General features: G+C 45.3%; 1 protein-coding gene, 2 long non-coding RNA genes and 1 pseudogene across 3 annotated transcripts; 2 read left to right on the top strand and 2 right to left on the bottom strand.

Annotated features, from left to right (window-relative positions):
* Positions 1 to 18850: 18850 nt before the first annotated feature.
* On the bottom strand, positions 18851 to 19513 carry LOC120684990. The gene is made up of 2 exons (XM_039966842.1): positions 19295 to 19513; positions 18851 to 19225 (listed from the first exon to the last, which is right to left on the bottom strand). Exons 1-2 carry the CDS (start codon positions 19511 to 19513, stop codon positions 18851 to 18853), a joined length of 594 nt encoding a protein of 197 aa, XP_039822776.1.
* A 7394-nt stretch (positions 19514 to 26907) lies between these two features.
* LOC120686829 lies at positions 26908 to 27583 on the top strand. Its single transcript, XR_005680397.1, has 2 exons — positions 26908 to 26955; positions 27337 to 27583. It is a non-coding gene; the product is annotated as an uncharacterized LOC120686829 (long non-coding RNA).
* A 2363-nt stretch (positions 27584 to 29946) lies between these two features.
* LOC120684686 lies at positions 29947 to 30782 on the top strand. The gene is made up of 2 exons (XR_005679407.1): positions 29947 to 30263; positions 30419 to 30782. It is a non-coding gene; the product is annotated as an uncharacterized LOC120684686 (long non-coding RNA).
* An 11182-nt stretch (positions 30783 to 41964) lies between these two features.
* LOC120686940 lies at positions 41965 to 43048 on the bottom strand (annotated as a pseudogene).
* Between the last annotated feature and the right edge of the window lie 29041 nt (positions 43049 to 72089).

Genomic DNA, 72089 nt, shown 5'->3' on the forward strand with positions numbered 1-72089 from the left:
GCGACGCCCAAAGGGCTGCGGCGGAGCGGAAGGCCCAGGAGGTCGAGGTGCAGGCTGCCGAGCTGCAGCAGAAGGAGGCCGAGCTCCAAAGCAAGGAGGCCGAGCTCCAACGCGAGAAGGCGACCATCGCCATGCTCTCCGCGACCCTCGGAGAGAGGGATGCAGCCCTCGCTATGCAGGAGGCGGCCGGACGGAGCGTGGAGGCTGCCCTCAAGGAGAAGGAGGACTCCTTGTCCACACTACAGGAGCAGGCGAACGCCGCGCTGGCTCGGCTGGAGGAGGCACAAGGAGACATCAAAGGTGAGTATATGAGATTGTTGCTTAGGTTGATTCTCGATTTGCCTGAGACTTATCTTTATTCCCCTGTTCAGAGCTGAGGAAGGCGGTGGCGGACGAGACCACGGTGAAAGAAGCTGACCACACCACGCTTACGGTGGCACAAACTGAGCACGCAGAGCTGGAGCAGGCCGCCGTAGCCGTGTGCCAGGAGTTCGAGGGGAAGGGGGCTTTATTTGGTAGCTCAGTGTGATCGCTAGGTGGTCGGGTGGCCGAGCACATCAAAAGCACCTTCCGCCTCGGCGTTCAACAGGCCCTCGCCGTGGCCTCGACGCACTACGATATGGACCTCGAGAGGGTGTCGCCGGGGTACGTCGTTGCGTCCGGCATCGGTGCGGACGCCGCGTCGGCTGCCATGGATGAGGCCGACGCCGCCGTCGAGGAGTTCGCCGCCGTCTTGGCCAGGAAGCTCGAAGATGACATCCCCCCATAGCCGAATTCGACGCCGTTGAAGATCCGCAGGGGCGGGAAGGCAACCTGTAGGAGGTCTGGGCCTCGATGCCCATGTAAATAAGTTAGTATTTTATCGTAGCTATTTCTGAGCGAGAAAACTAGTTATTGTATATCGACAGTGTGGCCGATCGAGGCATAGTGCGTTCGAGCCCTTGTTTTTTCTACTTTACTTCCGTGTTCTCGTATGCGTCTTAGATAAGTTTTGGCGAGGAAGTTTGCGTTCACAAACGGCTTAGGAGTAGGGAGGTGAGTGGGGATGCCGTATCCCGGAGGCGTAGGCGGTCCCACGGCTCGGCCGATCCCGTTTCGTAGTCGTTTATGCCTCGCGTCTACCTTTCTAAGTATACGAGAAACTTGGATACAGAAATTTTTTGAAAAAAAATATTGGCATTTTTGGGGACGTTCAGGGGTTCCCCCCATAGTAGCCCCCGAGGGAGGCTTGGTTTTGCCGAGGGTAAAGCCGAGCGTACCTCAGTGTTCGTGCGCGTCAGAGCCCCCGAGGGTTCGGAAGGTTCCCAAAGATAAATAAGTAAAGCATACTCTTTATTACTTTGGGAAATTTTAAATGCGAGTACATGCGATGTACAAATAGCTTGGAATTCTAAGAATAGAAGCGACGTAGCTGCTGAATATTCCAAGCGTTGGTGAAGACTTCGCCATTTTCATTAGCTGGCTCGGGGTGTAGCCCCCGAGGGTGCACGCGACGGAGAGGGAGACCTGTACGAAGTCTTGGGCCATGGAGCTCATGTAATCGGATTAGTAATTTACCTTAAACATATTTCTGTGCGAGAAAACATATTAATATAAATTGACGGTGTGGTCGCTCGGGACCTTGTGCGTTCGTGCGCACCATTTTTGTTACTAAGTTTTCGTGTTCTCGTATGCGACTCAGATAAACTTCCACAAGGAATTTCGCATTCATAAGCGACTTAGGCATAGGGTGGTGAGTGGGGCTGCCGTATCTTGGAGGTGTAGGCGGTCTCGCGGCTCGACCGGCCCCGTACCGTAGTGGCTTACACCTTGCATCCATTTTTCTAAGAATACGAGAATCTTAGATACGAAATTTTTTCGAAAAACGGTGGCGATTTCGGGGATGTTCGGGGGTTCCCCCTGTAATAGCCCCCGAGGGAGGCTGGGCTTTGCCAAGGGTAAAGCCAATCCTACCTCAGTGTTTGTGCGCACCCGAGCCCCCCAGGGTTCGGATGATTCCCAAACAATAAATAAGTAAAGCGTACTCCTTTATTATTTTGTGGAATACGAAGTACGAGTACAAACTATGTACAATGAGCTTGGAATTTTAAGGATAGAAGCTACGTAGCTACTGAATATCCCAAGCATCAGTTCTAGGTGTGGTTCATCGGAGTGGCTTCTCTGGGCGCAGCGAGACTCGCCGGTGGATCAACTGGTGAGCTCGTCGGTGGGTTTGCCGTGTCATTTTCCACGTCGTTCGCCGCGTCGTTCACTGCATCGTCGCCTTGTCCCGCCAGCCCGACCATGGAGAACTCCCGGGCGAGGTCGTAGTCCTCCTCGCTGGAGTCGTTGGAGCAGGTGAAGCAGTAGTCCGCTGCAGCTTGAAACGACAGGAGTGCTTTGCGATCGCGGATCCCGGAGAAGTCCGTGGTGATGCATTCGCGCACGAAGACGTACCCCTCATCCGCGGAGTCAGGGTACGAGCCGTCAGGTGGCGGCGCGACGAGGTCGCAGATCGAGATGAGACAATGACCCAGCAGATCCTCGTGCGCACTCACATTGGTGCTGACGGGTGAAGCGTGGGTCGCAGTGGGGGTGTTCGTCCCGAAGGGAAGGGGCGGCGGCTCAGCCGCGCCCTCCTTGAGCGGCACCATTGCTACAGTCGAGGATGGTGAAGTGGTGACGTTCTCCGCCACGGCGCTTGGCTGCAACACGCCAGCCTCGTCCCGCGTGGGGGAGCTGAGGCGAGCCGCTCTGCGCCGCTCCATGCACGCTCGCCGTGTGCGCCGGCCGGAGCGCCTCCTGCGCCGGGGCGGTGGTGTCCATGAGTCGGTGTTGGCTTCGAGCGGGAGGAGCTCCGTGTCGTGGCCGTCGCCGGTAGCCACGAAGTCGAGACTCCCAAACCGAAGCACCATGCCCGTCGGGTGTGGGCGTGGCCAGTCTGCCATCCAAGAAACAAGAGGGAACAAAGACAAAAGTCACGGAGCGCGATCCCCTACCTGGCGCACCAACTGTTGGTGTCCTGACCCGGGGGCCTGGCACTAACTAGTAAAGATGCTGTGTGTCCCAATTCTGGATAGTTGATGCAAGAGGTAACACAAGAACGCACGGGTTTATCCTGGTTCCGGTCGTGGGGCCGTACGTCCAGCAAGAATGTGCGAGTGCACTATACTATCTTGCACCGGGGGTGCCTATAGTAGGGGATACAAGCGAGGCGAGAGAGGGAGGGAAGCTCCCAGGTCCCTGCTAGAGGAGGTGATTGAGGCAAGTGCCAATATCGGGGCTCAAGAGAGCGGGTGTGTGTTCTGCGAGTTGCGTGTGTGTGAATGATGAGATCATGGAGAAGATGGCGCCCGCCTCCCCCTTTTATAGACACGAGGGGCGGAGTACATGTACGGGGAGATCTAAAGTCGTCGTCTTCTCCCCGAATCGGGGGTGCATAGTGGGTGACTACTGTAGAAAGTACACTGTGGGGCACTGAAGAGCATGGCGCCGGGCATGGCGGTTGTCCTGGGAGTCGTCCTTGGTCTTGCGGAGATCACGCCGGCGTCCTGGCAGCTCCAGCAGGCGGTATGGTGGTTCCTGTAGAGGGTACCATCCCCTGCGCTTGACGTGGTGGCGTTCTGAGGGTCCTATAGGTGGGGGTCTCTATCTAGTCAAGGCTTGGGCCGCGTCTGAGGGTCGTACCCATGCCATTCGAGGGGCCTGCAGTAGAGGAGGTACACGGAGTAGGCTGCACAGTGGAAGGGGCAGCGCTGCGCACATCTCGCACAGTGCGCCACTAGTTCCCACAGTGTCGCTACAGCGCCGGGGATGGTGGAGCAGTGACCGGAGTTGGGGACGGGACTCCGGGCGCTGTTGCTGTACGGAGTGGCGGCCTGACGCCGTCTGACTCCGGTGCTGCAGCGGAGTTGTTGGCATTTAATGCCTATGTACGGCGGACGGGTAAGCGAATGGGCCGTTTGTGCTTTCCGTCAAGGGGTGGCCTCGAGCGAGACGGAGTTGATCCGCTTTTCCGAGGGTAGGCACGTTGCCCACGAGCGAGGCGGAGTTGGCGTGCTTCCCCGAGGGTAGGTTCGCTACCCTCGAGCGAAGCAGAAGTGCGGGGAGCTGTCGAGGGCCTCGGCAGGGAGACCTCGAGCGAGGCGGATATTGCTGCGCGGGTTCGACGGGGGTGCGAATGAGCTGCACTGTAGAGCCAGGCCGTGGGCCGAGGGTGAAGTGGGCCTCTATGAGTCCTTTCGTTTCCTTTGGATCCGAAGGAGACCGCAGGCCTTCGTGGGCCCGTTTGCCTAACATGTGTTTTGCGTTTTAAGGGCGATTGGGTCCCCTGATTAGGGTGCCCCTAATTAAGGTACCCGACACTAATGAAACCAACTATTATAGCATGTAGCCTTTTCTATTTAAAAGTAATTAGTTTTGGATATATATTATTGGTCAAAGATGAAATATTTGACTTTGATTAAGTCCAAAAGTTGTCATATTTTGAGACGGAAGTAGTAGATAAAATGATTTTGAAAATTGTAGAAAAGGTTTTAGTTTAGATCAAATTTGAATATATTTTGAATTTGAGTAAATTTGACGTTGGATACGTCTAAGATTTGTTCTCTTTCATATATTGTTGTATATTCTTTTCTTTTTTCTTTTCCCTTGTTTTTCTCTTCTTCTTTTTTTCCTTTTCTTTTCAATATCAAATTCAATTTTATTTTTAATTTCATTTTTTCTATTTGTATTTTTATTTCTCGTTTCTATTATTTTCTTGACATTTTCATCCTCTTTCCATTAATACTAATTTTTCTTATCTTTCTTTGCATTTCGACATGTTCATCATGGTTACATATTTTATTTGCTTGTTAAAGTAACTTGTTGGCCGTGTGGACATGTTTGCTCTTCATCTTGCTGCTAATTCTACTGCAGATGTTTGCTCTTCATCTTTCTACTAATTTTACTGCATTTCCTGCACCAGGAAGGTGGCCACGTAAACCCGAATTCATTGACTATCGGATCGGCCGATTCGACGACTAGGAATAGATGGGGATGTAAATTTTGCAAAAGAATCCCTCAAATTTTGGTGAAATCAACTCATAATCCATGAATAGAAATTTTGCAAAAGAGCCCCCAGACTTTGTGAATGTCAATATTACCAAAACACCACCTTAATTTTAAAGAACTCCATGCACTCTATAGCTGACAATTTTATAAAAAACATCCTAAACTTTGGCAAAACCAATATGCACTCCACGTACATCAAATTCACAGAAAACCTCCCAAACTTTTGCAAAACCAACCTCCTTAATGTGTATCGATGACAGGTTGAACCGTCTCGCACATTTACACACTGCATATACCACATCTTTGACACCTATGATGACTGTCACATACAAATTTTCTCGCTAAAGACGCATGGACGATCCATAGATATATTTCAACAGTTTAACTACCCAATCAAATTTGACCGAGCCTGCAACAAAACTTTACAAGAACGGATATATACGTTCGTGATGGGCCTCTCGAGGGCGCCAATGGCGCAACATTTTCTAGTATAGAAGTATTTGTACATGATTATTTGTGATTTAATATATTAAATTATTCTCCTACAAGAATATTCTTCATATATACATGTTTGCTCTTTTATGTAGACTAATTTATTCGTGATGTTAGATTATTTGTGCTTTATATATTAAATTGTTCTTCTACAAGAATAGTCTTTTGTTATGTGTAAGTATTTTTTTATTCGCCATGCAGAACAATTTTGTTCACGTATGGAGCTATTTTATTTAGTTTGTAGATAAATTTGTTCGTGATGTTAAATTATTTATTCACTTTGTAGAATAAATTGTTCACCTGTAAAATAATTTGTTCCCATTGCGGATGTGTTTGTTCTCCTAATAAAACAATTTGTTTGAATGTGAAGGCATCTTATTTTTTACACCATTATAATTATTAAACCGGTCATCCAAATAATTTTTAGGTTACACCATTATCTTTCTTATCACAAGATCTTCAAAATAAGACCACACTTGCTTATGTTTGCATGATATATTTTAATACTAACTAATTAGTTTCAAATCCCGGAAACAAATATGATTATTTTTATGAATATGAAAAAATAAACACAACGAATAAATCACGAACAAATGGTTATGAATATGGAAAAAGTAAACATAACAAATAAAAAATAATGCACAGCGAATAAAATATTAAACATTGCGAACATTTGTTTTTTCATAATAAATATAAAAAATGAATATTAGGAATAAAATAGTCAATATTGTGAACAGTTTAGTCTACAAAGCGAACAAATAATTTGGCATTGCGAAAAAATAATGGTCCGTAGATGAATAATTGTACATGAAGAACAAATGCATCTACGTCACAAAAGATATTCTTATGACCATGTATACATGTGCTAAGCATGTTGGTATATAAAAAATAAATTAAAAAAGAACCCTATACGACATTTCCACACCTTGCATAAATTCTATAACATAGTTAACAAGTTAGTTAAAAATGTTAAAATTAAGGAAAAGAGAAAAACAAGTTAGTATTACTGACGATGGAAGAGGAAAGAAAGAAAAATAAAAAAGACCCACCGTGAGCTGCTTCTGTCAGGTTTGAAGAAGAGCATGAGGCATCATGCTGTGCATCTGCTTTTGTTGTTGGGCTGGCGGACCTGCAGTAGTTAGTTGGAGTACGCGCAACACCTCGTGGGCTAATAACATCAGTTCGTCTGTGGACTGAAATTAGTCCCGCCGGCCTGCTAGTAGGCCGAAAAGCGATGGATTGATCATTTGTAACATATGCAACCTATAGTCTCCATGCAGCGCACGCTTCAGGTGACGTATCTATATTTTGTCGCCTTAGTGACATCTAACCACCCCTGAAAATAGTTAAATAGGTGACGAGGGGAATGCAAGGGCCACAAGTAGACTATCTGAATTGAGCTTACATCTAGTTAATATTTGAAATCATGGGCATTATTGCGCAATTGAATTGTACTGCCGGTGATGATGATACTCATATGTGTTCAAGTGCAACTCCATGTGTGCCTTTTTTAAAAAATAAGTCCATGTGTATGTTCTGAAATACCTGAACATACCCTTGATTCATTCCCCTAATGAAGGCGCAACTTGAGATAGGGTATTTTTATTAATAAAATCCATAATACACCATCGAGTTAGAAATATTAGGAGTACTTCTGAATTTTTAATTTACCAACTTCATTCGTAAAACTTTATTGTATGATACAGCAATAAATATGCCGCTCCTTGTGTGGAAGATGACCTTGGTCCGCATGTCAGCGAGACATCTCAACGAACAGGGCAGAATATATAAGGGCTAATACCCTAATATACAAATTTATTTTAATATAATGTCCATGAAGAAGAAACTGGAGAAGACAGATCCACCGTCCAAGGCGCCATCGTTTTATTTGGACCGTGGGTCTAGCTTTCGGTACATAGCATGAGTACCGGACAACCAACAACGCTCGTGTATTTTCGTTTTCTTTTGACTCGAAAATGAATTGTTGTAGCAGCAAAATTTTAAAAACTTGCCGGGCGCACATGTCAAGCGCCTTTAGGATGGCCTGATGGCTTTGTTTAACTTGCATATGTTTGAAATGCTGGGTGCGCATGCCGCGCACCGTGCCACCAGCACACGAGCTACGGTCCTCGTGCTCTGAGTGTGCCTTCATGGGGCACGTCTGCCACTCGCTCGGCCGCCCATTTCAGCTCGGCGGTGCCTCTCTGGATCTCCACGGCGGGACTAAAGCTAAACTAGAGTGGAACAAACAAACCAACAGGAAATGGTCTCGCATGTGAGAATTTCACTGGGCTTTCGGGTGCTTCGTCGGTGTTTGAGTTAGTGCATCACTTGGGCCCAGTTCTGCTTTTTTCGACCTCCACAATTGAAATGATTTTTGATAGAAGAACTAGAGATAGAAGAATTGTGTGTTTCAGAAATAAAGCATACCTGAGTTTTAGTAGATAGCAGTAGTCGGGAGAGGTGCACCACGGTGGAACTGCGGAGGCTCCCGCCCACTCCTCTGCAGTTCCAGGCCAGGTGCGTCATGGCGCTGGGGGCGCCCTGTCGGCCGGCGCCTGAGCCTGAGTAGAAGGGCGTCGTAGATGCTAAGGAAGAACGCCGACAGCAGGAAGGCGACCTTGATCATCATGATCGCCGAGATCCTAAAGAGGAAAGCCAGCCACCTCCAATATGGTTTAGTATGTGTGTATGGTGATCTGCATCACCGCCAGTCTAGTGTAATACGGAATCGTGTCCTGAACTTTGTTAATCTTAATGGTAGCCTTCCTATGTTATGTATGGGTGACTTTAATGACATTATGATTGCTTCTGAGAAGCTAGGTCCTAATGTTGCTGATGTTGCTCGCATCTCTGAGTTCTGTGGTTTCATTAAGCAATGTGGGTTCTCTGATCTAGGATATAGTGGTCCGGCGTATACTTGGACTAACAAGCGGTTTTCTTCTGTCCCTACGTATGAAAGGCTAGATCACTGTTTAGGCAATGTAGAGTGGTGTTTGGCGTACCCCAACACAACCATCTATCACCTTCCCATGATGTACAATGACCATGCTCCTATCCTTGCTATTCTAAACTCTCAGCGACTGTGTATTAGTAAGCCCTTTAGATTCGAAAATTGGTGGATTATGGACAAGGAATATCATCACATCGCAAAGACTAGTTGAAATAGATCTTCTAACCGTGTGTTCTCGTAGAAAATTAGATCTCAAGAAATGGAGGAAGACGAAACCCAAAAATAGTGATCTTTTAGCCCAGATTGAAAACCAAATATTAGACCAGCAAAACCTCCACCCATCCCAACAAGATCACACGCCCCAGGAACAGCTCCACCAACAGCACCAGGACCTCATAGCCAAAGAGGAACAATACCACAATCAAAGAGCCAAAAAGAATTGGGCTAGGCGAGGGGACAGAAATACAGACTTCTTCTACATGGCTATTGTCAAAAGAAATAGAAAAAACAGGATTACTTATGTCACTAAACCCGATGGTTCTCAAGCCACCACTGCCCAGCAACTAGCAGACACTTTAGTTCAATACTTCACCGACATTTTCACCACCCAACACCTTTCCCCTCCCCACAATAACCCCACCCGAGCCCAACCCCACACCCAACCCGATCCTTTACCAACTCCTAGATCTTCCCAGCCTACTGACCATATTCAAGAAGAACAGCAAACTGCCTTAAGGGAGGATACTTTAAGGTACACGTACTATACCCCTGATCTGCAGGAAATCCATAGCATTATCAACGAAATGAGAAGCAATGCCGCCCCAGGACCAGATGGTCTCAATGCTGCCTTCTACAAATCATCATGGCCGTGGATTAAAGAAGATGTTTTCAAGGTAATCAAATAATTTTATTCCAATGCTGCCTTACCTTCAGATATAAATAAAACCTTTATTACTCTTATACCAAAAATCAGCCAGCCTACTACCCCTAAACATTTCAGAGCTATAAGCCTCTGCAACATTATTTACAAAATTATCACTAAATCCCTGGCCAACCGCCTCAAACACCATCTCCCTGGCTACATAAATCAAGCCCAATCAGCTTTTGTTGCTCACAGGCATATTTCTTCCAATGTTATCATCACTCAAGAGATTCTCCACTCCTTCAATCTTAAGAGCTAAAAAAACCAGCTTTCATTCTAAAAATAGATCTTGCTAAAGCTTTTGATAGATTAGAATGGTGCTTTATTACTGACGCTCTTTGCAGGCTAGGGCTGAATGAGAATTTCATTAGGCTCATTTACACTTGCATCTCCTCCCCTGAGTTTGCTGTGCTTGTTAATGATGAACCCTCTCAGCTTTTCTCTTCTCAAAGAGGTCTAAGACAGGGCTGCCCTCTCTCTCCCTACCTCTTTGTGATTGCTATAAATGAGTTATCAATCAGGTTGCAGGAGAATCTACAAAGCAATAATCTTACAGGGGTTTCTCTAGGTACAAGTTGCCCAGCGATACACTCACTCCTCTTTGCAGATGATCTGATTTTATGCGGTAAGACATCCATACAAGAAGCACAACAGATGAAATTCATACTCTACGACTTCTGCAACCAGTCAGGTCAAACACCTAACCTTTAAAAGTCTTCCATTTATTTCAGCAAGAATGTGCCTCATAACATTAGAAGCAACATAAAGGCCATATTCCCTGTCCAAGACCTCCAGCCCAACACTTTACACCTATGGCACCCTATGATTTTCAGTCACAAGGACAAAAACAGAGCTTACAATTTCATTTACAGTATGTTTTTTGCCAAATTTGGAACTCTCAAAGCTAACAAGTTAAACCATGCAGGCAGGCTTCAGTACATCAAATCAGTGCTTTCTTCTATTCCTATTTACTATATGTCAACTGTTCTTTTCTCTAACACTTTCATAGAAAAAATTAACACCATCATCAAGAGATTTTGGTGGGCAGGAGTCCAGGAGGACCATGATACCAGTCCTATTGCCTACCGCTCATGGGAAGACATTTGTAAACCCAAAGAAGAGGGTGGGCTGGGTATAAGAGACTTGAAAATGGTTAATAAAAGCCTTATTATTCAATCTACTTGGAATGTTGCAACTCGAAAAAATTCTTTTCTTTCTACTGTTCTAAAAGCCAAATACCACCCTCACTCCTCCTTTTGGACAGCCCCTAACAATGCAACCAAATCCATCTATTGGTCTTCTGTTTTGCAGGAAAGACATCACCTCAGATCAAATGCCACATATCAGATACATGCAGGTAACACATCCATATGGTCACAACCCTAGGCTCCAATTTGGGAGAACATTCATGACCATCTCTTGCTGCCGGTGGTCAACTCCCCTCTTCCTTAAAAGGTTGCAGATCTCTGGATTCAGGGAACCCACACATGGAACCAGGACCTGCTGTCTACCACATTCACCCCACATGCGGTTCAGACCATCCAATCCTTTCAGGTAGTCAACTCAAATCAGCAGGATATCCTTAGATGGACACCTTCAACAAATGGGCTCTGCACCACCAAGGCGATCTACAACACCATAGCAGCACAGGGCAGTCATAGCCTACCTACCCAAAGGTCCAGAAGCATATCTCAAAATGCAAATCTCATACTACAGAAGGTTTGGAAAAGCAAGGTAATCCCACCTCTTCTAAAAACTTTTGCTTGGAGATTAATTAGGAGGGCCCTGGCAACTGGGGAGCGAGCAGGTCGACACTCAACTCATATAGATAGGCATTGTTCTTACTGTGGTCAGATTGAAAACGATGTCCACTTATTTTTCAAATGTGACCTTCCCTCCCAAGTTTGGGTGGCTTTTACTCCTCCTCTTCCTACTCACTCTATTTCTGATCAGGAGGATGGAGTTCAAACAGCTTTACCCCTTCTAATCACTCCAACTCCCTCGGATGACACCTTGTGCAAAACTTTATTTACTCTTTGGTATTTAGGGAAAGCTCGTAACGATAACCGCTTCCAGAGGAAAACATGGACCTCATTTCAGGTACGCAAGGCGGTGCAGGCCCACATGTATAATTATGCACAAGCACTCCAAGAGGATGACCAGCAAGATACAACTCAGATGGTGCCAGGCCAAATGGCTTCCATGGGGACATTGAACAACCCAATTGTGCACCCTCCTCCAACTCTGAACTAGGTTCAACCCACCACACAAGTGGCGAACAGGTATCTTGTCGAACTCCCTTCTACGCTGCGCGGCTTCAGATGCTATTCAGATGCATTAATCTCTCTGGACCGACAGGGTGTGGGAACAAGACAGGCAGGAATAGGCATATTCATTGTCAACACAGATTTGTCTCCTCCTCTTAGCCTTTTCATTAAGGCAACAATGCAGGAAGCTTCATCGGTTCTACAGGCGGAAGCAGCAGGCCTAGCTTTGGCTGCCTCGGTCATCAGCATGATGCACATAAGCGATGCCCATCTTCTTGTTGACAACCAATTACTTGTCAATTACATCAATGGGTCTGATCACTCTAATCCCCCGGATTGGAAGATTAAGCCATTTACTCAAGTGGTGACCAATCTTCTGGCTGGTACATCCACAACAATCCACAAGATTAGAAGAGAATACAATCAGATGGCCGATTTGCTAGCTAGGCAAAGTGTTTCTGCTTTACAGGCAAATCAATTAGACTTCTCAGGATCATGTGTGAATCCTAGCCATGCTCATGGGTGCCCGTTTCTGGGTGCACTCCAATTTGTAACCATTAATGATGTAATGGTTATAACAGCTTCATGCTGCTAACTTATGAATGAAGTGTTTGTTGTAAAAAAAAAAGACCTCCACTCGATCTCTGGAAATGACGGCCATGCATTCAGTTACCCCCTCTGACAAGTAACTAATCCCTGCGTGCTTTATTAACATCCTGTAAGAATTCTGTACAAATCATGCAAACAATTAAGTGCGTGCATCCAGAGTCAGGACGTGCTCAGTGTACCTTTGGTTACTGACAAAGAATGGAATTTCAGTCATGTTTATCAAATGGTTTCAGCTTCTTTTACCAGTGCCATCGACCATCGTGGTTCTGATCAGAAGTTCAGAACCTTCAGAGAAGTCAAACAAAACTGCACGCATGTTCAGATGAGCTTAATTCCTTGTGCACAAGTGCACGAACGCGTTCACGAGTAGACCTGCATTATATTGATCTTGAAGCTCCAGGGTATCGCGAATAAAGGAATCAGTGCTTGTAGCGTAAGAGGTGAATGGGTGAATTATGTAAACTTAAAATCTTAACATATAGCTTCAACTGAATTGCATAAAACATAAACTGAAACATGCTATCTAGATATGCAACTATAATTCATATATTATCCAACCCAATCGAAAAGAGTCTTGTAACCTATAGCCAATCCTAACTTGGAGCTAATCTAGCGAAGTAAAAGAACACAAATTGCAAGTATTAATGTGGAAATGTAAAGAAGTGGGTTAGGTAAATGCAAACTCGGTACGTTGATTTTTTTTTCCTGTGGTATCAGTGGGCTAAAACCACCCATAATCCATAATGGAGCTTCACCAAGGTACTGCTTTACAGGCTTGACCTCTACGCCATGTCATTTGAACTCATTATATAGTCCAAGCTAATACTCCTATAACTAAATACAAGTAGAGTCCTACTCAAATACACTAATGCGACCTATTTAGATTATAGTATTCTAATTTTAATCTAGGTCAAGAGCTTGGTCTCACCACTAAGCACTACGGGACACAGGGAGTCACACGGCAAAGGCCGGTTTGCACACGGCAAAAGCCCCACGGCAACCAAGCATCGGCAAAGTGCCTCTTTGTTGTGTGTCAGAACAACACTCGGCAAACATTTTTCAAGAAAAATAAAAAAAAACATTGCCGCCGGCCGCCATCACCACCACCACGCCGCCGGCCGCAGTCACCACCACCACACCACCGGCTAGGAGAGGAGGGGAGGGGCCGCCGCCCGAGGCGCAGGGGCCGCCGACTGTGGTCACGCCGCCGGGGCCGCTGGCCGCCGCGGAAGGCCGCGCCGCCGACGCCCGAGGCTGCGACGTCGCCGTTGCCCGAGGCCACCCACACGCGCGCATTTCGGGGGCGCCGGCCACCACTACAGGGCGGTCCGTCACCGGCCGGGGCCGAGACGCCGCCCTGCGCCCCAGTCGCCGCCTTCCCGCCGGCTAGCCGCTCTCGACGCCGCCCGCCGCCGCTTGACTGCGCCACCGCCCTGAAGAGAGAGGAGGAGAGAGGCGCGGGAGAGAGAGGGAAGAAGAAGGCGCCTGGTGGGGATGGATCCGTGGGAAGGAGTTCAGCCAATAGAAATGCTTTGTTTCAAAGACCTGTATTGCTGAGTGGTGGGTTGTATTTTTTGATGGCCTTATACTGTATTTTTGGATAGATAAATGAGCTCAAATAAAAAAGTGCTCAACTAGAAAGTTTTAGATCTCAATGAGCTCTACAACTTTGGTATAGAACTTAATTACATCCGAGACCATTTGAAGTTTTTAAAATTTTCAAATTTGAAATCAGATTGCTTATAATGTACTTTTCAAGTATTAAACAATCTCAAATTAAAAAGTTTTCAACTACAAAAATTTATATTTTGTTGAGTTGTACAACTTTGTTATATAACTTATTTACATCCGAGGTCATTTGAATATTTTGAAATTTATAATTTCAAATTAGATAACTTATAATAATATTTTAAAATATTAAACAATCCCAAATACAAAAATTGACAACTACAAAGTTTTAGATTTCATTGAGATGCATGACTTTGGTATAAACTTTTTTTGCATATGCGATCATATAAAAAAGTTTGTATTCAAAAAATACATTCACTAACTCTCTCATATACAATCACACATATACATCTTGTGAGATGTTTCAATTTTGTGAACATCATCATGATAAAGTGTGCAAAATCTTCTCAACTTTTTATCACAGCATCCAGTGTGATATCATCACATAAGGACAAATCTCTTGATTTTCAGACTTCATTTATTTTTTTAGAATTTTTAAATAATTCGGACACACGTTCGTGAGATGTTTCATTGACTTTGTTGTGTGCTTGTTTTTGGCACACGGCAAACTATTGACTTTGCCGTGTGCCAAAAAAAGGGCACACGGCAAAGCATGGATTTGCCGTGTGCAAAAAAAACACACGGCAAAATATAAATTTGCCGTGTGTTTTTTTAAAGCCGGGTGTTTTTGTCGTGGCACACGGCAAAATGACTCTTTGCCGTGTGCCCGATAGAAATCACATGGCAAACAATGAAACACACGGCAAACATCAAGTTTCCGGTAGTGAAGGCTCACGCCCAGTAGATGAAGACCTTGCCACAAAGGTAATACATACCACCTCTTCCACCGGTCACCTTGTACTACTACTAAAAATAATTTGTAGGGACGTCCTAATTTTTTACCGGGGCGGGTCAAAACTCAAAAAGTTAACCTGCTCCTACAAAAAGAGCCGGTTGCTGTAGATAGACCCACTCCTAAAAAAAACATTTTCAGGAACGGTTGATACCATCACCCGTCTCTGAAATGGCCATTAGTACCGGCGGGTCAACCGCTCATCTGCCCCCTGAAAATGTACTCGTTTCATAGTAAATGTCGCCAAATTCACACCGATCAGCAGTTGTTGCAGCAAATATTTAATTTTAACTGAAATGTTGCACGAAACATCCATTTGTGTTGCGGTGGGTTTTATCGTCTTCTGAAACATCGAGCACTTTGTTGCACGCAACACGTAACATATGTTCAGGCGGTAATTAATTTTCTAAGCTAAAAATGTTCAACCGTACGTCTGGGCTCTAGCAGCTCCAGCACTGTGTGGTGTGAAAATCAGGAAACAAGGTGGAGAGCACGGTGGGCGGGGCGAGAACTGCCCCTGCCCGGACGGCGATCTCCTCGGCAAGCTCCTTGTACTCCACCACCTCGGTCGCCGCGATGAGCAGCTCGGTCTTCCCGTCCGGCGCTAGCCCGTAGAACACCGCCACGTCCGGAGAAAGCGGGAAGGACTCCGGCACCGCCTGCTCCATCGCCACCGGCGACTCCTCCCTCCTCAGCAACGCCGCCGTCAGCTTCTGGAACATCTCCGCCCGCGGCCACGGCACCGGCACGACACGCTCCTTCCCGGGCTGCGACAGGAACAGCCTGTGGTGCGGGCTGCAGTTACTCTTGCTAATGGGGCGGGGCTTGAAGGGTTTTTTGAGTGGATTTTAATACGGGTACTATTAGATATTAGATAGTTGGAAATGGATTGGGGTGAGTTGGGTTGATGACACAGACGGATTAAGACGGGTTGCTTGGGGCGCTATAGTAGTAGATCGGCGTGTAAGTCGCATATCATCTACCGTCGTGACTTCGGGTTGGGACGGGTTAGAGCATTGGACCGATGGGTGGGTCGGGACGGGTGGTAGTTAGGGCTCTTAAAATATGGTAGGGGCGGATTTAGGGAGGATTCAACCCCATTAGCAGGCATAGCCGCAGTCGTAGAGGAGAGCCTGGTGCTGCTGCTGTTGGCTGCTGCAGGCCGCAGCACCCCTCGCGTGGGGTCGGTGTCTCCGGTCCTACCGACGGCGCCCGGATGTGCACCGTGAGCTCGTCGTCGCACTACTGAAAACGGGAGGCTTCTGACGGTTTTTTTGGCTCATCAGGAACCCAACGTGCAGGCGCCCAAAAATTCCCCACCCAAGTGCTGGCCCGATAGGAACCCACGGGAAAAAGTCTACTTAACCCCTTGAAGTATCAACATGTGTTTAACCTACACCACCAACTATAAAACCGGCTAATGAACACATTAAACTTTACAAAACCAGGCAGAGAACCCCCTCGGGCGGTTTGAGAGGCTGGTTTTGCCTACGTGGACAGACAGCATGGCAAGCTTCTGATGTGGAGGGATGGATTGACTGGGTTGACGGTGGGACCCACCTGTCAGGCTCCCTCCCCCACATAACAGCCGACGCCTCCTCTATTTCTCTCCCTCTCCGATTTTGCTCACCCTCTCCGTTCGTTCTCGTCCCCGGCAGCGGAGTTCCCAAATAGCTAGGGTTCTGGCAGGTTCTCGCCACCCCTCTTTCCCCGCGTTTTGTTGCCGTCTCCGGCTTGTCGGATGTCGCAGGCAAGCTCTCAGTCGGATGATGAGCGGTGGCATCTTGCAGTGACCGGCTTCTGCAAGGTGATGAGCGGTGGCAGCTTGCAGTGACCGGCTTCCGCATGGTGATCCAGGTGCGTGATGGCTGGTTGTCTTTGTATTTCTTGGCCACGATGGCATGTTCGATTGAGAGGAAATGTGGGCGGGGGGAGGGGTTTCTGGGGTTTGTCGCGACCGGATTTCTTGCCTTGATTGCATTGGGATGTCTGTTTTAGTAGCAGTAGAGGTTAGTTTAGGTTCAATTGATGGTGAAATTGTGACCCTTTTGGACGCGATTCAATGATTAATGGTGGATGGAGGTAGGGCTAGGTTTTGTTGCAGTCTGTTGGTAAAGCCAGTGATTTTAGTTGGGTTGTAATGCAGTGTTGTGTTTTTCGTGATCAGGATGGATGACCTGGACAAGATTGCTATAAGATTTCATTACAGTGGTTCATTTGAAACTGCAAATGGTCAATCGGTGTATGTGGGTGGAGATATTGCAGAGTCCTGGATTGACGTGGACAAGGTGTCTTATTATGAGATCAAGGGTCATTTAGCTGATCATTTCAAAACTGACAGTATTCTGTGGCTTTATTGGTTGAAGCCAGGGAAGAATATAGGGGATGGACTAGTCATGTTGACAGATGATGCTTCCTGTCAGTTTATGCTTGATGAGCACAGAGATGGTCTATTGGTAGACATGTATGCAGAGGAGGTGGGTATGCAGATGACTGCTGATGACGAAGACATCTGGGCCCGAGATGATGAGGCAGATGATGGTCACATACAAGTGGATGAAGCATTTGCAGAAAAAACACCTGTGATATCTCCAACTTCGAAGTTGCAATCCAAGGATTATGCATCGTTTTGTGCATTCTATAGGAGCCCTGCCAAGCTGTCACAGGAGTATATGTACAATGATGGGGAAGATGTTGTGGTAACAAAAAATGATGTTGAAGATGATTACAAGGGATTAGGTGTTGATGGAAATGTGTTAGCTGACAGTGATGGCTCTGGTGCAGACAGTGCTGATGATTCATTAGACAGTGATTATGTGCAAGCCTCAGATGTTGATAGCTCTGCAGAGGAAGAAGCTGCAGAAATGAGAAAGTTTGCATCTGAAATCAAGAGAAAAAACAAAGCAAAGAAGCTGGGTGTTCATGGTAGTCAAATAAGACTTGAGGATATAGTTGCAGAGGTGCCTGACTTGGAAGAACCTGGTAGTCCATATCAGGACTCAAGTGATGATTATTCATATGATGAGACCAGTGATGGTGAGAGTGTAAGGTGGAAGAGCATGGAAAACAGGTATGACAGCAAGGCTCCAATTCCAGTGTTTGATCTTGGAATGGCATTCAGATCAAGCAGGCACTTCAAAAAAGCATTAGTAAAGTATGTTTTGATGCATGCAAGAAGGGATTCATGCCTGGGTGTAGGAAAGTGGTAGGCTTAGATGGGTGCTAGCTCAAAGGGTCCCATAATGGCAATCTATTTTGTGCAATAGGAAGGGATGCTAATAATCAGATGTACCCTGTTGCATGGGCTGCTGTTCCAATAGAATGTTATGATACTTGGTACTGGTTCCTTGGTCTCCTTTAGAAAGATCTTAACATCAACAATGGTGGGGATGATTGGGTCATCATATCTGATCAGCAGAAGGGGCTGCTCAAGGCTGTTGCTGAGTTGATGCCCAATGCTGAGCATCTGCTATTTGGAGACAACTACTGATCATTTGCTGGATGTAAGGCTTCAGCCTGTTAGTATTTTGTAGGGCATACAAACTGCCACAAATTCCAGTGTAGTTGCGCTTACAAACTGAGTACCTTTTGTGTAAGATACAAACTGTGTGTTAGATGGATGCGCACTCTGTGTAAGGTTCCATGCTGGAGGGAAATGGATGGGACTAGTTAATGTCTGTGTCCTCAATTATTTACTGCTCAATTATGCAACTATTTGCCATGTATAACTGGTCATCAAACCACATTAACATCATGTTCCATACCATAACCATCACGTTCATGTTACAAACCACATCACCCACATGTGCCAAACCTGACCACCAAAATAACAGGGACATGGCCATGTTCCCAACCATGACATCTAGCATACCAGGACCACTTCCTAACCACTTGCATCCAGGCCATACATACAAAATAACAGGACCACTTCCTAACCAGGGGACAGTCATACTTACAAAAGAAACTTAGCCTACCCTAAATCTTCTAACTTGGCTTCATGACTTGTTGCCATTGCACAGAATGACCACCATGGTCAGAAGCAGGAACATACAAAGCACAGCCAGCATGTCAATGCACTTGTTCTTGTTCTTCAGCCGTGCTTCCAGTAAAGCCACAACTTGTTCCTTGGCCTGCACCTCCTGCTGCTTGGCATTCAGCTCCATGACCATGTCCTCAACCTCCTTCTTCTTCACCTCAACCTCCATCTCCTTTGCCTCCAACACCATGTCCTTGGCGTCCAGCTCCCCATCCTTCTTCCTTAGCTCCCTCTTCAGCTCCCAGACAGCATCTCTCAGGTCCCTGAGCAGCTCCTTGAACCATTCAGAGCATTCCTCATCGGCCCAAACAAAGAAGCTGTAGTCAACTCCGGTCTGCAGTTTCATCATTGCAGATCAAAACAGGCAACGAATCAAATGAGGGAGATTTGATAGATTGCTTACCCTAGACTTCTTGCACCTGTAGTACCTACGCCCTAGCTGGGCATTGCTCCACGAAATCCATCTGCAGGCCTTGCCATTGCACCTGCATAGCACGGCGGGCTCGTACGCGAGAGGGCCAACGTGGTACGGCACCGGCGAACCCTGCCCTTCGTACCCGCCGCTAACGCCTTCGCCACAGCCTTGGCTGCTCGATCCCGACTGAGAGCTTGCCTGCGACATCCGACAAGCCGGAGACGGCAACAAAACGCGGGGAAAGAGGGGTGGCGAGAACCTGCCAGAACCCTAGCTATTTGGGAACTCCGCTGCCGGGGACGAGAACGAACGGAGAGGGCGAGCAAAATCGGAGAGGGAGAGAAACAGAGGAGGCTTCGGCTGTTATGTGGGGGAGGGAGCCTGACAGGTGGGTCCCACCGTCAACCTAGTCAATCCATCCCTCCACATCAGAAGCTTGCCACGCTGTCTGTCCACGTAGGCAAAACCAGCCTCCCAAACCGCCCGAGGGGGTTCCCTGCCTGGTTTTGTAAAGTTTAATGTGTTCATTAGCCGGTTTTGTAGTTGATGGTGTAGGTTAGACACATGTTGATACTTCAGGGGGTTAAGTAGACTTTTTCCGAACCCACGAATCACTCCAGAAAACCTATCTCCTCTCCCCTCACCCCCTCATTCCATAGCCCCGCTCGGCCGCCGCCGCCGCCGCTGCCACTGCCGCCGCCGCCACTGCCTACTCTTCGCGACTCTCCCCATTGCAGCGGATCCTGCGCAAGCAAGAGCGGTCCCTTCTGATTCTCCCAGCCCACGCTTCCCCTCCGCCGCTGCCACATTCGGGTCATCGCGAATCCGCCACCCATCATTGGCCCCTACTGCTTGCTGCTACGGTGTTGTTCTCTTTCCATGGCTGTTGTCCAGCGGCATCCGCATCCCTTTTGCTGCAGATCCGAGCTCAAGCAGGTTACCCCTCATTGGATTTCGGTGCCACTCATCCGGATCGAGGAGATGCAGGTACTACCGTCATCCCCAAATCATTTTCAAGTAGCTGACATATGAATCCCCAAACTATTCTCAAGTGGCTGACATATGAATAGATCTCCAATAGGCCGACAATCCCTGGTTCAATTTTGGCCATGGTCAGTGATGCAAATCCCTTCCTGTCCGATCCCTCTTATGTTGTGGCTGTAGCAATCATGAAATCAAGGTGGCATCCTTCAACGCCCTCTTCCTCTGCAAGGGTCTGTGCAAGGAGTCCCTTGAATTTCCTTTGATTCATGGATATTAGGAATTCACTAGGTAAAAAAGCTCTACTGATTTCAAGTCATCCTTTTTGCAATGTAAGTGTAGTAGTGCCTCTGCAACCTTGTAGAAATTCATGTATATTAACTTTACATTTTCTTGAAAGAATTATATGCAAGACTAAATATCGATCTGCGACATGTTTAGGGTAAAGATTCAGATACATGATGAAATAGCACCTTTTTTGGTTGTAATTTTATTTACAGTGCTGCTGCTAGCTAGCTATTGAGTTGTCCAAAACACTGCATACGATGTGATGTAGGTGTAGCGAAAATGGCCTCTCATGCCATATTTCAATATAATGTTTTGGCAATTGATGACACACACAACACTTGGACTAATATATGTGTTAAGATGATCATTATCAGGTTTATAGGTCCAAGGGATGAAAAGATCAAAGACCCTGAAGAAACCAAGTCGAAAAGATCAGAACAGAGACAATTTACTTTCACCGGTTGAACCGACGATAGGGAAATTGTACTCACCGGTGCAACAGACTCAGAGAAGGCCAAATCAGCAGAGTACACCGGTTGAACCGATGATTGTTTCTGAAGCGTCGGTGCAGTTGTCCAGAGACTCCATTTTTGGGGGTTTCTGAGATTACATGCACCGGTTGAACCGACGTTAGTTTTGAGAGCGTCGGTCGATTGATCAAATAGCCGTTGGAAGCTGTAACGGCTAGAAGGGAAAGTACACTCACCGGTTGAACCGGTGTTGGCAAACCAGGAGCATCGGTTTAACCGATGTTAAGAAATTTTGTCAGCCTTTCCCAACGGCTCTTTTGGGGGTGTGTGGGCTATATATACCCCCCAACGCCGGTTGCTGCATATGGTTGGACGCCAGAAAAGTTGAAGGAAGTGTTGCCCAAGCAAACTTACATCTCCAACCATCCTAGTAAAGCTTAGTGTCATATCTAGCTTGTGAGAAGCTTTGAGAGAGTGCTTTGTGCACTTGTATAGGGATTAGTTCTTGCGAGAGCTCCCTTGAGCAAAGTCTTGCTGCGGCAAGCAATCGTGTACTCGTCGTGTGACCCTCCGACTTGGTGTGGAGAGGCAACGACACTTTGTGCGGGGAAGGAGACCCCTCTTGGTGAGAAGCTCCAATAGTGAAGACGGTGCCGTTGGTGACGCTTTGAGAGAGATGGTGGCGGTGGCCTTGTCTTGGTGACTTGGCGCCACTTAGCCTTTGCTTGCCGGAAGCTTTGGTGGCGAACGCAAGACGGTGATCAAGCGAAGAGACTTGGCATCACACTTGTTCTTGTTGGACAAGTAGCCGTGGACGTAGGGAGGGACTTGGTGTCCTAACCGAACCACGTTAAATCGTGTGTCTTAGTGTCATCACGGGAGTTTGCATATTCTCTCCCTTACCTCTTTACTTACCGTATTACGTTTCCGCATTTACTCTATCTTGCGTGCCTTTACTTTCCTAGTTAGTTTGATTAGGATTGGCTATAGGTTGCAAGTCTTTTAGGGGTAAGTAGAGAGTAGCATAGATAAATCTTAGTCATAACTAGCATGTGTAGGACGTGTTAGGTTTATCTCATGCAAATAGATTGAGCCCTAGGATAGAAAACGATTAGCGACCCTATTCACCCCCTCCCCCTCTAGGGTCGGACACCTCGGTAATCCTTACAATTGGTATCAGAGCCTGGTCTCACACCTCTTACGAGGTTAGCCAATTCCATTGGTAAATTTGTGAGAAAGCTCGTAGGAGACCCGGCGACTTCACCGTCGAGTGAGTATCATGTCCGGGAAAGGGATGAGTACCGATAGGGCTCCGTTTTTCGATAGCACAGGTTTTCCTCGATGGAAAGTGCTTATGCAAGCACATCTCTAAGACTGTGGGCTTGATGTTTGGCGTGTCACCGAATTAGGAAAGAAAAATGAGACTAAGGTCGAGAGACAATATGATGCCATTACAAAATCAATTCTATTGTCTTCTTTTATGTGATAGTGTGTTTAATCGTGTATTTGCAAATGAAAATGCTCATAAGCTATGGAAGCAAATTGTCGAGAATCATGAGGGTACAAAGGATGTTGCAAATCAAAAATATTAAATTCTCGGCGAGAGCTTAGTAGCTTTAAGCAACTTCCTAATGAAAATGCTCATGACATATACTCACGATTAAATACTCTTGTCAATGAAATCAATGCCTTAGGTCTCAATCAAGTTAAAGATGAAGAAATGAACCGCAAGATCCTCCGAATCCTTCGTAAGCCGGACTACGACATCATCAATACACTCTTGCAAAAGGAAGACTTGGTCAAGCTTACACCCAACCAAGTCATCAATCAAATCATTGCACATGAATATAGTATAGGGATGACAAAGAAGAAAGACCAAGAGTCCACCTCTTCTTCAAGCAAAAAGAGTCTCGCCGCCAAACACTCATGTAAGCACCAACCAAGGCGACAAGACTCATCAAGCTCAAGTGAACAAGAAGAAGAGGATGAGGAAGATAGTGATGATGAATCAAGTTCAAGTGATGAAGAATATCCAAGGGCCGTGCTAAACCACCACCGCAAGCTTGCCGAGCATGTACATGAGCTCTATGAGCTTGGGTACAAAACATTCATTAGAGGGAGTGCGGTTGGGAATTAGAAGACGGCGAAGAAAAAGAACAAGTCAAGATCCCAAGCTCTCGCCGCCATCTACAAGCCCAGGAAAAGTGGTGAAAGCTCAAGTACCAAGAAAAATTCCAAGAGCTCCACCACCCATCACCCTCGGAGGACATCACCACCACCCATGCGTCTTATGGCACTAGATAATAACGATGTAAGTAATGACTCCTCCTACAGTGATGAATCCGATGTTGAAACCGATGAAATTAGTGAGATGATGACACTTCTCCATAATCAACAAGAATATCTCACTAAACAAAATGAAGAAATTAAAACTCTCAAGGCTAAAGAAAAACTTCGTGCTTCATTTGTCTCAAGATATGAGAACTTGCTAAACAAATACAATTTGTTAGACAATGAGCATGAAGAGCTTAAAATGAAATATGAGAGTCTTGAATCTAAAAGTGAATCATCATCGGATAAATGTTTTCCTTGCAATATTCCTTGTGCTATTCCCATTGTCAAGGTAGATGCATCTACCTCTTGTGATCTAACCCCATGCAATGAGGATGTGATTGTAGAAATATGTGATGATCTCATTGCTAAGGAAAATGATGAGCTTAAACAAGAGGTAGAAAGGCTAATGGCGGACTTGAGGCGGCACAAAGGAAAGTACACTCAAGAGCAAGTCCAACCTTCTCAAGATAACACCTCCGCGGGCGTGAAGAAGCTTGAGAAGGGAGAAACCGTGACTTGCTTCAAGTGTTGCAAAGAAGGCCACAAGTCTTGCCAATGCAAGGAGAAAGAGGGCAAGGCAAAGGGCAAAGAAAATGGCAAGCCCAAGAACTTGAACAAGAGCAAGAAGGGACACAAGAAGGCTAAGGAGGTCAAGAATAACACATCTCCATATTTGAAGGCTTCATACATGTACACCAAGCCCACCCACAAAAACAAGCAAAAGAGCAACCACTACATACTTAAAAAGAAGAAGAATGGCAAGGTGGTAGCTCATGTCATGGGGTGGAGAACATATGGATGGAACCGGCCTATTTGGGTGCCCAAGGATATTATTCATACCATGGATGGATCTCAAAAGGTTTGGGTCCCTAAGACTTAGGCACCAAACAAGTGCGATGGGGAACTTGGAGGCTTGGCAAGGTTTGGGATGCATGAGTAGGGATGCATCATGCAAAGATGAAGTAAAGCCAAGTTATGGATTAAAGATTAGTGACCCAAATTCCCCTCCCCTACATATGAGGTAATGGGCAAGGTAAAAGGATGATCTCAATTCATTTGATATCCTTAATGCATCATTGTAGCTTAATGTCTCTCTAGGATTGCATGATCTTACCTTTACTATTGGTATCTTTCATTTGATATGCTTTCCTAGAAATTTCATATGGTAGGTTGTCTATGCTTTATCATATCTTGTTGCAACCTACATAAGCTTAATTGTTTCCCTCTCATGGCATATGTCGTCCATAGCATATCTTGTAATTTGATATCTCTCATACTCGTGGTAAAAATGCGTTGGATATCAATTGCTTGCTTATGATGCCATGATTAGCAAGTTATAAAGATAAATCCCCATTATGTGAATTGCAAGTGCATACATTTGTTTAAAGTGATTCAAACACTAATGTACACATTTATGGGGAGCTAACTCTATAACTTATGTTTGTGTGACTAATATGCTTTACAAGTGCTATTTATTGTAGTCATCTAGAGCTATATCCATGAGTTCAATTTCTTTTGAACACTACCCCTACAAGTCACAATTGGCATCACAATTGATGTCAAGATAAGAGGCGCCACAAGCTTTGAAAAAGGGGGAGCTTGTTAAAACAAAGGGAGATATGCCGAATTTAGTTGGTATAACACTCTATCACTAGTAAATTTCTTTTGCTACTAATGCTCCTTGTTGCTAGTGGTTATGAAGCTTTTAGGTGTTTGATGACAAAGGGGGAGAAATGTACCCTAAAAGCAAGCAAATAGTTTGGAGTAAATGATGCCATTAGCAAGGGAGAGGAAAGAAAAATGCAATGCAAAAGGATGCATGGTGATAGGGGGAGGTACTTAGTCAATGTGGGGGAGAAGTGCAATTTGATGATCCCATGGACTAAGGTACAATTTTTTTTCATTGCTCATATGGTTCAAACCACACAATTGTCTTACATTGGCCACAAGCCATTGTTTCACAATTGCTATCAAGCCGGAAGCTTTTCGTCCTATGAGCTAATCAAGTGCCGGGGGCTTTTTAAATGAGCATTGAAATGTCATCCGAGCAAGCTAAGTAGTTTCTAACTTTTCAAATTGGTATCAATTTCATATTCTTGTAATTCATCTTGGTTGCTTTGGTTGTGTTGTCATCAATCACCAAAAATGGGGAGATTGTAGCGAAAATGGCCTCTCATGCCATATTTCAAATATAATGTTTTGGCGATTGATGATACACACAACACATGGATTAATATATGTGTTAAGATGATCATTATTTGGTTTATAGGTCCAAGGGATGAAAAGATCAAAGTCCCTGAAGAAACAAAGTCGAAAATATCAGAACAGAGACAATTTACTATCACCGGTTGAACCGACGATAGGGAAATTGTACTCACCGGTGCAACAGACTCAGAGAAGGCCAAATCAGCAGAGTACACCGGTTGAACCAACGATTGTTTCTGAAGCATCGGTGCAGTTGTCCAGAGACTCCATTTTTGGGGGTTTCTGAGATTACATGCACCGGTTGAACCGACGTTAGTTTTGAGAGCATCGGTCGATTGATCAAGTAGCCGTTGGAAGCTGTAACGGCTGGTAGAAGGGAAAGTACACTCACCGGTTGAACCGGTGTTGGCAAGTCTGGGGCGTCGGTTTAACCGACGTTAAGAAATTTTGTCAGGCTTTCCCAACGGTTCTTTTGGCGTGTGTGGGCTATATATACCCCCAATGCCGGTTGCTGCATATGGTTGGACGCTAGAAAAATTTAAAGGAAGTGTTGCCCAAACAAACTTATATCTCCAACCATCCTAGCAAAGCTTAGTGTCATATCTAGCTTCTGAGAAGCTTTGAGAGAGTACTTTGTGCACTTGTATAGGGATTTGTTCTTGCGAGAGCTCCCTTGAGCAAAGTCTTGTTGCAGCAAGCAATCGTGTACTCGTCGTGTGACCCTCCGATTTGGTGTGGAGAGGCAACGACACTTTGTGCGGGGAAGGAGACCCCTCTTGGTGAGAAGCTCCAATAGTGAAGACGGTGCCGTTGGTGACGCTTTGAGAGAGATGGTGGCGGTGGCCTTGTCTTGGTGACTTGGCGCCACTTAGCCTTTACTTGCCGGAAGCCTTGGTGGCGAACGCAAGACGGTGATCAAGCGAAGAGACTTGGCATCACACTTGTTCTTGTTGGACAAGTGGCCGTGGTCGTAGGGAGGGACTTGGTGTCCTAACCGAACCACGTTAAATCGTGTGTCTTGGTGTCTTCACGGGGGTTTGCATATTCTCTCCCTTACCTCTTTACTTACCGTATTACGTTTTCGCATTTACTCTATCTTATGTGCCTTTACTTTCCTAGTTAGTTTGATTAGGATTGGCTATAGGTTGCAAGTCTTTTAGGGGTAAGTAGAGAGTAGCATAGATAAATCTTAGTCATAACTAGTATGTGTAGGACGTGTTAGGTTTATCTTATGCAAATAGATTGAGCCCTAGGATAAAAAACGATTAGCGACCCTATTCACCCCCTCCCCCTCTAGGGTCGGACACCCCGGTGATCCTTATAGTAGGGAAAAGGCTGCCTATGGAAAGGTACCTTGCTGAAATCTAGAAGGTGAATGACTCTATTATACTCCATCCGTTCTTAAATATATGATACCACTGATTTTTTTTCTTCGTTTAACTATTCGTCTTTTCTACAAATATTTATGCAAATAGCCAAATCTTCAAGTTAGATTCAAGAGACTCTTGATAATAGACGTAAAAGTACTCATTTCACTTCATTTAACTAATTGATTAATTAAATATTATTGGTTAAAGTTGAAGAAAAAAGTCAATAGTGTCATATAAAAAAACAGAGGGAGTATCTTGGTATTTCATTATTTGGCTTGTTATAGTTTTAATGTTGCAAAACTGCATACTGTGTGGATTGGGAGAACTACATATATGATATGTTCATGCAAATTGTCTTATATCTAATTTAATTTAATTTTAGGGTAGCAAATCGATAGTTGTGGGCACTTTGCAGCAAGTTAGCTTTCCTCATTACTGAATCAGGTAAAAGGACACAATATACTAGCCTTTCATTGAGTAGGCTGGTCTCATTTTTTTAATCTTCAGTTAGAGTGGGTTGATCTTAAGTAGTTTTGTTCTGAGCTAAACTGAACTCCTGTATGATTCGTGTGCACATTTTATTGATTGTTGGGTTCAAGAATTTACAAAAAGACAATTTAGGATCAAAAGATTCTAGCAGTGCTTCTTTACTTTGTTCTAAACAAGACAGAGCTCATGTACGGTTTCTACCCATGACTTCGATCATCATTACTATTTAATTTTCAGTTTTGACAACTTGAACATGGTTCACCATCTAATTCATTTAATTTTGTCACATGGTTAGGTAAAAAATACAATAAGATGGGAATAATTTTGTTCACCATCTATATTAATTTTGACAACTTTGAAATGGTTTGACTCTTCAAAATTTTTAGAATAACTTATAATTTGGAACGGAGGGAGCAGCTACCTCGCCTGTGGCTTTATTCTGGTCGTCGACGTAGCGGCCGATCGAGTAGGATGCTACATGGACAGGTCGGCTCAGCTTTGATCGGACACGACGACACACTAGCTTGTTACTGGAGTAGAAGCAGGATGTATTTGTTCCCGTAGTTGAGGGGAAACGATACAAATAATTAATTGGGACTTTATCTGCTAATATCAAAGTGTCCTTGTCTTGTTACGCACATATATACGGTAAATATGTATAATAATTGTGTTTTCTAAACTTGGGGAGTTTCTTTAGTTTTGCATCACATGTGATTTAAAAAATCTAATTAACTTTAATTCAAAAATATATTGAAATTATATTAATTAAATTTTAAAAACATGTACCATGATAGACGTCACTAATATCTCGTATTTTAGGTATTTTAGGTCGATACGAGTGTACTGCAACATGAATAGAGTTAAAATAATTAAACAGTTGAGGTAGGTGGGAGATGCAGAGTGTGCGTGAGACGGCGAGGCGAGGCCTGACTAGCTCTACAGTAAACTGGAAAGGAAAGACTGAAGTTCTCGACCAACAAGCACTAGATTTTCAAATTTTTAACTATAGAAAAAAACTTGGCCGGTGGGGTAAAGACCGCCCCACGTTATTATATTAAGAAGAAGATCTGTCTAAGGACAGACTGAGAAAATCCCACGAAACCCAGCTCTTTACTGAGCTTGGGTCGGGACCGCAAGGGGTTTTTTTTTCCGCAGGCAAGGGAAAGCCACCCGGTGGGGGTTCGAACCCCCTACCTGTGGGTGCCGCTGGTTGTGCCACAGCCATCCGGGCTAACAACCTTTGGCCACTTTTTTAATTATAATAAAAACTATTATAAGATTTATGCACTTTGTATATTCTCATTTCTTTAAAGCCACTTTTATTATTATTAGGCAATTATGTCCGTACGTTGCTACGGACAAAGTTGGTATAATATAGAATACATATTGATGTCTGTGCATCAATTCGTAGTGATCTACGATCGAGTCATGGACGGAGCGGGTTGGTTCAACTCACATAAGGGATGGACTAAGCTACCTGTCAATGACATGAGGCGGACGACCAAACTAATGGACCAAATAAAAAATTTAGGTGGAAATCTTACTTTAGAAATAAGTATGAATATAGATATAGAAATAGATAGTATGCTAATAAACATATTTATATGGCTTTGCCGTTAGCAAAGGACGGACATATTTGCTAATATGTATATGTACATATATAAGAAGAAACATTGTGAAGGCGAAATTAGTTACAGGCGTATTTGTACCAGTAACGGACCTCATCTCTAATTGTAATCTGTGACCCGACGCGACGAGGACTATTGTTTCACACAGGGCCCATGCATCCTAGCAAGCTAGACACCGTTGCTAGTTCTAGGGGCTAAATTTTAGATCATATTACATAAAAAAAATCTTAGTATTTAAAATTATTAAATAAAGTCTAATTACAAAACTAATTGCAGAACCATAGGGCTAAAAACTACGAGACAAATCTAATGAGATATATTAATTTATAATTAGCACATGGTTACTGTAGCAAATCATGAATTAATTAGGTTTATTGGATTCGTCTCACGAATTGGCACTCATCTGTCGAAAAAGTTTTGTCAAAAGATTTTATTTGATACTTATAAATTAGGCGTATAGCTCGCGCATTTACACGGCTAGTATTGAAAATTCAAAATTTTGCATGTCGTTGTATCCTTACCACACATCACTCTGTTCATTATCGTAAATTATATCTTATTGTTGGTTAAAACAATTCAAATATGATCTACCTATAATAACAATTTGATTTGTTGAGCTTCAATAATATTATACATATAATTATTCTTATTTTCATTTTATTTTGATTAATTGTTGTCAGCTTTAGTTTTTATTAATAGTATATGTTTGTAACTGATACATAGATAAATAATATTTTATATTTAATTTTTCATAATGACATTGGTGGGTGATTTTTAATTAGGGACAGGGGTATTTTGGGCTAATCTTATCATAATGGCAGTGGTGGGTAATTTTTATTTTTTTATTTTTCTCCGATTAACGTGAGAATTTCTAGACCTTGAGAGCGAACGTGGAGGTTCCGTTTGTTGGCCAAATAACAAGATAATAGATGGTAAGATTTTTTTTATATGACATAGACTAACAAAAATTGATGGAAACAAACACCCCATGCATTAGGAAGCCGACTATACCGACATCTGTAAATTCCTGTGTATAGTAGTGTTATATTAGTATTTGACCCCGTAATTTCAATGAAGCCAACCCGGTGGTGAGGTCGGCTGGCTTCGCCCGACTCTAATGTCAACAATCATGGCGATGACAGCACAATTTGCTGCGTAGTACCAGAAGCAATAGCCGATAATAAATTACAAGGTAAGGTAATTAAATTAAGAACAACAAATTCAACTGAGAACATAATTTTTCTATTTAGAGAGCCATCTTTTATTCTTGACTCATTGTACAACAGGTGGTTGATAAAATTGTGCAAACTTTGATCATTCATAAAATTGGAATGGCTTTCGATTCAGAGAATAAAGCTGCACAGATGTACAACGCATATGCTGGCCATGTTGGGTTCAGCATTAGAAAGACCCACACTAAGATGCGAGTAGATAAGACTCTACGTCAAAAAAATATATAGGGGACTACAAGAACGGATCGATCCACACTAAGCTTGTAGTTTGCAGTAACAAAGGTCATCGAGAAACAGAGCCATCGAAGGGCACTACAAGAACAGATTGAAATGCTTGTGTTGAGTCTAGTATCAGTAGATAGAGGATTTGGACAGTTCATAAACCGACGGGTGCCGGTTTATGAAGACTTTGCTGAGTAAACCCTTTCTGGAATGAAACATTCTTACTGAGTAACTAAAGCATGATGCACTGATGCCTTGTTCCAGAGTGTCAGATCATCGGGCGCTACTAGGTATATCTCCACTTGATCCTCGTTTCAATTCTGCATTGCACCAACCCATTGATTTTCACCCCGTCGGATTATGTGAGCCTTGGTCCATTCTGGGCTTGACCAATTCATCTCAGCTATCATTCGGACAACCCAAAAATATTCTGTCTGGTTTTCACTATAACTTGACATCTTGACAGTGATTTAGACACATTAGCTAGGTTAGGACTTCATCTATGGGATTTAGAAATTCGACAAATATGATCTCATAAACTAGCTTGTTGAGGGACCGTAGCTGGCGACCAGAGGGGGGTGAATGGGAGCCGATCAAAATTTCTTCGAAATTTGAAACGTCGGCCTATGTCCCAAAATCACCGCAAGCCCTCGAACCTAGGTCAGCGAGAATAGCTATGGACAAGCTATCTCGAAGCAGAAGACCCAGGTCGCAGCGCGGAAGCAAAGGCGAGAGAAACTTCTCAAATCGCAGCACAGCACACACAGACCGGTCTGACCGGTGCACTGGACCGGTCTGACTGGTCGGGCAATTCAAAACCAGACTGACCGGTCTGACCGATCTCGCCCACCGGTCTGACCGGTGTCGTCCAGAAAACCCGCAAACAAACCTTCAAACCACGAATCTCGAGCAAACGAAGTCCAAATCCAATCAAACTTGGAGGAAAGCTTCGTAACTACCCTGAGAACATATCCCCAAAAGATCTCACCCAAAAGATTCACGGATCAAGAGAAATCGAGGAAAGATCAAAGAGGATTGGGGTTTTCTCAAGAACACAAAATGACCAATTCGTGAGAACCCATGATTCCAGGGGGTTTGGCACTAGGCTATATGCATAGGAATCGTTCCAAAGAGTTCATCAAACCACGAAATCAAGGGTTGTTCTCCTCCAAACAAGAAACACACCAAAAGAGGAGAATTGAACCCAAAACGCAAGAGAGAAGGGGAGGACGAGATGCTCAGCACACACAAGTGAATCTCAAACAAATTTCATCCATTAATCTCAGAGGAATTCAACTATACAAAGGCTAGAGCCATCCGCCCATCATCCACCCACTAGATTGAAGAGAATAGCTATAATCTAAACTCTCTTTGCGTTGGAGACCTTGGCCCTAACCTGAGCAGGGGGAAGGGGGAAGGAAAAACTGAAAAGGACTCAAGTGACTCGAAGCCCTCCACCTGGAGAAGGGGGGGCTTTTATACCTGGCTGCTGCGGCCAGACCGGTCAGACCAGTCCAGGGGACCGGTCAGACCGGTCGGGTCTGTAGCAGCCCGCTATACAGACTCGATCGACGGCGGAGTTTCTTTCTTCGACTCGAAGTCTTTGCTGCGATGCCGCCACGTCGACGAAGTACTGGTCCGCGGTTTTGGAGGGTCCGCGAAACCAGGGTAGATGGCCGGTTTTGAGAAAACCGCCAAAACCTCACGCGCGGGAAGATTCCCGCCTCCACGCCGTGGCCCTAGACGCCGTTCCCGCCTCAGCCTTCTGACGGCCCTAGACTCCGCCCGACGCCCGTCACCTCCTCGCCCGCAGCGAGGCCCTAGACGCCATCGACACCCGTCGCCTCCGTCAGTCCCGAGACCGACGCCCGTGCCTCCACGACTTGGCGTCTTCAACCGCCGTCCGCCTGCTTGGTTTTGTGGCGCAAACCAAGAAACCCGCCTTCCGTCGCCGCTTGCGTCCTCGATCCAGGAGTGGATGCCACAGCTGCCGCCCGGCACGAGCTCCTCCACGGCAACTCTCCGTGGACATTCGACGCCCGTGTACCTGCAATCCAAAGACCAAGCGCACGATCACACTGCACGGTTGACAATTCACTCATCACAGGCAGGATAGAGTACTCTCGTTCCTCAATCTCCCCCTTGATGAGTACATTGTCAACACACCACCTGAAATCAGAGAAGTGATAAAATAGAAGCAAGAAAGTGAAGAACTCAAGCAAGTGACAAAAGCTCAGAAGGACAAGACCAGTCACTTACTCAAGCAAAGATCGATCCCCTAAGACAAGGGCAACGGCTCGACGCAATCGATCAAAAGCCAAAACATGACTCCTCAAAAACAGAGGTAACGCTCGACGCAATCATGCTGGAAGTGGAGAGAAAACGAGGAAAACCACCAGGAGCCAGAAACAAAGCAGACACTCCCCAAGCAAAGCTTTTCCCTCTCACAAGTGCAACTCTCCCGAAATGATGCACTCTCAAAGCCCTGTGCACAACAAGTTTTTCAACAATCAAACAAGTCTCCCCTTGTTCGATCACTTCTCCCAAAATTCTCCCCCTTGTTGGCACATGCACACATCAAGTCTAAAAAGACCTAAAGCTCCCCCTGAAGCTGAAACTCCCCCTGAACAGAAGCTATGCAATGAATACAATGCAGGAGGTGTAAGTGAAAGCATTCAGGGATACAAGGGATATGAGTAACATCTAGTCACAAGCACGTGTACATCCATAAACAAGACCTGCATCTAACTCAACAGGGTATATCAAAACAATCCAGAGCCAGGGAAGTTCAGTTTAGGAGAAATAAAAGCATCACCCATTAAGTAGCACTAACAAGTAGGGAATGGAAAACAGTGCTAATCAAACTCAAACAGGTGAGCCAAACCAGCCAAACCATGTTGCAAACATTCATTTTTCAATCAAATTATATCAAGCAATTCTTAATGCCAGGGGTTGAAAGCTTGTCATGCTTTACTTAGCAACGAGGCCAAGCCTATGCCAAAGACAATTAGAAGCTTAACACACTCGTTTCAGTCATGCACAACCTTGCCTGGGTTCTCACAAGTGCAAAGTGAGCCGTCCCGAAAACTCGATCAGTGCGACAAGCAATCCCACCTGGATCTTTTCAATCCATTTCAAGAACAGTTCAAGCAATTTTATCAAATTTGGATCATTTCAAGTATGAATTGCTGAACGAAAGGCTACACTAGCAAGAATAAGATAGCAAAGCATATCAACACGCCCTAACATGCTAGTAGCCAAGACAGGGTGATCATGTTTTCAGATTTTCAAATCAAAATAGCTTAACTCAGATGATGTCATATACACAGTGGAGCAAGCTATACATGATCAAATTTATCAACTCACACTAGCAGGCATTAGGAGATCATAGCAATGTATACAAGAATGCTAGTGCAAGTGAGGCAATGCAAAATGCAAACATGTACAATGCATATGCACAATGCAACTACTAAACCTAGAAAACAAAACAAAAAAAAGAGCAAACAAGACCTACAAAACTAACCAAAGAAAAGTCAGCGATCAAAAGGGGTAACAAACCCCAAGCTCCCCTCGCAAGCGAGCAAAGGTGTCCTGCTCTAGCGGTTTGGTGAGGATATCTGCGGTTTGCCTCTCTGAAGGGACATGGATCAGGTCTATGTGTCCTCTCTCTTGGTTATCTCGCAGGAAGTGGAACCGGATATTTATGTGTTTGGTTCTGGAGTGTAGGACAGGGTTCTTTGCAACGCTAATGGCCGACATGTTGTCTACAAAGATGGGAACTCTACCGAAACTCAGTCCATAATCCTGCAAGGTTTGTTTCATCCAAAGGATCTGGGAGCAGCAGCTAGCAGCGGCAACATACTCAACTTCTGTGGAAGAAAGCGCTACGCTAGTCTGCTTGCGAGAGGACCAAGACACCAAAGATGTATCGAGAAATTGACAAGTGCCGGATGTCGACTTGCGATCCAACCGACACCCACCGAAATCGGCATTAGAAAAGCCAACCAAAACCAGAGAAGAATCCGCAGAATACCAAAGACCAAATTCAGGGGTGAATTTCATATACCTAAAGATGCGTTTCACCAACTGCCTGTGGGAGGTGCGCGGAGAAGCCTGGTAGCGCGCACAGAGGCAGACGCCGAACTAGATGTCCGGTCGCGTCGCCGTCAGGTACAGGAGAGAGCCAATCATGCTCCTGTACTCCTTCTGGTCCACCGCCTCGCCGTCCAAGTCCTCATCAAGCGCCGTCGATGTGCTGATCGGAGTCGGCTGAGGAGACAGGTCACTCATGTCGAACTTCCGCAGCAAGTCTCTAGTGTACTTGGCTTGATGGACAAAAGTGCCCTGAGGAGTTTGCTTGATCTGCAGCCCGAGGAAGAACTGCAGCTCACCCATCATGCTCATCTCGAACTCCCTGGACATCTGCTCAGAAAACTTGGAGACAAGAGCGTGAGAAGAGCCACCAAAGATAATATCATCCACGTATATCTGAACTAAAAGAAAATCAGTGCCAGATCACATGAGGAACAAAGTTTTATCCACACATCGCATTTTAAAACCCTGAGCCAGCAAAAATGTTTTCAATCAATCATACCAAGCTCTGGGTGCCTGTTTCAAACCATAAAGAGCTTTCTGAAGTTTATAAACACGGTTTGGAAACTTGGGATTTTCGAAACCAGGGGGTTGCTTCACATAAACCTCTTCTTCAATAAAACCATTCAAGAAGGCAGATTTAACGTCTATTTGGAAAACTTTAAAACCCTTGGAAGCAGCAAATGCAAGAAAGATTCGAATAGCTTCCAAACGAGCAACAGGGGCAACAGTCTCCTCAAAATTAATACCCTCTTTTTGGCAAAACCCCTGGGCTACAAGACGAGCCATGTTTCGAACAACCAAACCATCCTCACCCTGCTTGTTTTTGAAAACCCACTTCATTCCTATGGGATTACAAGCAGGTGGAGGCTCGACTAAAACCCAAACTTGGTTTCTTTCAAAATTTTCAAGTTCCTCATGCATGGCATTGACCCAATTAGAATAAAAAAGAGCGTGTCCAATATCTTTGGGCTCAAAAGAGGCAACAAACGCTGAATGAGCAAAGCCAGCGATACTTGTTACCTTGGACCTGGTGACTCGCTCGTTGAGATCACCTAGCATCTGTTGAGGTGGATGGCGGCACTGAATGTGTCGCGGTGCTTCCCTTGTCAAAGTCGCCTCCTCCTCAACCAAAGCTGGTGTCTCCTCAGGTGCATCTGGTGAAGCCTGAGTCACCTGCTCGACCGACCCCCGGGAAGTAGACATAGTCGGGTCGGGGCCGTCGTCATCGTCTGAGCTCGTGGCGGAAGCAACTGGGTGCACAGCACGCGTGGTAGCCTCAAGGTCGCCCTCCACAGCTTCTTCCTCCTCATCTTCAAAGATGGAGGTGCCGAGCTCATCATCTCCTGCAACTTCAAAGACAGAAGAATTGCACAGTGCAGTCTCGTCGAAAGTGACTTCACAAGTCTCTCTGACGATGTTAGTATCAATAACTAGCACACGGTACGCTCTAGAGTGAGAAACATAACCGAGAAAAATGCCGTCAGACGAGCGAGACTCAAACTTATCAAGATTTCCATCTTTCAGCACAAAGCACCGGCAACCGAAGACTCTAAGATGATCAACACGGGGCTGGCATCCAAATCGCAACTCATAAGAAGTCTTGTGCATGAAGGCACTTAAGAAAATGCGGTTGGACACATAACAAGTAGTGTTAACTGCCTCAGCCCAGTATTTGCGAGGAGTCATATGCTCATCGAGCATCGTCCTCGCCATCTCAACCAACGTCCGATTCTTCTGCTATACAACTCCATTCTGTTGTGGAGTGTAGGGAGAAGAATACTGGTGTTCAAGCCCTTAATCACTGCAAAAGGCGTCAAAACGAGCGTTTTTGAATTCTGTGCCATTATCACTGCGAATCACTCGCATGGCCTGGGGTAGCTCATTTTTCAACCTCAAGATCAAGTCTCGAACAAACTTGAAAGCCTCATCCTTGGTTCTCATGAAAAAGACCCAAGAATAGCGAGAGAAGTCATCCACGTTCACAAGAACGTACCACTTCCCACCAACAGACATCACCCTAGAAGGACTAACTGTGTCCATGTGTAGCAACTCTCCAGGGTGAGCGGTCATCACCTGATTAACAGGCGGGTGTGAAGTAGCAATCATCTTCCCGTGGCGACACGGATGGAAAACAAGGTCCTTTTCAAACTTCAATTTGGGCAATCCTCGGATCAGGCCAAGTGAGCTAAGTCTCGACAACAAATCGAAGCTCAAATATCCAAGTCTCCTATGCCACTTCCACAAATCAGAAGAAGGACCAGCCAACAAACAATGAGAAGGGCAAAGAGGAGTTCCAGAGAAGTCAACCAAGAAAACCCGATCGCGAGGTGTAATCCGGCAAACCAAATCTCCTCTGGAATACAAAACACGCAAACAACCCTCCTTGAAGCGAACCTCAAACCCCTCATCAAGAAGTTGCGAAACAGAAAGCAAATTGAACCCAAGGTTCGAAACCAAAGCAACCTCTCTCAGGGTAAAGCGATCAGAAACTCGAACAGCGCCAAGTCCACGTACCTTTCCTCTTCCATTATCCCCGAACACAATGTACTCCTTTGAGCGCATCGGGGTGAGGCTGGAGAACCATTTGTCATTCCCGGTCATATGGCGCGAACAACCGGAGTCCATGATCCACCTGTTCTCCAAGCCTCCGACCTGCACATCAGTAGTGAGACAAAGGGTGAGCAAATGTCACAACACTGGGGTTAGCAAAGTGAGAAGCAAACCAGTGTCGAGCCATTTGCTCTACAGAAGGGTTAGCAAAACCAAGCAAAGCGTATCCATCATTCCGTCTACCGCGTGACTGATGAACACCACCGCGAAGAAAGCGTGGTGCATCGTAACCTACTCCAAAGCCTCGGTCCCGTGGTCCATAGCCGTACTGAAAACGACCAGGCACACGACCGGCAAAGAGACCACCCGCTGGAGCATGGTAACCACCACCGTCTCCCTGACCTCCACCTACACGGCGCGCCCTAGCATCTTGCCTACCACCATGCTAAGAAAGACCATGCACCCGAGCAGAGTACATGTCCGCGTTCCGACTCTCCTGCTCTCGTCTCACAGCCCGCTTCCTCCTGAAGCAAAACTCCTCCAGGTGACCTTCCCTATCACAGAACTCGCAGTGGTACCTCACCTCACGCTTGGGAGGTGGAGGCCTAGCCTGCAGACGAGGAGGAGTAGCCCCCTTCTTCTGGGCAACCTGGGCTGCAGCAGCAGGGAGCGTGTCGAGGGGATTCCTCAGCTCATTGGGTTTAGGAACCCAAACCTGCTTCTGCGGAGGTGCTTTCGGTGTTTCTTTAAGCACACCATCAGCGGGGTCAACAAGTGTAGGCTGCATGCTCGTGCTAGCAGTGTTTCCAGCAGCCTTGCCAATCTTACCATACAGCCTATCAAAGTCTGACTTCGTGTATGTGTAACCAACCCCAAACCCATCACCACGCTTGAACTACTTAATCATCATGCCCAACTGCGGCTCACTGCTAGAAACCCAACTCAGAATTGCCCTAAGATAGGTATTCTCATTCTCTAAGTTGATTTTTTCTACCGCAAGACTATCCAGATCAGCAATCAAACCAGGGCAAACAGAGCAGTCAATAGGTGGGCTAGACTCTACGACCTTAGTCTTCCCAAAAGACTCGATCAAAGCGTTCTTCTTATCTAGCTCCGACCTAAGCGTGGAACAAAGCTTACAAGCACCAAGCAAAACTGGCCTAGACTTCATCTCCTCTAGCTCACACACAACAGTAGCAAACTTGGACTGCAACGAAGCTAGATCGGACTTAAAGATAGGACACTCATCACATTCAAGCACATCGCTAATAATTGGAGCGTCCTTAACCAGTTCTAGTTCATGCTTGGCCTTAGCGAGCTCATGAGACACGTCAGCAAGCGAAGTCTTAGCAACATCTAAGTTCGCGACGTTCTCATCATGCTTGGCACGGAGAGCAACAAGATCGTTCATGTGAGATATGCAGCCAGCGCACTCATCCTCACTAGATTTCTCCCTAGCACAAGCCAGCTCAGCCCTAAGCTTTCTACGCTCTCTAGCTGCTTCCTTAAGCAGCCTTTTCTGGTTGTCGAGAGCGGCGTACAACTCCCTAACCTCTGTATCGAGCAGGTCAATCGTGGAGTTTACCTCTGAATCACTCTCGGATCCAGGAGAAGAGTCAGCATGTGTCGGTGTAGCACGTCCACCTGAAGACGCACGTGCACCATCGGCTTCGCCCGCCATGGTGCAGAAACCCTTGCGCCGACCGGCCGCCAAGCAAAGGCCGATGAAGCCGGTGGCTTCCTTGTCCCGCTTCTTCTTCTTCTTGTCATCGTCGTCGGAGGTCGGTGAAGAAGAGCGGTCGGTGTCGGAGCTCTTGTCGAGGTCGCTGAGCTGCGCCAGGAAGGCCTTCTCCCGCTTCTTGGCCTTGTACTGGAAGCTCTTCTTGAGCGACTCCTTGTCGAAGCGTCCTCCCTGGTCCCGACTGCGGTGCTTGTGGCGCCGACGCTCCTTGTTGGAGCCTCCCTCGTCGCGGTCGTGGTGGCGGTAGTAGTCGAAGTGGTTGTTCTGGCCACCGCCGGACTTCTTGGTGCAATCGGCGATGAAGTGGTTCAGATCGCCGCAGTTGCAGCACCCGGGGTTCTTCTTCCTCTGCCTGTTGTGGTAGACGCGTTGGAACTTGCTGATGAGGAGGCACAAGTCGTCGTCGCCCAGCGTCTCTAGCTGCTCATCTGTAACAGAAGGCAAAGAGGCAAGAGAAAAGCCAAAAGCAGAGTTAGCGTTAGAGCTCGATCCACCTGTGCCAGTCACAAGAGCGATGCTCTTGGAAGGAGGGGCACCATTGAGCTTAGCTCGTGTCTGGTTATCCACCTCGGTGGCCTTGAGCTTACTGAAAAGCTCATTCACCGTCAGAGTCTCATAGCCAGCAGACTCAATGATGGTGTTCACCTTGAGATCCCACACAGAGCGATCAAGTGCGTAGAGCAACTTGAGGGCCTTCTCGTGCTCTGTGTACTCAAGGGTATCAGCAGATCTGTTCGCATTGACTTTGTTCACAATCGACTGAAAACGACTGAACATCAAGTCAATGCTCTCACCCGGCTCCTGTGTGAAGTTCTCGTATTCACGCCGCTGAGTCTCGAATAGTTTGGCCTTTACCTGAGGTGTGCCCTCATGGTAGTTCTCAAGGCACGTCCAAATCTTGTGGGCTTCCTGAAAACCCTGGACGTGTGAGAACTCCGCACGAGAAACGCCAGCGAACAAGGCATTGACAGCCTTGGCGTTAGCCTCGTGCTCAGTCACTTGAAGAGGCGTGACCCGAGCGGCAAGCACCACGTAAGTCTGGTTCTTGGTAATATCCCAGACCTCATCTCCCATGCTCTGCAAGAAGACTCTCATGCGAACCTTCCAGTAGGCATAGTCCTCGCCAGAAAACACCGGGATCTTCCCAAGACTCGCCATGGTCGCCAAGTGGTTTTCGAACCGGTTAAGGTACTGAAAACCTCAACCAAGCTCTGATACCAATTGAGGGACCGAAACTGGCGACCAGAGGGGGGGTGAATGGGAGCCGATCAAAATTTCTTCAAAATTTGAAACGTTGGCCTATGTCCCAAAATCACCGCAAGCCCTCGAACCTAGGTCAGCGAGAATAGCTATGGACAAGCTATCTCGAAGCAGAAGACCCAGGTCGCAGCGCGGAAGCAAAGGCGAGAGAAACTTCTCAAATCACAGCACAGCACACACAGACCGGTCTGACCGGTGCACTGGACCGGTCTGACTGGTCGGGCAATTCAAAACCAGACTGACCGGTCTGACCGGTCTCGCTCACCGGTCTGACCGGTGTCGTCCTGAAAACCCGCAAACAAACCTTCAAACCACGAATCTCGAGCAAACGAAGTCCAAATTCAATCAAACTTGGAGGAAAGCTTCGTAACTACCCCGAGAACATATCCCCAAAAGATCTCACCCAAAAGATTCACGGATCGAGAGAAATCGAGGAAAGATCAAAGAGGATTGGGGTTTTCTCAAGAACACAAATTCACCAATTCGTGAGAACCCATGATTCCAGGGGGTTTGGCACTAGGCTATATGCATAGGAATCATTCCAAAGAGTTAATCAAACCAAAAAATCAAGGGTTGTTCTCCTCCAAACAAGAAACACACCAAAAGAGGAGAATTGAACCCAAAACGCAAGAGAGAAGGGGAGGACGAGATGTTCAGCACACACAAGTGAATCTCAAACAAATTTCATCCATTAATCTCAGAGGAATTCACCTATACAAAGGCTAGAGCCATCCGCCCATCATCCACCCACTAGATTGAAGAGAATAGCTATAATCTAAACTCTATTTACGTTGGAGACCTTGACCCTAACCTGAGCAGGAGGAAGGGGGTAGGAAAAACTGAAAAGGACTCAAGAGACTCGAAGCCCTCCACCTGGAGAAGGGGGGGCTTTTATACCTGGCTACTGCGGCCAGACCGGTCAGACCGGTCGGGTCTGCAGCAGCCCGCTGTACAGACTCGATCGACGGCGGAGTTTCTTTCTTCGACTCGAAGTCTTTGCTGCGATGCCGCCACGTCGACGAAGTACCGGTCCGCGGTTTTGGAGGGTTCGCGAAACCCGGGTAGGTGGCCGGTTTTGAGAAAACTGCCAAAACCTCACGCGCGGGAAGATTCCCGCCTCCACGCCGTGGCCCTAGACGCCGTTCCCGCCTCGACCTTCTGACGGCCCTAGACGCCGCCCGACGCCCGTCTCCTCCTCGCCCGCAGCAAGGCCCTAGACGCCGTCGACACCCGTCGCCTCCGTCAGTCCCGAGATCGACGCCCGTGCCTCCACGACTTGGCATCTTCAACCGCCGTCCGCCTGCTTGGTTTTGTGGCGCAAACCAAGAAACCCGCCTTCCATCGCCGCTTGCGTCCTCGATCCAGGAGTGGACGCCACAGCTACCGCCCGGCACGAGCTCCTCCACGGCAACTCTCCGTCGACATTCGACGCCCGTGTACCTGCAATCCAAAGACCAAGCACACGATCACACCGCACGGTTGACAATTCACTCATCACAGACATGATAGAGTACTCTCGTTCCTCACTTGTTAGTCTCATTAACATTGCTGTGACTCTACCACCAAAATCACAATAATAATCTAATGCGCCATTATTGTACTGCTCTTACCACGCTAACTGCATCAAACACGTGACATCACGTTTCTATTCGTTTGATGCAGCCTTACTGGTAAAACTATAGCAGCTGAACACCCACAAATAAAAATATTTTAACACCCCGAAAACTTTTGGCAAATAAAAGGGATCTTATTAAAATTGCATCATGCAAGAGCCATACATCAGTGGTTGCAGTAGAACTGCTAGGCCACCCACCCAACATCACCGTCATCATTATTATCATTGGTACTACTAGTAGCAGTAGTACTAGTAAGTAATAGTAGTATCATCATTGTCGTCGTTATCGTAGTAATTTTGTTAAGGATAAACCTCAATTGCTGAGCGAATTTCAAGGCCTGATATAATTTCGTAGCCGCTAAATCCAGCTTCCTGGAATATTTTTTTCCACTCGTTCTCCCCTCGCTCAACTCCATTGATGTACATCATATACAGATCATACAAAGCATGTGTTTCCTTGGTGATTGGATCCTGTGGCCAGGAAGATCCCATTATACAGTCGATGATAATAATCTTTCCTCCATCTTCTCTTACCGGGATAGCAGCCTTGCATAGTCGCAGTATCTTGATGCAGTCGTCGTCACCCCAACAGTGCAGAACCCACTGTACACCATACAAATGTGAAGGTAAGAAAGAAACTTTACAGTTAGTAACAGTAGTATACAATGAATGAAAATACTTCAATGAGCTGGGCGTACCTTCAGTAAGACGGCATCGGCTGGTGGAATGAACTCCAACATATTACCGGAGACGAAATGCACAGGGCCATTGCATCGAGAAGCCTGGCTGACCACATGAGGGAGATCAAGAACGGTGCACTTGATATGTGGGAAAGCTCTACTGATGGCTGCCGACGCGGCACCGAGCGAGCCCGCCACCGACATCGACCAAGGAGCTTATACCAGAAAATATTTTGCCGCCAGATTCCCTGAGAATGATCTCCATAACGAGCTGGCTGTCTGCAACCATAGCCTCGTTGAACACGCTGTTATCCTCGGCATTCTTACTTGTCATCTCCCAGTGGTCGCAGCCATGGGCCATCTCAAAGAAAGACACAGACGGAGTCTGCACATCTTTGAACCATGAGTGCATGCCGAAAAACGAGGTTACCGTGAGAGGGCGTACCAAGAAGTGCAGCATTGGAGACATGCTGCACAGCTTGCCATCACCAGTAATGAGGAGGCGGGACATGGGGGTCTGCTTGTACACTACCTCTTCCCTACTAATGAGGCTACTTGTGGCTGAGGAGCCGTGGCCCGCGGATTCGATGTAGCGATGTAACGAACATGGCACCATTTATGCCATTTCGAGTGATTTTGGTGATCGTATGACAACACAATCAATGAGACTAATGGTTTTGCTAAGTGAACATTTCTAGATCACAGGGATGAAGTAAAAAGGCCATACAAACAAATACACGAAGAAAGAACTCAAAGAAACACTGAATTGGACGAGTTCTACTAAAACCAGTAGCACCGGAAGAACCGATGCCTATAGCATCGGTGCATCCGATGGTTGTCGGAAGATCTGACAGCCTAGCTTTGGTGTAGGACTGAGCACCTTTGGAGATCAAGTGAAGAAAGAAGTTAAGCACCGGTTGAACCGACGGCGTCAAGCTAGGCATCGGTGCATTGGATATACTATGTTCTAGAGACGATGTCAAGCACGCAGGAGCCAAGCCTTCAGCACACCGGTTGAACCGGTGGCCCATCGGAGCAAGAGTCGGTGTAATGACGTCAGCAAGGAGCAACGGCTATCTGCGGATCAAGTGTCACCGGAAGAACCGACGCCTAAGTATCGGTTCAACCGATGGTCCCTGAAGGTGCTGCGGCCGTGTCAGAGAAGCCAACGGCTAGTTCAGAACACAGAGTGATCGGAAGAACCGATGCACTATGCACTGGATGTTCCGATGCCTACGTAGAAAGCTGTTAACGGCTACAAACAGCTAGTTAGACTTGGAGGTCTATATATATGAACTCCCCCGGCCATTTGAAGTTTGGTGGAGTCCCAAAACATCTCATACACATCCAAGAACACCTCCAAGCCATCCAAGAGCATAAAGATCAAATCCTTAGTCCTTAGCACAAGCTTTGTGAGTGTTAGTGCTAGGTTAGCTCTTGAGCGAGTGAACAAGCAAGGTTTAGATCCTTGTGATGTGGTTCTAGAGTGAACCAACATTGTATCTTGGTGTGCATGCCATCCTTGGAGGCTTGGTGGCCCGCCGGCAAGTCAACGACCCTCTGCCTTGGTGTGGAACGGCGTCGACGATATTGTGCAGGGGACGGAGACCCCTCCTTCGTGGGCAATCTCCTTAGTGAAGATCGGGATCAAGGTGACCATGATTGTGTTCACGGAAGAGACTTGATTGCCGGGAAGCGATACTCTTAGTGAGTGCTTCAACAATGTGGACGTAGGGGCGCCTTTGTGGCAATCCGAACCACGGGATAAATCCTCGTGTCGAGAGTTCGCTTCCTCTCATCCCTCTTTTTTAGCTTCCGCATTTCATATTGCAACTTGTGTGCCTTTACTTTCTTAGTGTAGTATCTTGCTAGGATTGGCTATAGGTTGCAAAACTCTTTTGGGATGAGGGTTTCACACTAAGGTGAACCATAGTTGCACATCTAGATATCTTGATTTAGTTTAAGTTTTGTGCAAACTAGTTGGAGCCATATGTTAAGGTTTTAAGAGTGCCTATTCACCCCCTCCCCCTCTTGGGCTAGAGCACCCGATCACTTTCAATTGGTATCAGAGCCGGGACTCACTTCTATCACTAAGAAAGCCAATTCCATTGGCAAATTTATGTTTACCGGCTCTTTAGATCGGTAGGCTTCACCGCCTAGTGAGTTAGCTGTTAGGGGGAAAGGATGGATCCTTTTAGACCCGCTCCACGGTTCGACGGCACGGGCTTACAACGATGGAAGGTGTTAATGCAAGCCCATCTCCAAGCGACGGGACTAAACGTTTGGAGAGTTGTGAGTGAGGGCATAAAAAATAATGGTCAACAAGAGAAGCAATATGATGTCACCGCAAAATGCATAATCTTGTATTCTCTTAGTGTTAATGTGTTCAATCGTGTTTTTTTATGTGAAAATGCTAAAAAGCTATGGAAGACTATCATTGAGAACCATGAGGGCACGGAGGATGTTGCCAATGAAAAATATTATGTTCTCATTGATAAGCTTAATAGGTTTAAGCAACTTGATGATGAGAATGCCGAATCTATGTACTCATGTTTGAACACTTTTGTGAATGAGATAAATTCCTTAGGTGTGAAGCAAATTGAAGATTTAGAACTCATTCGCAAGATCCTTCACTCACTCCGAAGGCCAGACTATGATTTGGTGACAACAATTCTATATGAAAAAGATCTCAACACAATGACACCAAATCAAGTCCTCAATAAGGTGATTGCCCATGAGCTAAGCAATGACATCAAGGCAAAAGCGCCTTCTTCTTCACCAACGCATAGCGCTCTTGCATGCAAACAACTCAAGAAGTTGAAGAAGATGGCCATCAAAGGTAGCTCAAATGATGAGGAAGAAGAGGATGCAAGAAGCTCCTCAAATGATGAAAAGAGCCAATGAACCCCAACCTCTACAAGCAGGTAAAGAAGATGAACAAATGCTTGAAGGAAATTAATTCAATGGGGTATATGGTCTTCCTCAAAGATGGGCCTCACCATCAACTCATGAAGGTTGAGAAGAAGTTCAAGAAGAACAAGCAAAAAAAGGAGAAGAAGCCCAAGCATGAATCATATGCCGTATTTGGTGAATGGGTAAGCGGTGGTGAAGAATCAAGTGCAAGTTCAAGTGATGAATCAAACAAGAAATTCACCACCCGCATGGGATCATCATCCAACACTTGCTTCATGGCAAAAAGTATGGATAGCGATGTAAGTGATGATGACTCCGACTCTACTTCAATTGATGAACTTCTTGACTTAGTTCATGAGCACCAAAAAGTCATTAAGAAGCAATCAAAAGAAATTAAAAACCTTAATGCTCTCAAAGATTTAAATGCTTCTCTTGCTACAAATTTTAAAGATTTGATGTGAAAATTTAAATTGCTTAGCAAGGAGCATGAAGAACTCAAATTAAAATTTGAGAGCATTAATGATACTAATGACTCTTTGGAAATGGAGCAAACTATCTCTTGTGCAATTCCAATCTCTAGGGTAGATGCTTCAACTTTTTGCATTGATTTAATTGATGAATCTTGCTCTAACCCTTGCAATGAGAAATGCAATGAGAATGTTGTTGTAGAATCATGTGATGATCTCATTGCTAAGGAGAATGATGAGCTCAAGTAAGAAGTGGAAAGGCTCATGAAGGACATGTATAGATTGAAGGGCAAAGGCATAGAGAGCAATGTCCAACCTTCTCAAGATAACCGTGAAGACATGGTGAAGAAGCTTGAGAAGGGGTCCACCGTGACTTGCTTTAAGTGCCACAAAGAAGGTCACAAGTCCAACAAGTGTCCTCAACCCAAGAAGAAGCTTCCGGATGAGAAGAACAAGAAAAAGATCACAATCAAGAGTTCTCTCATCTACACCAAGCCCAACCGGAGGAACAAAAGCAATAGCACCTCCTATGTGATAAAAAAAAGACCAATGGCAAGGTGGTTGCTCAGAAGGTTGGGAAGAAGGAAAGGAGTTGGAACCACTCCATTTGGGTGCCCAAGGACATCATCACCAATATGAAGGGGCCTCAAATGGTGTGGGTTCCAAAGGAGCCTTGAAGCCCAAGAATGGCTTTCGGGGGATTTGGAGGCTTAGCTTACAAGTTGAAGTGAAGATTCAAGCCAAAGAAGCTAAGCTCAATACTTGGTCATTTGTTTCCCAAGTCCCCCATATTAAGGTAATGGTAGCTAGATTTCAATTCAAGCATCTTTTAGCTCCATTGCTTTTGCTAGGTTATGTGCATATTGCATCTCCTAGTGTTATATATGGTGGGTTGATTGTGTCATGATTCTAACCCATGAGAAACCTACATGGTTTGATAAGTGTGTAGAAACCTACACAAGGTTACCCTTCATGGTACATGAACTTCATGAGGTATGTATTTTATATGTGTACCATGAACACAAGCTATACGGTAAACTTTCTATTGTTGTCAATAACTATGTGCATACATTTGCTTGGTGATTCAAACACTAAATGCACACATTTAGGGGGAGTTCACTCTATGGTTTGTAGTTTTGAGACTAACATGTTTGCAAGTTTATCTTTTGTAGTCTCACGTGAAGTTAACACTCTAAGAGAATGTTTCTCACGATCAATGTGAACAAACAACTCTATAAGAGTGATTAGATAAATTGTGCTTTCATACATATTGAGCCATGCTCTATTGAACTTAAATGCTCATATCTAAGTTCAAAGGCTATGTGCTCATACATTTGCTTAAACTTGGTGTACCAAGTGCTCTTTGTTTAAAGACTTTCAATTGGTTGCAAGTCACTTTCAAGTGGTACATGCAAGGTAAACAAAGAAAATCCCCCGGAGGTATGCAAGGTTCTAAACTCATTCAATTGGTATAATTGTCAATTTCTTATCTTTTTAGAGCTACCTCCATGCATGATATGATCTAAGCTTTCTTGTTGAATCTTTTAGTTGTACACTTGATCTTCACATTATTTACACACTTGTGGAAAGCTTAGCTCATGTCATGCTAGTTTCATGATTTTGTGATCCACCACTACCAGAAAACAGAAATTTCGTGAGAGTGAGAAACCGTCACGAAAACTATGAATCCCGCCACGAAAATATTTCGTGACGGGCGCCCATCACGAAATAACCCTCACGAATCTAACACCACGAAAATAGAGTTTTCGTGGGAGTGAACCGTCACGTATCGTTTTCGTGGGGGTGAACCACCGCCATGAAAATGGGGTGTCGTTAGGTTTAGAAACACGACACGAAAATAATTCGTGATGGTCCAAAACACACAGGAATATATATTTTCATGAGAGTGTATAGCCGCCACGAAATCTAATTTCGTGGGAGCATGAACCTGTCATGAAAATGAATGAACCACCACGAAATATATAACTTTCGTGAGAGCCCAGCACTGCCACGAAAATGTGGTCACACCGTCATGAAACATCTTATTTTCGTGACAGTGAGAAACCATCACGAAAATACTTTGATACCATCATGAAAATTTGAATAATCACATCCTCCAAATCTGAATATAGCTCATATATTCAACAAACAGATGCAGGCTCATATGTAATCATGATCAAGAGATAATTGAACAAAGATGAATAGACATACATAAGAATGAGTCCCACTCATTTAACTAGCCTCATAAGGCAATAATGTCATACATATACATCAAGTTCTAGCTATCATTAGGGCCTAGTGTTGGCACTCCTTAAGTATCCATTTTATCCCCTATTTAACTTTGATAATGGCAAGAATTTAATATCAAAATCACTAACCATCCTAACCTCAGCCCGATTATTTGTCGTTTTCGCATTTGCACACATATTTTGGAGGTACTTCGTTTTTGCAGGTTTTTGACCAATTTTGGAGCATGAAATGACGAGGCCCACGATCACGCGATGACATGAAGAAAGACGAAGGCCAAAGCCCGAACAAAGGACCAAAGGCCATGAAGACTAGAGGCCCATTCATGCACATCCACCCTCCAATGAAGCCCAAAGGACAAAGCCCACAAGATAAGATCAAGATACTTCGAGGCTAAGCAAAGCAAAGAGAGATTTAAGAAAGGATTTTCCACCCTATCCCTTTCCTCGAAGATATCACAAAGATAAAGATGTCCCACGGGGTGCAATCGTGAAAGGCATAAACTCCAGAAGACTCCAGAAGACTTGGGGAGAAAGGAGGACGCGAGGCGGCAAGGAAATGGGCCAGGCCGGCCGGCCTGGGCCCATTGAGCCAGCCGGCCCAGGCCTTTTCCAGGGCTTCTCGGCCTCCCCTTCAATCTAGGGTTTCTTGGGGCTATTTAAAGACCCCTCCCTGAGGCTCAAGTAGAGATCAATTCGTGAGATGACGCCAAGGAGCAGAGAAGATAGAGGGACACCTCTCGGAGAGCCGAGGGTCGTGCTAGTTGTCTAGGGGCTTCCCTAGCCGATGTGGGAACCTTGCAAGGAAGACCACGTCGGAGTTCTGGAGCTAGGATCATCAAGATCAAGGTAGGGCCCCGGTTGTGATCTTGTCATGTACAATCATTCATGGTGAAGTTATTTGTGATTTCGAATGTTTAGCGACCATGTTCTCTCTTTCGATTTCGTTCTTTTCTTTGGGTTTGCTTCATCCTAGATCTATTATCGAGATAGATCGCTTAGCATGATCTTGTAGTCATGGTGGCTATAGGTTCATGGTGGAACTACCAAAGGGGGTTCGACTTGCTTCAGGGTGCTTTCGTCCAAAGGGGGGCGTCATGACAGGGCGTTTCTTTAGTAGATGGGGGTATCGAAGGATCGGATTGGAGATTTTGGGTTTAAAGATGCTTTTCATTGAGATTCACATCTATCTTGCTTCACTACATCTAGCTGGAACTACAACATATGCATGATCTAGGTGATCTAGATTGGTTATCTCTAACTTTCTCTTGCTACCTTCGGTGTTTGTCGTTTTAGTAGATTAGATTTATTTTTCACCATCTCAACACAAAGGAATCACTATGTTAGTAGATTGTTTCTTGTATCTTTGGTTCCGTGGATTGATAAACCTTGGGGGAATACTCTAAGGGAAAAGCTACACGAACCGTGTGCTTACAGTATACAAATCGGGGCGCTAAGGAGCATCAACAAGCTTTTCTAGCGCCGTTGACGGGGAACCATCGATTTAAGATCCAATCTTACTTGCATTCGTAAATATTTCTTTTTCTTGATTTTTCTTTTTGACATTTTTAGATCTCTTATTTTTTGTGCTAACTAAAAAAACGGATCTATTCCACGAAAATCAATCTAATCTAGATTTTTCTTTATTTTGCTTTATTTTTTTATGATTTAGATCTTGTATATTCATCTTTTAGATCTCGTATATATTTTTCTTTTCACTAACCCCAAACAGGAGATGGACGGGAGCCTCTCCAACAAACTCGAAAATTTTGTGGATGATCCAGAAAAAATTTACAGGCAAAGGAGACGAGAAGCACGATCAAGAAAGCTGGAACTAGTAGATCCAAAAGAAGAAGTCGCCGGTTCATCGTCTTCACCTCAAGCGACTCCACCAACAAGTCCAAAGGAGGCGCCATTTCACCGAGGGATGGCGCTACCAGAGCAGGAGCGTACGATCGGAGAGCTATGCACTCCGGACATTCGGGACTTGCCGATCCAAAATCTCGACAACATCGGAGTTCCGTTCGAGATCAAGACTTCAATCATAAGGATGGTGCAAAGCTTGCCCTTTACTGGAAAAGAAGACGCTAATCTACATCTTCAAGTGTTCCTCCAACTATGCCGCACCTTCGACATGCAAGGGATGACTCAAGATCAAATGAGAGCGAGGCTCTTTCCGTTCTCTCTACTTGGGAGAGCGCTGCAATGGTTTCATTCTCCACCGGCACACACGGTGCAAAATTGGGAGTCCTTGATGAAGGAGTTCATGACGGAGTTCTACTCGCCGGGCAAGACCCAAATTTTGCACAACAAGATTGCTACATTCGCGCAAGCCCCGACGGAGACTATTGCGGAAGCCTATGAGCGCTTCAACGACTACATTCGCACCGTACCTCATCACAAGTTCTCAAGGGAAGATGTGGTCCAGAAGTTCTATCAAGGCCTCACTACTGCATCAAGGGGGATTATTGACGCATCGGCTGGAGGATCGATCATTGAGCTCACGCCGACTCAAGTTTTCAAGCTATTCAAGAAGGTGGCAGACAATGACGCATGGGCATCATCGGGGCGCCTACAACCACTCCAAGCCGTGGGTGCCGTGAAGAGTGTATTGCAAGTGGAACGTGAAGAAGTGCTAGAAGGGAAGATCGACTCGCTCATGCGAATGTTGGAGAAGATGGAAGTGGAAAAGAGAGACGCCCAAGCTATTGATTTAAAGGTGGCCGAAGCAAGGTCTACATGTGAAGAATGTGGAGAGTACGACCATGCCCAAAAGAATTGCCCGGAGGAAGCCAAGATGCTCGACTACATGAGGAAGGGAGAATGGATCCCGCAACCCAACTTCCACTACGGGCTAGGTAGACCACAATTTAATGCAAGCTCTTCCATTCAAAACTCGGTGCCTCTTCGTATACAATTGAAGGAGTTCATGGAGGAGCAAGGCAAGATCAACAAGGACACCGTCACCAAGTTCAAGGCTATGGACAAGATCTTGGAGAACATTGATGGCAAGGTGATGGAGGTCGGGAGCTCTAACCTTCAAGTACTCAACATGATGAAGATGCTAGAAATGCAAGTAGCCTAGCTTGACGGACGCTTATCTAGCAACGAAGGAAAATTGCCCGGGCAACCTCAAGGTCCGGAGACGGCAAAGGCAATTCAAACTCGCTCGGGAAAGGAGACCGAAGAACCTGAACATGCTGCGGGAGCAAGGAAGCCTAAGCCAAGAGTTGAAGTGGAGACCATCATCAATGAGAAGGCGCCTACTCCTACGCCAGAGATAGTCACCGAAGAGCCAGAGTTTGAAATAGATGATATAGACACCAAGATTCTACCGCCAAGGCCACGATACCGCAAAGGTAAACATGAAGATGGACAATTCAACAAATTTGTTGACATGGTATGCAGGTTTAGCATCAACATGCCGCTCTTGGACGCTCTACAAGTTTCAACATATTCTCGCTACTTCAAAGACATCATGGGAAACAAGCGCGAGATACTGCCAAGCACCGTCAAGCTAACCGAGGAGTGTAGCGCGACAATCGCTAATGAAGCTCCTGAGAAGAAGAGGGACCCGGATGTCCTACCATCCCGTGTTCCATTGGATCTCTTATGTTTGAAAGAGCACTTTGTGATCTCGGCGCAAGTGTGAGCGTCATGCCAAAGAACGTGTTCGAGACTTACCGGAGCCGAAACCCACCGCCATGTGCCTAGAGTTAGCGGATAATTCCGTTCGCTATCCTTTGGGAATCGCCGAAGACGTGCCCGGGAAGATTGGAGAACACTTAGTCCCCGTTGACTTTGTGATTCTTGATACGGGAGAAGGGAGCAAGGTGCCTCACATACTTGGGAGGCCTTTCCTCAAGACCGCAAGGGCGAACATCGACGTTGGCAAGGGGGAGATCAAGTTCGACATCAATGGCACCACAAGTGAGTTCAAGTTTCGTCCATGCATCGAGGTATGCAACATGATCAATGTCAAATATGTTCCGCATCACCGCCGTGTCCCAGAGGAGAAGCCAAAGAAAGAGGAGAAGCCAAACAAGAAGGAAGCGAAGAAGGAGAAAGAAGTCGTCACGTCCATCGCGACAAAGAAGATCGCTGCACCCGTCAAGATGAAAGCTAAAAGCCCACCTGTGAAGACCAAAAAGACGACTAACCTAGAAGACAAACCCGCACCAAGGATTGTGCGGAAGTGGGTACCCAAGTCTGCAGCGCCATCACAGAGCGTTGGTCCGAAGTGAAGAAGAAAAAAGTCTAGCTATAGACTATAAACGAAGCGCTTTGCGGGAGGCAACCCGTTCGTCGAGTCAAGAATAAAGCTGCCGGGAGTTCAACCCGTTCGTCGAGTCAAGAATAAGCTGCCGGGAGGACAACCCGCGAGAGATTTGGGTAAGTGAGTCAAGAATTTTGCTACGCAAGGACATGATAAACTTTTGAACAATTGGTCGTTCGGTCGAACAATTCGATTTGGATTTTATTCGCTCGGTCATTTCGATGTTGTTTCTTATTTTAAACCAATGACATGAGCCATCCTATGATTTATTTGCCTCTTGTTGAGAAAGCCACATCCAAAATTCCATACCTATTTTTGGCGACCGTCATCTCCATGACGGCCGGACCAAGTTGAGATAAAAGACACGAGTAAAGCCGCGCTATGTTTATATTATTTAAATTTTTGATGCATAGGTTTGCTCAAACATAGAGAGAATTTTCAGTTTCATTATCATAGGACTAGAATTTTCCTAACTTTAATTGTTCCCTTTTTCAAAAATTTCTCTCATTTTGGCAAAAATTAGAATCTAAACCCAAGACCCACAGTTGAATTCGAGATTGTTCGCTATCAATTCATGAAAGTGAACGGTTCCGGTGCAACCAAAATTAATGTAGTCGGGAAATATTTTTCGACTTACAAATGTAAAGATGTTTTAATTCCCCTCTGATTATTCATTTAAGCTCATTGCATGCTTTGAGTTAATTCTGAAATTTCGAAGTTAGAGGAGGATTCAACATCTAAGCATTATTTAGAGAGGGTTTATGTGCTTGATTAACATCTATTGATCAAAGTGAGTTCACGGGAAGGAATTGTGCTTTCTACCTACCACCACATGTAAGTGATCCAAAGAAGGGAGCAGCCATGCATGGGAAGGACATGAAATTTTCAACAAAGATGGCACCATGTGATGAATGATGAAGTATGGGACAAAGTGAATGACACAAAGTGAAGAAATAATATTGCAAGTGGACATCAAAGGCAAAAAAGGAGTGGTTCACGGGATTTGGACGGTGCAAAGCATGAATGATGTACTGGACAGAAGCAAATAATTGCACCAGGAAGCCACCAGAGAAAGATGAAGTGAAGGAGGACCAGGAATGCCCTAGGCCGGCCGGCCCCAAGGCCCTAGGCCGGCCGGCCTGGCCTCTTTTTAAGTGCTCTGGTGGTCCCCTTTTACAGGTACGCTCCTCACTCAGTTCCTTGCTTATGTTCTTCAAGTTCTTCACCCAGAAACATAAGTTAGAACCCTGAAAAATTCGTCCACCAAAATCAACTCCAAAAAATCTTCGAAAATTCGCCACAAATCCTAGTTTGCTCCATTCTTCAATATATTGTTCTCCCGCCGGCAAGAAACCCCCGGTGTGTTTGTTTTTTAGTGTGTGCAGCAAGGAGTCACCATGAGTGGCATCATGAGGTTTGTCACCGGGAGGATAAGGACGCGTTCATCAACATCCGACGCATCGGCAAGTTCTTCGCGGAGGCACTCGGTCTCCGAGTCTCCGCGGAGCATGGAGGAAGACAACCCCGCACCGAGGAGCGACATGTTGCTCCTTGGTGGGATGAGAGACCCGAGAAGCTCCTCCATGATATTCACCGAAGGGATGCCACCTCCTCCACGGCGTTCGACAAGGTCATCCACACCACCACCATACAAGCCCAAGAATTCAGAATATGGGTTTATTATCTTGTCGAAGGAAGAAGAAGAAAGGCTCAAGTTCATGAAGGGAAGGCTGTGAGCAAATTATGATTTTGATGATGAAGCATTGGAGAAGTTGGGATTCCATCATGACATCTACCAGCTCTTGGAGAATATCGGTTGGAAGTTATTTTCCGACGGTGTTACGGTAGACATGCAAGAAGAAGTGGCTTTGGAGATGTTCATGACACTGGAGAAAACAACAGAAGTGGTGGATGATAAAGAAGTTCCATGTCTGAAATTTCGGCACAAGAATGAAGAAAAAGTCATCGCCTATGGAGAAATAGGGAGTTTGCTCGGGTTCAAAAGCAATGCAAATGAAATGGTGGAAGTCAAAGATGGAGAGCTCGATGAGTTTTGCACAAAGATAGCAAATGATGTCAACCGCCAAAGGATGAATATAAGTAATGAGATCCTCCAAATATTCCACTCTTGGGTGAGCAAAAGAATTCTCGGGAGGATGAGAGAATCAAAGGTCACCGACCAAGAATTGAATTGGATGTATGCAGCATTGGTGAAAAAGCAAGTGATTGATCCCACCTATATCATGGTTGAAAGGTGGATTTGTGAAGCATCATCTAGCACGGGAGAAGTTGGTTCAGCGTGTTATCTTACACTAATAGCCCGAGCCATGAATCCGGGGTTAGCAGTGATCCAAAAATATTATGTCCCGGGAAGAGATATAGGGATCGAACATTTGAGGCAAGGCCATTATATCGGAGGGGATAAAAAGAAGGGATTTACTATTTCCGAGATGGATATTTACCTCCCCAATCAAAGGCTTAAATTATTCGCAAGAGGAAGGACCGATTGGCAAGTTGAAAACATTGGAGCAAAAGTGAAGAAAACAAAAAGAGGAAGGTTGATTGAAGGAACATCGGAGTCGGCACAACAAGAAAATTTAGAAGTAAAGCTTCCACCACCAAGTTCCGCTTATTGGAGGAATGAATTTCAAGGTGCATCAAGTGGACAAGGACACCCGCAAGGATGGACGAGTCAATGGGAAGTAAATCAAGATCAAGCATGGGGGCATGCTATGGCGGCGCCTCCACCGGTGTACCCGGCGCCCCCACTATTTAGCAACTATGGCTACCCACCCATATCATACCAAGGAGAGATGCACGACCCGTCATTTGGAGCACAATTTTTTGACTTCCCTCAACCGGAAAAAGGAATGAGAATCATGGGTGCCTATGCAAGAAGAAACATGGAAGACATAGACGCCATCTGGAGGCACACAAGCCAACTAGAAGATGGAACCGCGGGAATTGCATATCAAATGGGACTTCTAGGCCTAGTGCCACCGGAACAATTTAATGGAGGAGCATTTCAACAATATTATGACCAAGGATACAATGCAAGAGGCAATCAAGGAGAGTGATCGACGACAAGACCATGAATAAAATGCTCGCACGTGTGGTTTTGATTTTTCTACTTCTTTTCATTTATTTTCAGCATGTGTGCAAGCTTGTGTGTGCGTAGCAATTTTCTATTTTATTTTTTCAGCACGTGTGCAATTTGCTTTCATCACCATGATAAATAAATGCATCACCCACACTTTAATGTTATGGTTAGTAATGATGATAGAAAGTTTGTGCCATGTTAAAATATGATGATCGTTGCCGCCTTGTCTACTTTCTTGTGCTTGGTTTATGCATGATTAAACTAATGCTCTCCCTAACATGATTTGAAAAATTAATTAAATGCCGGCTAATTCAATTGTGGAGGTTATGGTAAATTAAGAACCACATCTTTCTATTCTTGCTCTCTTACTTAAGCTTGTCAAGGAAAATTTAATTCGGATTTAATTTTGAGCTAACCTTGTCAATGATACCTTTTGCAATTACTCTACCCTTCTAAAAGCCTAAATGTTATATCATGACAAACCATAGAGCAAGATTTATTTTCAGGTGAATTAGTTCAAGAATTATCTTCTTTGGTACGAGACTAAGAAGCTGACCATTCCTTATTTTTGTGTACCTCTCTATTGCTAGCCATTCTATCCATGCATTGTGAGTTTCTATACCGGGAACATCGCAAACCTCGCTGGATATCCACCCGTAACCAAAAACATCTCTTTGTGAAACACCTCCTTGACCACAACCAATATATTGAGTATATATTATTATTTCGACGGCAAAACTGTGGAATCAAGAGCAAAATTCAGTAAAACATAAGCTTGGGAAGCATCAAAGAGTTCGCAGCAGAAAAATCCGAAGAAGTGGAGGCCTACAAGTAGTAGGCCGGCCGGCCCAACACCTCTAAGCTGGCCGGCCTGCCCCTTTTCCTCCTCTGTTGGCGTCAATCTTTTACGAGGAGATGCCCCATTGAATTCCAAAGTTGAGTCTAGAGAATTGATACGAGTTTTGTGCACTCACTCCATCAAGTTATCATCACTTCATTGATTGAGGACAAGCAAACGTTCAAGCATGGGGGGGAGGTGGAGTAAGTGCATTGTGTTGCCAACGGTTCTGAGGAGCAAAAAAAAAAGAAAAAAAAATGAATGATGATGAAAAGCTCCTCGGTCCCGTTTGCTTCATTAAACTCCAAGTACTTTGAAGATTATTCTATACTCAATTATTCCAACCATGTGCAATCTGATAACAAGGACTTCAATTGTGCCTTGGGATCAACCGTGGCCATTTGCACATGTCCACCATCTAAAGTGTGTGTTCCATTCTCTCCCTCTCCACAAAGAAATTATTTTCCAATGGTCTTTTTGACGAGTCTCGGTAAATCCATAAGAAGTATTTCTTGTTTTGATAATACCTTTTGTTAGGACTAACCTTTCCAGAGCTCCAGATAAAGCCTCACACATACATAAGAGAGAAAGAAAGGAGAAAGTTCTAGCAAGTTTGAGAGACAAGATGAACTGAGAGTTTCCATGAGCAAACTGCAATGAGGTTTAAATTATTGATCTTGGTTTAGCATTATTTATGGAACTTACTTTCTTAATTCTGAGAGTTGTTTAATTTTGAGAGCATGTGCTTAATAATTGTGGGGAAGCATTTAACTTGTATCTACCTTCCACATTGAAAGAGCTGGTTACAACTTGAACTATTAACTGCAAAATATTTTTGGGAGCATTGTGTTTTCTCATGTATGATCAAGTGCAGGGATTGGACACCGAAAGGCAACGCTGATTTTTATCAAAGACTTACTCGAGGACGAGCAAGGTTTAAGATTGGGGGGAATATTGGCGCTCCTTAAGTATCTATTTTATCCCTTGTTTAACTTTGATAATGGCATGAATTTAACATCAAAATCACTAACCATCCTAACCTCAGCCCGATTATTGGTCGTATTCACATTTGCACACATATTTTGGAGGTACTTCGTTTTTGCAGGTTTTTGACCAATTTTGGAGCCTGAAATGACGAGGCCCACGATCACGCGATGACACAAAGAAAGACGAAGGTCAAAGCCCAAACAAAGGACCAAAGGCCATGAAGACTAGAGGCCCATTCATGCACATCCACCCTCCAATGAAGCCCAAAGGACAAAGCCCACAAGATAAGATCAAGATACTTTGGGGCTAAGCAAAGCAAAGAGAGATATAAGGAAGGATTTTCCACCCTATCCCTTTCCTCGAAGATATCTCGAAGATAACGACGTCCCACGGGGTGCAATCGTGAAAGGCATAAACTCCAGAAGACTCCAGAAGACTTGGGGAGAAAGGAGGACGTGAGGCGGCAAGGAAATGGGCCCAGGCCGGCCGGCCTGGGCCCATTGAGCCGGCCGGCCCAGGCCTTTTCCAGGGCTTCTCGGCCTCCCCTTCGACCTAGGGTTTCTTGGGGCTATTTAAAGACCCCTCCCCGAGGCTTAAGTAGAGATCAATTCACGAGACGATGCCAAGGAGTAGAGAAGATAGAGGGACACCTCTCGGAGAGACGAGGGTCATGCTAGTTGTCTAGGGGCTTCCCTAGCTGACGTGGGAACCTTGCAAGGAAGACCATGTCGGAGTTCTGGAGCTAGGATCATCAAGATCAAGGTAGGGCCCCGGTTGTGATCTTGTGATGTACAATCATTCATGGTGAAGTTATTTGTGATTCCGAATGTTTAGCGACCATGTTCTCTCTTTCGATTTCGTTCTTTTCTTTGGGTTTGCTTCATCCTAGATCTATTATCGAGATAGATCGCTTAGCATGATCTTGTAGTCATGGTGGCTAGAGGTTCATGGCGGAACTACCAAAGGGAGTTCGACTTGCTTCATGGTGCTTTCGTCCTAAGGGGGGCGTCGTGACAGGGCGTTTCTTTAGTAGATGGGGGTATCGAAGGATCGGATTGGAGATTTTGGGTTTAAAGATGATTTTCATTGAGATTCACATCTATCTTGCTTCACTACATCTAGCTAGAACTACAACATATGCATGATCTTGGTGATCTAGATTGGTTATCTCTAACTTTCTCTTGCTACCTTCGGTGTTTGTCGTTTTAGTAGATTAGATTCATTTTTCACCATCTCAACATAAAGGAATCTCTATGTTAGTAGATTGTTTCTTGTATCTTTGGTTCCGTGGATTGATAAACCTTGGGGGGAATACTCTAAGGGAAAAGCTACACGAACCGTGCGCTTGCGGTATACAAATCGGGGCGCTAAGGAGCGTCAACACCTAGCTATCATACAAAAGGGCACTGCATCAGTGCAAAGGCTCCCATAGTTTTGCCATCAATACCACAACAACAAAAGGTTTGGTATGAACCAAAGTACTAGCCAAAGGCACATGTTACCAAAAGAAACCTTGCGTAGCCAAAAGAGCCCAAAAGTTAGGAGTCAAGCGCTAGTTTCATTGTTGTCCATTCGATCAACTGCCATCAACCTCTTCGCTGCCACCATCATCTTCATCTGTATCATCCAAGTCATCATCATCATCACGGCCATCTTCACGATCCATAATGTAGTCCTCATCTTCATCGCTATTCATTTCATTGCCATTGCTTTGCATATCTTCCGTATTAGTCCTGGCATGTGATGATGATGTAACCTGAAACACATACACATGTTGTTAAGCTTTTTCCATTGGAAAAATCTGATCCAGCAACAATCATCTGATGTGTTTACCTGTTGACGACGGGCATCAATATTTGCTAGACGGGTTACCAAATCAGCAAGTATCTCCTTGCCAAAATCTGCATAAACCTCTGCAATTGATAAGGTAGGTAGCTTATCAATATACATGCATAATATCAATACATTGTTATAAGCACAAGGGCAAATGTTACCATGATCATGTCACGGTTGACACTATTTTCCTCGGTGGGTATCTCATTTTTCTCCATCAATTCAACATTGTTTTGCTTTAGATCCCGATTAATCTCCCTCAACTCCTTATTCATCTCCTTCAGCTCATCATTTTCATCCACCACAATTCGATAAGAAGCAGTATTGACTGGACGTAGATTATTGGATTTTGCAACTACTCTAACCTCTTTCTTATCCACTGCACCATCAGCTATTGGTACACGACCATGGGGCAAACCACCTTCCATGTGATACAAAGTGTGTGCATCTAAATCCTTTGAATTCTCAGCAAGCATTGCTCTTGCATTGTACTCATCCTAAAATGAAATACCAGTGTGCTAAGCATGACTAGAAAAAGTTCATATCAAAATGTTAAGCATGGCATACATACCAAGCGCTTTTGTGCTTTTTGGCTGGGGATTGGAGCACTTTTTCCAGTGCTATCCATATTTTTGAATCTAGATTTCATCACTGCATATGTGTTTAAAGTGCCATCCTTCTCTAGACCAAATTTATGCTCCTACAAGACCATCATACTAATGTTACATGATGTTTGAAACTTAAGGTAATTAACTCTATGTAAAATCATGGCATTATTATTCATATCATGTCTCATTTAGTAGCAGAAGCAAAACACAATCGAAAGATCGAAAATATCATACCAGCAATTGTTGTGTTTCTGCCCATGGCCTTGAACCACCTCTATTCTGAGCAACGTCAGCAGATTTTAGGCGTGCTGCTCGAGCTGCTCTCCTGTTTTCCTTGTACTTCTCACTAATCCAGTTCTTGCATAATGCTGCCCAACCTTCCCTGGTGCCCCAATCAGGTCTGCACTTTAAGTATTGTTCTTCTGTAAGTTCTATATCGCGTGCTTGATTATCATCACAGCCCTCATGCTTCTTTACAGCATCCAAACGGGCTTGATAGATTAGATTAGATACTCTTTTCACAAGATATGTCTCCAAATTACGGCTGGCTCTTCTTACATCAGTTCGAGTGGTTGTGAACAAACTCTACAAACATAAATATAAGAAAGGCAAAGTTAGGAGCTTCCTATCAAATAGAAGTGATAATGTACATGCTGCTAGTTCAATTACCCAGAATTCCTGCTTTACTCGTCTGGCATATGTCAAACCAAGTTCATCCTTTTTGTAGAAGTAATCATGCCATGACAATGCCGCCCGTGTTTCAACAACCCTGCCTTCATCATCATAGATTTTGATCTCACCAGGATAAAGCCATTTGATAATTACTCCAACTTGTGAGCCATACTTGTAGCCTTTAGGATTGTAATTGACATAGGCGAATTGTCTATAACAAAGGATATGACATATCAGTTCACAAATTTACAAAAAAGAATACAAATGGATGCCATGCAGAAGTAAGACACTACTACTATGCAGATATTGAATTGCATACTCACCGGTTTCCCACTGGCCTCAACATAACCTTCCCCTCAAGTGGAGGCACTCTCATTTGTGTCCTATTCCTCTTCCCTCTCCCTCTTCCTTTTTTGGGAGGCTCCTCTCCATAGAGAATGTTGCCACCAACAGTAACATTGGAGTCATCACATCAATGCTCATCTAGGAGTCGGCAGCAGCATCATTGGTCTCTTGGGAGCTACCACCAGGGGCTGCACGTGTCCTCCCCGCAAGCCTTTTGTGTCGAAGACCATGCATATTCTGCATTATCAAAAAATAGTTAGCTCACTATACATTTCAGAAAATATCACATTTTTCAAAGAACTTTCAACTATATAGTAACAAAGAATTCTACTCCACATATAAGCTCACATATTTCCAATAAATGAGATGAAAACACATAAATTCCAGCTACAATTGTTCTGAGAATTCCATAAATAGAACATAATCTAATAATCATAAAAAATACAAATCTAATAATCATCTGGATCGTTGGGTGCATATTGAGGTAGATCATCTTGGTCCTCTTCATACTCTTCATCCCCCTCTAGATTATCCATTGCTTCATCTATAATTCCAAAATTTAGTTTGGACAGAAATTCCAAATCATCTGAATCTGTTACCTCATCAGAGTCATTCAAATTTATATTGTCAAGCTCAATCCCTAAGTCAATGATAAAAGATCCCGGCAGCCCATCCTCTTGATAGAATGACATTTCTGCTGGCCCAACAGGAGTATCTGAATCATCGTTGATGTCACTTGGAGAGATATAGTTCCGGGGAGAGACATGATATGCAACCCACCAATCTCGTAGATCTGATTTGTCCATGCATGCATAAGGCAAATAATAAACCTGCTTAACTTGACTTGACATGACAAATGGTTCAAACACAGAAAGTCTAGAAGAATGCTTAATCTCCACCAGCCCTAAATTTTCAGTACGCCTAGTTCCATTTGGTGTTGGATCAAACCAGCAACAATCAAACAAAACCATTTCCAGCTGCAAGCTTCCTTCCCATTTTATTTTTATGATATCCTTAATAACACCATAATACTCCAGCTCATTGTTGTCGTCATCTATGCTGGACACACAGACACCAGTATTTATTGTGGTTAACTTGGACCTAGTTCTCTCATACTCCTCTGAACGATATCTATACCCATTCACATCATAAGCACCATAACTAGTCACCATTTTACGAAAACCAAAAGAAATTTGACGTAAGGCATTATCAATGCTAGAAACCTTCAAGCACTTCAAGTTCACAATAAAACCCTATGTCAGTTTACAAGTATTCAGATTGTTTCACTAATTATATTTGTCAATAGGAGTACTTAGTAGCATTACTTCTTCTTTGAACCAATCAAAGAAGTTAGGTCCATATTGTCCACGACTATTCTTCCACCCATTCAACCTTAAATCATGGAGTTGGTCAGGCCTTGCTACAGTTCGGCTCTTCCAATGTTCCTTGTCAAATTTTCTAACGGGATAAGATGAGTTAGCAAGTGCTAGCAAACTGGATGGAAAATAGATTAGGGTCTCTAGATTGAATATGTGCATACTTGAAAAAATAATCCATCTCTGGCATGTTTGTCAAAACATATAAAAAAGCCGCCTCATGAACACCACAAGGGCTCATGCAATGCCCAGAATATTGAAAGATTTCCAGGTTGCAAGAACTTTTGAAGGTAGAGGCAGCATCATCATATCAAAGAACCTTGTTCCTAACTGATCTAGCTTCAGGTCTAAAAAAGAGAGAGAGGTTATTGAAAGGATCGTGGCCCAAGAAGGTGGCGGGGGGTTGAATTGGGACTTTTTCGAATTTCTATCTAGTCCTTAACCTAGACTAGTATTGCCCAATCAACAAATTCGAAACCTAGTCACTAGAGCCCGCTAGCAAAGGGTCCTTAGGTAGGTAAACACACTATCATGATCATTTTGCCTAGAAGGATGCACACTAGCAAGAACAAAACCTAAGCAAGAGCTCACGCTACCATGCAAGTTGTCCTAGTCAAACTACAAGCAAATAAAAGAAAGAATAGCAACAAAGAGAATTAATTGCTTGAAGTAAAAGTAAAGGACACGAGACAACCGGATTTTTTCCCGTGGTATCGAGGATTTGACGCTCCCCCCTAATCCACGTTGGAGCACCCACACAAGGGTATAGCTCCCTTGCTCCACCAAGAAACAAGTGATCACTAAGAATGCTCCTTCTCCATCTCCGGAACGGCGAGCTTCACACCGTGTACAATCTTCTTGTCTTGGGGCTCCTACAAACTCCAAGAGCTCACCAAGAACCTCCCGATCACCAAGACCGGCTAGGTGCCGTCAAACACCAAGAGTAACAAGCTCCTAAGCCTTCACTTGAATAACACTTAGTTGGCCCTAGCTCAAGCACTCTTGGTACACTTGCAAAGGATGGATTCTTCAAGGTTGAAGCACAAACAAAATGCTAGATCTTCTCTTGTTTGCTCAAAGCACTTTCTCTTCTTCTCAAGGGTGGCCTCAAGTATTCAGGGTGTCAAAGGCAACTGAAATGAGCCATGGGGTGCCCTTATATAGAGTGGAAAGAGTTACATAGCCGTTGGAAGTCCACTGCAGAAAAACCGTGAGCACCGGAAGAACCGATGGGAGTCAGTTTTGAGGCGTCGGTTCAACCGGTCTCTTTGTGTCCAAATTGTAGCCATTGGGGTTCTGACACAGTATCCAGGCTTGCGTCATTGCACCGGTGCATGCTCCGTAGAGGCATCGGTTCAACCGGTGCTAAAGAGGTTCACTGATCAACACAAACAAGCTCTCTGGAACATAGGACATCTAATGCACCGGTGCTTTGATTCTGAAGCGTCGGTTCAACCGGTGCTGAAGAGAAGTTGAAGTCCACCAAAACATGCTCTCTGGAACATGGTACATCCAATGCACCAGTGCTTATCTTTTGACCGTCGGTTCAACCGGGGCTATAGAGTTTTTGACTTGATTCCTGCCTGCATCCAGAGAAGATAGACCGACAGGGCATCGGTCCTTCCACCAAGCATCGGATGCTCCGACGCTAGGGCACCGGTTCAACCGGTGCTGCTGTTTTTCTTTGTTTTCAGCTGAATTGACTTGGATTTGAATGTAACTTTGATTGTTTCTTCTTCCAAGTGTTGTGTTAACTTCTATTGACCATCTTGAGCTGTTTTTGAGCGAGTGTGCAAGATTTCTAAGGCCAACTCAATTTTGATCAAGATATTAACTCATGAACCCTTCTTAATAGTACGGTCAAGAACTAAAAACTATAAACCCTATCTAAATCAAGTGTCCTTCATCTCCTTGTGACACTTGAGACTAGAAAGGTCCTTAATCTTTGAAATTGAGTCCTTGGCACGCATGATTGTTCCGAATTGAGGGGTCTCTTTTCACATTTTATATGAGACTAAATTAGTCATTAATTTTTCCTTCAAAACACACGTTGGTCGCATACGGTTGTCATTAATCACCGGAACTTACCATTAACATCTATCGGCCTAGATGCACTTCAATCTCCACCTTTTTGATGATTGATGACAACACAAAGTAGAGATGCATACAATATGAAATTGAAAGCAATAAACAAGCATGCATTACTCGAAATAAAGCACATGTAGGGACATGTCAACACAGAGCATACACAATATCCAAATAACATGTCCATACACAAAAACCATGAAGATCCAAACACGCCACAAACCACCAAGCTCCCCCTATCTCTACTCCCCCTATCTATCTCCCCCTTTGGCAACAAAGCACCAAAAAGAAAGGCGATCTAATCCTGAGCTGGAGAAGGCGGGGTCTTCCTGCTGGGTCCGGTGGAAAACTGAGCGGCGGAGTCGTCGGCATCGTCGTCCGTCCAGTCGTCGTCGACCGAAGAGGACTTCTGCTCGACCGGAGTCGTCGGAGCAGCAGAAGTAGCTGGAGTAGCGGTAGTAACTGGCTCGGCGACGACCGTGGAATCCGTCGGAGGGACAGACGTGACGGGAGTCAGGTCTGGCTATGTAGGGCGCACGACGGATGGACGGAGCACCTCAGGCTGAGAAGGTGAGTCGAACGTGAGTGACTGAGCTGAGGGGTGCTGTAGCTGATGCAGAACCTGCTACTGTCTGAGGAACTCTACATGCTACTCGGCGGGCCAGATACTAGGCTGTGCAGCATGAGCCGAGCAGCGGTGGAAGTATGAGCAGGACTGGCAAACAACCCGGTCTGAAGAAAGGGTGACATCGGGAATGACGCCAAGGGTGTCTGCACAAAACCGCCAACAGGTGGAGCAGGAGCTGTGGGGTCGAACTGGAGCTGTTGGGGTGTGGGGAGCTGAGGCTCAGGCAGTACAGTGTGACGGTATAGCTGACCGAAGCATTCCGAGAAGAATGTGAACATCTGCTGCTGAATCTAGGACTGCTGCTGTAGCTGTAGCCTCATGGCCTCCTGCTGCTGTCGAATCCCCTCAAGCACTAATGTCTGGGCCTCCTGCTGGTGAGCTTGCTCAGCTTGCATACTCAGCTGAGCTGCAGCAAACCGGTCCTGCTGGTCAGAGAGCCGAGTAAGTATAGCTGCAAGAGAGTCTGGCTGTGTGACCTGTGCAGTGGTAACTAGAGGAGCAGGGGCTCGTGCTGCACCGGAGGATCCTGCCTCATCGTCATGAGCACCTCGAGGAATAGTAACAGTGGGAATGAAATCCTCGTCATCCTCCGAGTCCTCTGAGTCTGTGATCAGGTAGTGTGGGAGCTGGGGCTCTGCTGCTGCTAGTGAAGCGTCCTCGGCTGCTGTCGGATCATCTGCAACTCTGCCCTCAGCCAAGATATGCTCATCCAGAACCCGCTGTGCTCGGCACTGGCCTCTCGAGCCACGACGACCGTCTCGAGGAGTAGCAGGTGAGTAAAAACTGAAGTGTGTCCTCGACTGCTCCAGCTCATCCATATGCTCATTCTGACTGAGTTGAGCAAGTATCCAGCAGATCCAATAAGCAAAAGGATGGTGACGGTGAACTGTCATCCCATCCAGAATCATGTCCTCTAGCTCGCAGATAAAGAAATCGACTAGATCAAAGTCACGACCTATCATGATGTACAATAAAAGCCACTGGTGCAGAGCTGTAATCCCCTCGTTGTATCCAATCCGGAATAGCAGACTCTTCCTCAGAGCTAGGTGGATAGAGTGTGCCACGGGAGTCAGCCTGTACGGAGTCCTCGGTGTGCCAGCCAGGAAGGGCTGCTGAAAGAGAACGCTGATCTCCTCGTCAGATGGGACGTGAGACTCATGAGGACGACGAGGAGGCACCGTGCTGCCATAAGCCTGATAGTGTACGAAGTGTGGCTCCTCGGCAATCTGAACTCCAAGGAGGGTAGCCAGTCGAGCTCGGGTCAAACGATAGTGCCTCTCCTGGAACATGAAATCAATAAACTGTCTGTCCTCCTCAATAAACATAGTGGCGTAGAAGACTCGAACCCACTCTCAAATGTATCTGGACCTCTCACTGAGTAGAGCAGGCAATCCATCATATCTCTCGAAGAGAGTAAGCACTGGAGTCCCACCTGCTGCCACACGCATAGCCACCCAGTGGAGCATCTTGTGCTCACTGATCTTTATATCCAACTGGCAGTATGTGTGGTAAAAAGACTCCTGAAGCAGAGTGTAAAAGCGACGATCAACTCCAACGTCTCTCTGCTCAGGAAACCACTGCTCCGGGGTGACATATTTCAGTCTCTTGACCCTAGGTCCTGGAATACCCCTGAGATCAAATAGCTCAACCTCGGGCAGCTCCTCACCACTGTCCTGACCTCCTGTCTAAGTGCCACTTTCGGTGTGCTGCTGCTGTGCATGACCTGCTCCCCTCTGAGTACCACCACCTCGAGTCCGTGGACGTGAGCGGGACTCAGGTGTGATCTGAGCTGTCTGAGTACGTTCTGAGCGACGTAACTGCTGCTGTGGCTCCCCCTGAGCCTGAGAATCTCTGATCCTGAGTGAACCCTGCCTGTCTGCTGCGTCTGCAACTGCCTCAGCTTGCTCTCGCTCACGGTCCTCACGGGTGCGTTTCTTCTTCTTCTGCACAACCATCTTACCCTTGCCCTTCTTGTCACCAGCCATCTGACCTAGAAGCATAATATGGAAAGATATGAGCCTAAAAACACGAAATCTAGTGGATATCCATCGAAATACCACACTAAGGGATTTGTAGGATCAAGAAAGGGTGTGTGCGTATATGTGCATGTGTGCAAAGGATGGTGTATCAATGGAATTTCACTTTGCCAAAGAGTGTAAAGGCCATACCCTTGCAAATCAGGGAAGAAATCGAAGAAAAACCTAAGAGGCAATTCCTCGAACACCTTGAGGGCGCCTGATCAAAAAGGGTGTAGGGAATGAGTCAGAGCTCTGGCTGCGGCGCGAGTAGGGCAAAGAAGTAGAGGAGCGCGCGTGCGGAGGTGGGGAAGGTGCTGCGGTGGCGCTAGTCGATGGCTCACGGGCGGTGTAGGTGCGGAGCAGGCGGCGCGCGGGTGGCGCAGGCGCGGTGCGTGCGTGGCGAGGGCGTAGAGTGCTGCGGCGGCGGCGCGCGCGAGGCGGCGGAGCGGTGCGCGGGAGGCGGCGCAGTGGATGCACTGGTGCGCGGAGGCGGCGTATGGGTGCGGGGCGTCTGTTTCGCGAGGAAGGAGAAGAAGCAAGTAACTGATGCGCGGGGCCCACGGAGAGATTCATTGAAATAGGACGAGCGGGCCCGCCAACCCTAAAGCACCGAAAGGTCCGATGGTTCGGAGTAAATAGCGTCTGTGTAACCATCAGAGCATCATTGACCGGATTTGAATGAGATTGAACGAGTCAACAGAGGGGCACCGGAATAACCGCCTCTGAGGCATCGGAACATCCGACGGGCGTCGGTGCAATGGCAGGAGTAAGGTCCAGAGACGCAGCAAGGGCCACAACCCCACGTAGTAGCACCGGTTGAACCGATGCTGAGGCGTCGGTTCATCCGCCAACCATCGGATGCACTGGTGGCCATCGGTGTAACAGTAGGAGGTTGTTCCAGAGGCGATGCAGAAACCAAGCCACGAAGACTTTAAGCACCGGTTGAACCGATGCAGTGAAAAACCAGGGCGTCGGTTTAACCGGTGGTGAAGAGAATTTTCTGCTGAACTATAAACTCTACTTCTGATCCAAATTAACAAAACCAAAGCCGTAAACCCTTAATTTGGACCATTTTCGAAAATTTGGACCATTTTCGAGAGACAACTTCACTCCTCAACCACTCATACTAAGTGCTCGCAAGCTTTTACATAAACATAGACAAATTTAGATCCAAGCGAGGTTTAAACACAAAAAAAACCAAATGTATGAGCCACTTTGCCTATGAACTTAGAGATTGAAACTTTAAGTTTAATGGGACGTGACTCAATAGGCATGAAAGCACAATATTGATCTTATCACTCTTGTGGAGATGATATAGCATATTTAGCATGAATATCTTTCTCGTAGTGTGATTTGCTCCCTTGTGATGCTACTTAACGTGATGCAATGCCAATGCAAAGCGAGAAATTAAACATGGATGCATTCTATATGACAAGCATGTGCATTGCAAAAATTTAAATCTATCTTGTCAAGTTTGAACCCTCGGCAAGCTTCTTCATGATGAACCATTCTTCATGCCATGAGCGAAACCAAGACCACCGGCTCATGCAAGACCCATGTTCATCACTATCTTGACAATGTTAGACAAGCCCCTAGCACATGTACATATGAAATGCATCTATATGACAAGGCAATTATATGACGTTAGAAGCATCTAAAACGTTAAGCTCACTTCACAACCTACAAAAGGTGCTCTCATCTAGAGGTTTGGTGAAGATATCCACCAATTGATCTTCGGAACGAACACCACAAAGTAGTATATCATTCCTTGCCACATGATCTCTTAGAAAGTGATGGCGAATATCTATGTGCTTGGTGCGAGAGTGTTGAACCGGGTTATTAGCAATTTTAACGGCACTCTCGTTATCACAAAGGAGTGGGATCCTATCTAATACTACACCATAATCCAAGAGGCTTTGCTTCATGTAGAGGATTTGAGCACAACAAGCCCCGGCGGCAATGTATTCCGCCTCCGCGGTTGACAAGGCCACGGAATTTTGTTTCTTTGACGACCAAGAGACTAAGGAACGCCCTAGCAAGTGGCACCCACCCGATGTACTCTTGCGATCCACACGGCATCCGGCAAAGTCCGAATCCGAGTATCCCAAAAGTGTAAAACTAGCTCCTTTGGGGTACCACAAGCCTATGCTTGGCGTATGTTTGAGATATCTGAGGATCCTCTTAACGGCACTAATGTGAGATTCCTTAGGATTAGCTTGAAAATGGGCACACATGCATACGCTAAACATGATATCGGGCCTAGATGCGGTTAGGTAAAGAAGCGACCCAATCATAGAACGATAGAGAGTTTGGTCAACTGATTTACCTCCCTCATCCAAGTCAAGATGTCCATTAGTTGGCATTGGAGTCTTGATTGGCTTGCAATCATCCATCTTGAATTTCTTGAGTATATCCTTTGTATACTTTTCTTGATGGATGAAAGTCCCTTCCTTCAATTGCTTGATTTGAAACCCAAGGAAGAAATTGAGCTCACCGATCATGGACATCTCGAATTCCCTGGCCATCATTTCTCCAAATTCTTTGCAAAGAGTGGGGTTAGTTGAACCAAAAATGATATCATCAACATATATTTGACATACGAATAGCTCTTCATTGATGATTCTCGTGAATAGAGTTGTATCCACCCTCCCGATCTTGAAGCCCTTGTTGAGAAGGAAGTCACGAAGGCGTTCATACCAAGCCCTTGGCACTTGCAAAAGCCCGTAGAGCGCCTTCTGCAACCTATAAACATGATTAGGATATCTAGGGTCCTCAAACCCGGGAGGTTGTTCAACAAACACCAACTCATTAATCAAGCCATTTAAGAACACACTCTTCACATCCATTTGAAAGAGTTTCATGTTATGATGTGAAGCGTACGCTAAAAGGATATGGATGGCTTCAAGTCTTGCAACGGGGGCAAATGTTTCTCCAAAATACAACCCTTCAACTTGTGCGAAGCCCTTTGCCACAAGTCTTGCCTTGTTGCGAATCACTACACCATGCTCATCTTGTTTGTTGCGGAAGACCCACTTGGTACCAATGATATTCTTGTCTTGAGGACGTTCTTCAAGAACCCAAACTTCATTGCGGGTGAAGTTGTTGAGCTCTTCTTGTATGGCTATCACCCAATCCGGGTCCTCAAGAGCTTCATCTATATTTGTGGGTTTCAAGCAAGAAACAAACGAGTAATGTTCACAAAAAGAGGCATATTGACGTCTTCGAGTTCTTACTCCACTGGAGGGGTTACCCATGACCAAGTCAATGGGATGATTTCTTGAAGTTCTTGTAAGCCTCTCTTGTGCTTGAGACGTTGATTCTTCTAGTGATTCGCCATCTTGATCTTGAGCTTGGGCTTGTTCACTCTTGATGTGCGTGTCATCAAATGGAAGTTGTTCTTCAACCACTTGTTCATCTTGGGCATCATGGAAAGGAGGTGAGGCATCATCTTCTTCATCGGATGACTCATCATGGTGATGTGATGGTGTAGACTTGTCTTCATCCTTTGAGTCATCCTTGGAAGTGACTTCAACTTGAGTGGATGAGACTTGTAGATCTTCTACCTCCTCCTTTGGCTTGACTTGCCCAATAGCGATGTTCTTCATGACTTTTCGTAGTGGTTCATCACCTACATCATCACAAGAGAAAACTTCCCCTTGGGAGCCATTAGTCTCATCAAACTCCACATCACAAGTTTCTTCAATCTTGCTAGTAGCACTATTGAATACTCGATATGCTTTAGAGTTTGATGAATAACCAACAAGAAAACCAACATCACATCTACTTTCAAACTTGCCTAGGTGCTTCCTTTTCTTGAAGATGTAGCATTTGCAACCAAACACCCGGAAGTAGGAGATGTTGGGCTTCCTCCCAATGAGAAGCTCATAGGGTGTCTTTCCCAAGAAGCGGTGAAGATAAACTCGGTTGGATGCATGGCATGCGGTGTTGATGGCTTCCGCCCAAAATCTTTGTGAGATGCCATAGTCATCCAACATTGCTCTTGCAAGAGTGATCAATGTCTTGTTCTTCCTCTCCACCACTCCATTTTGTTGGGGTGTATATGTTGATGAAAACTCATGCTTGATCCCCAAGTCGTTGCAAAGCTCTTCTACTTGAGTGTTCCTAAACTCCGTGCCATTGTCACTTCGGACCTTCACAACACTTGACTCAAATTCATTTTGAGCTTGCTTGACAAAAATCTTGAAGATCCCCATAGTCTTGCTCTTGTCCTCTAAAAAGAAAGTCCAAGTATATCTAGAATAATCATCAACAATTACAAGACAATAGAGATTACCGCCAAGACTTTTGTAGGTGGTTGGCCCAAAGAGATCCATGTGTAGTAGCTCCAAGCTTCTTGATGTTGACAAATAATCCTTCATGGGATGTGATGATGCAAATTGCTTCCCGGCTTGACAAGCACTACACAATTTGTTTTTGTCAAATGTAACATCTTTAACACCAACCACCATACCTCGTTTGAAGGCCTTCTTGAGTTGGCTCATGCCAATATGAGCAATGCGGTGATGCCAAAGCCAACCCATGGAGTTCTTGGAGAAGAGACATATCGCCAAGCTTGCATCATTAGATGAGAAATCAACAAGGTAAATGTTACCATGTCGAAATCCTTTGAATATTAAACTCTTGTCCTCCTTGCTTGTCACTATAACCTCACTATCACTAAAGGTGCATATTAGTCCTAAATCACAAAGTTGAGCACTAGATAACAAATTGAAACTAACCGACTCAACAAGCAACACATTAGAGATAGAGAGATCCTTGGTAATGGCTACCTTACCCAAACCTACCACTTTTCCTTTTGAGTTGTCACCAAAGGTGACATGTTCATAATCACCCACATCTTCATCTAGTGAGGTGAACATCTTTACATAGCCGGTCATGTGTTGTGTACATCCGCTATCAAGCACCCAATGGTTGCCACCGGCTTTGTAGTTCACCTACACACAAGTGAATCACTTTTGAGGTTTGGGAACCCATGCAAGTTTGGGTCCTTTGACATGAGTTACTAAAGCTTTAGGAACCCATAGTTGGCATGGTAGCTTTCTCTTAATTTGAGTGCCAATAAACTTTGCCTTAACCTTGCCACTTTTAAGCTTGCTTAACAAGAAATGATTTTCATTGAATTGAGACTTGTAATTAGGAGGCAAGGTAGGAGGTGGACAAGTAGGAATTGGACACTCCCTTGTGTGATGCCCGGTGATTTGACAATGTTG

This window comes from Panicum virgatum, chromosome 8N (genome assembly GCF_016808335.1).
Source record: "Panicum virgatum strain AP13 chromosome 8N, P.virgatum_v5, whole genome shotgun sequence".
In the NCBI taxonomy this organism is placed as follows: domain Eukaryota; kingdom Viridiplantae; phylum Streptophyta; class Magnoliopsida; order Poales; family Poaceae; genus Panicum; species Panicum virgatum.

Bases quoted from the DNA above. Each gene is read 5' to 3' on its own strand.
- LOC120684990 (XM_039966842.1), bottom strand. From the start codon at position 19,513: ATGTCGCAGGCAAGCTCTCAGTCGGGATCGAGCAGCCAAGGCTGTGGC. The intron at 19,226-19,294 runs GTAAGCAATCTA...ATGAAACTGCAG, and splicing joins ACAGGTGCAAGAAGTCTAGG to ACCGGAGTTGACTACAGCTT.